Source organism: Manacus vitellinus, unplaced genomic scaffold (assembly GCF_001715985.3).
Source record: "Manacus vitellinus isolate BGI_N305 unplaced genomic scaffold, ASM171598v3 scaffold_0_pilon, whole genome shotgun sequence".
NCBI lineage: Eukaryota > Metazoa > Chordata > Aves > Passeriformes > Pipridae > Manacus > Manacus vitellinus.
This window is the reverse complement of record NW_021938789.1, coordinates 41,370,438-41,442,526: the sequence shown is the minus strand read 5'-3', so window position 1 is coordinate 41,442,526 and position 72,089 is coordinate 41,370,438. Positions and strand designations below refer to the sequence as shown.

At 37.1% G+C, this 72,089-nt stretch overlaps 1 long non-coding RNA gene across 1 annotated transcript; it reads left to right on the top strand.

The window, feature by feature from the left end:
- The first annotated feature begins 36,616 nt into the window (after window positions 1-36,616).
- On the top strand, window positions 36,617-52,224 carry LOC108642209. Its single transcript, XR_001922515.1, has 4 exons — window positions 36,617-36,717; window positions 43,240-43,352; window positions 46,959-47,032; window positions 52,126-52,224. It is a non-coding gene; the product is annotated as an uncharacterized LOC108642209 (long non-coding RNA).
- Window positions 52,225-72,089: the final 19,865 nt, after the last annotated feature.

Sequence of the window (72,089 nt, the reverse complement as noted above, 5' to 3'; positions counted from 1 at the left end):
AATTAGAAAGATATTTTAGTTTATATTTTCGTATTTTCAAGGTTTCTACCAACAAAGCTGGTCTTTCAGTATGTGGGTTTTTTTCTCCTGTCTGTAAAAGAACAGCTGCTTGGGGCAGATTGGTGCAATTCTCTGGTGGAATATTTTTCCATTGATGCATACTGTTTCATAAAGAGTTGTTTTTCAACAAAATTATGTGCTCATCATCTTAGAATATTTCAGGGAAAAGTCACCAAACACAAACCTGTAACCATGGTTATTAAAATGGAAAGCTCAGTTTTTTAATGTCAGCATTTTGATGTTATAACCTCAGATTTCAAAATGAAAATGTAGAAATAAATACTTTTAAATATTTTTTAACTTCTAAATCAATGGGATATTATTTTCAGTGTGTTTTCCTTTCTGTTTGGGGCAATTTCCAAGATTTTCAGGTTTCCATGAAGGATAAATCCTGAACCTAAATCATTAAAGGATTCTTGAACCCTCTAGTTTGTATTCAAAAAATGTTTGTATTACAAAAAATTATTAAGGAAACATTACAGGTCTGTGTGGCAGCTCTTACTTTTGTGAGCTTTTAAAAATATCTTTACTTCAGTTTGAGTTAGTGACAAGGGTTTTGAAGTTACCATTTGTCATTTAACAACACAGGGAAACCAGAGGGGAAAAGAGGTGTAGTTTCCCTTGAAGTGCAGAAGGACTTTTAGCACTGGGTGGGAAGCTGAATGTTACGTTTTTTAAAAGCCAGGTTTTCAATTCTTATCCCTATTACTTTTTTACATTTCTATTTGCTTTGGCATTGCTTAGATGAGGCCTTCAAGCAACTTCAATGGCAAATGCAAATACAGTAATGCATTGAAATAAGATTTTCCAAGAGATTTCTTGGTTCCCAGCTTCCTCAATTTTCTCTTGATTACATTGTATCCTTGGGCTCTTCCTCTTAAGGTTTCACCTGTTCTAAGTTTAGCTCACAGTAACCTCTTATAATAAGAGAAAACCTGAGCAGTAAGCAGTGGGGTCAGTGGGGTCCTAGGAAGTTGCAAAACTCAGGATCTCATGATATAATGCAGCCCAGTCTGTATGGTATAATGAGTTCAGGTGCAAAGTCTTTGTCAGCCAAATGAGATGGGGACTTAAACATTGCAGGTTTTGCGTATTTGTGTCAAAAATGTGTAAATGAACAAAATTTCTTTCCAAAAGAGTTATGTTCACCCAAAGCTCAATGATCTTTCTGTGTTTCTTACTGAATCAACATACCGTCATGGTATTTCCTTCCTAGATCTGCATTTGTAACCTGTGACATGATTTAAAACTGAAAGCCATGTCTATGTGACAAGTACTTTTGCTTGTGCCTGTGATACCATAGATCAAGACTTGTTTTTTTTGTGAAAGGGGGAAAAAGTGCTCACCACTAGAGATTCAATACAGCTTTATGCACAACAAGCCAATTTATTTTTCTTCTTGTCTTCTCAGTGGTGCTTGTCCTTCTGTGGACAGTCAAATTCTTTTCATTAAATAGTTTGGGCCTTACCTCCCTTTGGCTTGTTGCTTGTTTTTTCTTCTCCTTCTCAGCATGACTGTTCATTGAGCTGCAACTAAAATTGTGAAATGCAAGTCTAGATCCAAAATCTCTTTACATCTGGAGTGTATTCACCATTTTTTTTTTTAAATAACCTTATCTCCGGTCATCGACATGATGCCTATTTATGGATACAGGCTGGCTCCATTCTGAGTCAATATGAGTTTTGCTATTGTCTCCAGTGCAAGCTAGGGTTATGCACTTGGACATAAAAAGTTTGATGGAGTCTTTAATTAAGTTTGTGAAAATCATCAGAGGATGATAACCTTTCTTCCCTCCTGACCCCAGCTGGATTTTGAACTGGCTACTCAAAGGTTAAAAATTCTCTATTACTTTTACAATGCTTTGATCCAGGAAGCCCATTTTATTTTCAAATCCTCTAAATTTCCCGTTTTCTGGCTTCATTTTAAGTAGTGATGGGTGGTTCTTTTGCTTTAATTTCCTGCTCGTCATTCTTCCCCATGCATCCTCTCTAAACGAGGTTGCTTGTGGGATTCAGACTGGTTATTAGGCAGCCTTGCTGTAGCCCTCCCTTTGAGGCTTTGTCTTCTCTGGAGCAGACAAGAGAAGGTCTTTGTGTAGAAGAAGTCTTGGATAATGCAGTTTTGTGTGTTGAGAAACACTTGAGTAAATCCCATACCTTAGGCTTTAGCACTGTTTGGAATCTGGTAAATATATCCAGTGAGAAATTACAAAAATGGAGGTTAAACTGACTTTAGGAAAAGGCTAGGAAATGTGAGCTAAGCCTTTCTGCCATTTAAAAAATTTCTCCAAACTCTTGTGAAAGAGAGATTTTTCATTGTTAATACTTTGCCTGTTCTCAGCCCTGCCATACAATGCTTAACCTGACACCAAGGAGTTTGACTGTGTTTGGTCTGCATTTCTGCTACTCTGAAATATGGGGCAAATTTCTCACTGCTTTCCACAGAGTCAGGAAAAGAGGATTTCTGATCCACAGAGCTGAGCTGCCTGTTCTGGGATAAAAGCCTTCTTGTTAGATTGCAAGAGTTTAAAAAAAATGAACTCTGCTTTCAGTTCTAGTTGCAAATATTTTGGGATCAAACTTACTTTGTTTACTTTTAATTCCAGACCAAGGCTGAAAGCAGCAGTGAAATGTACTCAGGCTCTCCAGGATTCCTAGCTGCCTTTATTCTAGATTAAAGTTTGGGTAAATTGTTAATTTTCCTGCATTGGTTTGCTTACCCTGTTGTAGAGTGAGAGCAGTTTACATTGGATCTGCAGATTTTGACTGATTTCTAGCTTTACAGTACCCTGAACCCAACCCCTAGATATCTTAAAAGCTGAAATACAAATTTGGCTTCAAACTCAAGTGTTGTAACTTGTGTTAATTTAATATTTTAAATATATTAGCTAAGCCTATCCTTTCTTCTCCCACACTCTCTAATTTCATTAGGAAAATCACCCACTTACTCTTGTTGATGTATCAATTTAAATTAATTAAATGTTATGACTTTTTTGTCCACCTTCTCTGCTACAATGTGTTGATTTATTCAAAATAAAATGCTGTCTTTCTAATATTCTGTCCTCACAATAGTAAAATCCCATCTGATCTTTTGTAATCAAATTAATCACTCCTTAAATGGTTTTAAGCTTCGAGTTTGACTCTTGGCGCCCACGTAAATCCTAGAAACCAATGCTGAGACTCCTTAATGGAGTATGCAATCACCATTACACTGGGAAATACGTGGGGATAGGGTAACCATCAGTAAGCTATTGGTTCTAGTGCCTATTCTAGTCATGAAAGATACCTATACCTTTTAAACATCTTATTGCTGGTACAGTACTGATCTTTTTAACCTCTTCTCACTAATTACGTTTCTAAACTCTTGAGGACAGTAGTTCAGATAAATTCTTCTTTCATCAGATTCAAGGTAACCTTTCTTTTGGTGAATTCAGCAGCCTGCAAGAGTAGCAATTTGGTTGGTTTCTTGGCTACAGATTGAGCAGCTGAATGATAATGATTCTGCAGCTTGTAAAACTGAAAATTCTGGTAAACAATTTTCCTCTTAATTTTTTTATTAAAAATAAAAAAGAAGGATGAACAATGAAAAAAAGTTATAAACATAACAAAATGCTTGTTCTTTGTCCAGTGATTTTTGCAAACCATTAACCTAAATTAATCATTTGCATGTTAAACTAAAGCTGAAGAGAAGATATAAATATTCCAGACATTATTTACTCTTCAATAGGAAGCACTGAAGGGGTTTGGATTTTTTTTCCTTTTCCTTATTTTGCTTTTCTTTTAGTAATCAACCAAATCTAATGTGCTTTTTCATTGTCTGAAGTAACTGAACATTTGTTCGTGCAAGTAAATAGTCTTATTCAGTGCAATAAGAAACCCTTTGCAGAAGTGTAGCCTAGTTTTACTCCTTACTCAAACTTAAATAGGACACCAAAGGCAGTGATATCATCTCACATCCCAGAAAACACGGAATGGGATGGGTGGGATTTCTTTGAAGTATCACAGTATCTACTTCAGTTAGTCACATTCCCATTAAGAATTTTACTTGAGCAAAACCAAGACTAGGTGATTTATATAGTGGAATGCTGCTTAGCCTGTCTTGGGTTCGGTAAATTTTTCACTGCACAGTAAACTTACTGTGGCAGTATCTCATAGCACATTTTAAGTACAGATCTGCATACTGCTGCTATGTATGGTGCTTCTTACTGTTAATAAAGATAAGAGAACTGACATGGGAAAGTCCCCCTTAAATTATTTCCCAAAATATGCTCTTTGGTTTAGTTGGCTTTTGACAGTTGCTACTCAAACTAAAGTCTGTTTTAATGGTAGCGCCTCCAAAAGCATTTCATGTCACAAGGGATTTTAAGGGATTTAAAATTTTCTTTAATTTTTTTTCCTGTAGATCTTATTTATGAACAACAAATTGTCAAAAGAGGCAAAGAAGCCATTTTTGATCATACCATAGAAATTAACACAAGATCTTAAAAATTCTGGCTGCAAACATGACAGTTTAAAACTTGCTTAAGGAAGAAGAAGTGACTAGGAGAAATAAGAAACATTTACATTTTTCTGCTTAGCAGCTTAGTTCCTTTGCATTTGTTTACATCACATATAATTTCTGAAGGGCTTGCAGGCTGTCACTTGATTCTTTCATCAATCCTGTTCAGAGGTGCTAATGTTTTTGTAACTGAATTTCTAAAATCTTCTAGTCAGTTAACAGCTCTGCCTCAGACAAACCCTCTCAAGTTAGGATTTCTTGCTATTTAAAGGTGCAATACAAGTAACTTCAGAAGCCTAGAGATTTCTTTTGTTTGACAGACTCCACAATATTGGAGAAGGGTCCACAGAAAATCCTCTTTATATAATATCAGACATAATTCATGGAAGAATCAAGCCAATAAACCTGCCATAGGCAGAGAGGCAGCTTCTCAGCTGTGCTCCATCCCCTTCTGCAATGAACTGGGAGAACAGAAGTGATTAACTTTGTGAACATAAACTTGCACAGTTGATACCATTTTGGGACATAGGTCATTGCTGGTACATAAGCCCTTTGTTTTGAGGCAAATAAAAATGTGATATTGAAAAAATCCAAGTTAGAGGATTTACACAACTTCTACACCTTTGAATATAATGCTTTACAGGAAAGCATAAGGCTCAACTCACATTGTACTTCAGTTCCTCCTGTGTATATGTCAAGTATCTGCTAATGTCTGCTGAGAGCTGATCATTCCTGTTTTCACATGTACCTCACCTACCACAAAAATGCAGGACTTCTCAAGCAGGTTGCTAAGTGGGGACTTAACTGCAGCCTTTCCCCATGGACTTGAGATTTTATGGTCTTGAAATTTCAAGGGTGGAAAAGAAATTTTGCACATTTTCTAGTCAAATTACATAAAATATAACTATTTTTTAAACCAACAAAATGAAGGTAGGTATAACAAAATTGCCCCTTGTAAAATTACGGGATGAGTTGGGCTCTTGTCCAGCCAGAGTCTTAGAAGTTTCTTACTGTTTTGGCATATCAAACAAAATCCTACACATTGCACAAACCTGGAAGAATATCACAGGAAACAATGATGTTAACAAAATAAACCAATAATAACTGAAGTGCAAATTTAAACAGATGACATAGCTAGTATTTTCCCTCTATAAAGTATTTATATACGTAACATACTGCTTCTCTTCTGATTAATTTAGAGGGAGAAGAATTACAGCCATCTATGCCTTTAAAAAGCAGGTAAATGGGATCTCTCACTGTGATAAGCAAGTGACCAGAAAGGAGGAACATAATGGTAGTGCATGTGGAGTTCAAGTCCCACCAAATGGCACTTGGGTTAAACTCTGGGTATACTGCCCACTGTTTAAATATGAACCACTCAAAAGAAAGATACAGAAGTTTAAAATAACAGCATGCAGATTTCTTTATAGAATTTAAAGAATGAAAAACACTTGAAAAAATATCAGCAGGCAGGGGCAGGAGGAACAAACGGTAACCAAATTGGTTCCTGTGACAAACCATAACATTTACTTTAAAGCATCAGCGTGCTAGTCAGTAAAAGTCAAGCTACTACTCTTTTAATAGATCCCAGGCCTTCTTAAACTCACTGGTCTGCAAGTATTACCCAGGTCAAGAGCAGGTCAAAAAGTGAAAACCCATGTGAAAGTAAACTTTAAATATCTGCTTTTGAAGAGCTATAGCAGACTGTCTCTGCTATAGTAAATATACTTCCTCTGTTTGTATGGCATTATACAATATACTGTACTTACAACATCAATACTTTGTGCATCATTTTTTCAGTCAAGAATTAAGAATCTTCCTCATTACATTTTTGCATAAGCCAAATTTATTTTACTCTTAAGGTTTTGGGTGTTTTGTTTTATTTATCATGGGATTTGGCTAGATTTTTTTATGGAGCCTATCACCATTTTTTACTGTAATTTCCACTCCATTTACCAGACCGTGTCTCTCAGTTAAAGAGTGCTTTTTAACTATGTGTATACAAGTGCACTTATGCAAGTTGGATTTCTAGCCTTTCTGCCTGAAGATAATACCAGACCAAGATCCAGGGTACTGAAAATAAAATCCTGGACTTAATTTCAAAATTGTGGACCACACTGCCATGATACAAGGTATATTTAAAAAATCCCTCTTCCATTTTTGACATCACTGGGATACCATGGGTTTTGTTTTGGTCTGTTTGATTTTTTTTCTGAAAGGTTTGAAAATATCGGTGTTATACGTTGGCATTTTGAATCCCTGATCTAAGTCCTATTCAGAATTGGTGTCTTTTTCTAGGTAAAACTCTTGTTTCCTCTTAGAATGAGGAGAATCTGACTGACTCCCTGTTTTGAATTTATTTACCTAGTAGAATGGGTATTAATTTGGCCTGCGATACACTTGCTCCAGCTTTTGCTGGAGTGAAAGGTCATACTCTGAAGCTGTTTTTCATTTTGTTTTATATGTGTTAATGTAATACCTTATGAATTACCCTGGCGTTTTCTTCTGACAGCTAAAAAGCATAATCATTTTTTCCTTCCAGAAGGACTGAAAGAAAGGCAATCATTCCTAGTTGGGAGATGATTTAAATTCTTTTCCATCATCTTTTACTTCTTCATATAGAAGTAGTGAGTGAGATTCTGGCTCTGCTTAAGTTGGTGGCAAGGCTCCCATGGATTTCCATTGGGCTGAGATATTGCTAACTGTTATTTTAGTTCTCAGGGCTGTTACCCTTGCTCGTGAAATCTTCACCAGCTCAATAAAATATCACAGGTCCAAAATGAGCTGAGCTGTTGTTTTGCTGTTCCACAAGGGCCCATGCTGCTGTTGTTATGGAGGCAGAAGTCCCATTAAAGCCATTCTTTCAAGGATTATGAGGCTTAAGAGGAGGAAAAATAATGTAAACTCTATCTTCCGTGCTGTTGTCTTCAAGTTTGACACAAATTCATGCTAAGCGTATGCCTGAGAGGGGACAACAAATGTGAAATTAGAAGTGATGGGACAGATGCAATCTGCATTTGAGATTTCTGTCTTCTCTTTCTTCTATTCTCTTGGTGTTCAACTAATGATGTGTGTTTTGCTTCTTGGCTGGGAGGAGAGGATTGGATGGATACCTAGGGAAGTAGCTATTATGCTGGAAAATGTCTTTCTTGTCTCTATTTTTGAAAGTGGTGATGCTTTAGATGTTTAAATTAAGAATATGCACAGTTGCCAATTACATTTCCAGAACCTAGACAGGGACCTGAAGCATGGACAGAAATTTGGGTCAGTGTAAAAGAACCATTCTCTGTGCTCAGAAGAAGAGAACAAAAAGCCAGAACCAGTCACAAGTGGAGGAGTGCAGACTGCTGCCCAGGATGCTTCTAATAGACGTTACACTTGCCTGTCTTCAGTGCTTATTGGGGAAACCCCACCACCACTAATTGCATTGAGTGTAGAACTGAAGTTCCCATGCAAATGATGTGAACTTGATGAGGAAGAATTTCTTTCCTGAGGACAAGTATAATTTGTATAATGAGGTCAATTCGTTTTGCACCTTTTCACTATTCGCCCTAATCCCCTTTTAGATGGTTGTTGTGTCTTTATTTTTTCCAGTGAAGCTAAATCTTCTCTTTAATGTCTATATTATGTTAGGGTTTTACCATTCCATTATAGAGAATGAATTTGAAAAATATGTGTAAGAACCATATCAATATGTAGGTGCTGCATGTGGATTTTCCTGAAGGAAAGTACTAGTAAAGAACCAAATGGGACTCAGAAAAATTTTTTCATCTCTTTGCTCCATCACAGATATTTAAGTGCATTTAGACAGTGCTCAGGTCAGCATTGCAGAACCTAAGTGATGCAGGAACTGAAACATCTTGGGAGAAAAGGACAGCAATATCTAAAGTGAGACTTGGAATCTGACTGCTTAAGTCAAACCCCATGTCTGCAATCCCTGCAGAAAGTCTGCTGAACCCTGTATGCTTACAGACCCTCCTGGCCACTTGGTGGGCAACCTTAAACTGCCCAATGTTTGCACCTACCCAGGAACGCACTCTCACAATAAGGTCAGTGCTTGGGTGGGATTAGATAAACCTCACATCTTCAGATGAGAAGAGGTGCTCAGTGTGCACTAGCACATGCTGGCTCTATCCAAACTGCAAGGGCAATACCATCTTTCCCTCAAATTTCAGGCAGAAGGAGGCAGAACTGCTGGCAGCAGCGTGCAGAATAACTCCTTGCACTGTGGGTGGCTGGTCAGAGACCCTTCCTCCCTCTGTGGAAAGGTAGCAATGATTCTTCTCAAACTTAAAGAAAACCAGTGAAGATAAATAAAGCAAAGGTTATACAAAGGTCAGTTATTACAGCATTGAGGGTCATACAGGTCTTACAGCAGTGCCCAACATCTAGGTGTCTTCAGATATCTGAGTGGAGTAGCCTTTAGAAATTACCTGATTTCATAGAACACTTCAATCAGGCTTGGATAGCAACACGAAAGCGAGAACAGATGAAATCATCAACTGTCTCTTGATAATTTTCAAATCTCAGTATACATGTATGCATGCATGTGCTGAACCACATGTACTACCTGTGTTACTGAGGAGTTCCAAACAGGTGCCCAAGTACAGCACAAGTCCTCATAAAAGAGCTCATCCTCTGATAATGTAGTTGTCTTTTAAAGTTTTGGGAGGCAGGGGATGTTGTATTTTGTTCTCCCTCCTTTTTTTCTTTTCCTTTTTCCTAATTCTGGGCTTACTTACACTTCACAGGGGCAGCAACATGGGTTATATGCCACTAATTAAACAATAGGGCAATGTGGTGTGCGTGTGTGGCTTTTCTGGCAAAATGGTGCTCTCTATTTCTTTGTGTCCCAACCACCAACTAAACCAGATTGATCAGTCACATTGCACTTGGTCAGTAGAGCTGTCTACAATAAGCATTCCTGCTCGTGTGGGTCAGCTAGCCACAGGTTGGACTTCTGCAAAATGCTTTATGCCAGTCTCTCCCTCTATCTGTTTATACATATACATGGTTTATGTATCAGTCCTCAATTGGAGATGATGTGCTCACATGAATCCATGCAGGTACTTATTTTTCTTTTCTGCAAAAAACTAAGAGAACTTTACATGCTCTCTTTTCAAAATTTTGTCAGTGATTGCAGATTTAAAAATAGAAATGTTTAAATAAAGTAACACATTTTAAGGCTCTTTTTGTCCAGACTTCCCAGAGTGGTTGTTGGAGGTGAGTTAGTTTCTCTGAAATGTCCCTGTTGCCCATGAGGCTTAAAATTCAAATGCTGTCTTATTTTTCTTTCTCCCTTTTTACTTTCTCCTCTCTCTTCTTTTCCTAATTGTTTTTTATTCTTACAGGACTAACACCAGTGTAAAATCAGGCAATGAGGAGTGAATTGTATATCCTTTTACCTATCACCCCACTTCTGTGATCATCTAGTTCATAGATGTTTTCAATTACCCTGCTGTTTGTTTTGCCTTGTGATCTTGCCCAGTCAGTATTTAGACAGTGATGCAATGTATGTACAATCCCTTCAGGTATTTAACAATACCTTTTTGCACTTTGTCAAGCTTCTTCCCACAAATGTGCCTTGAATACCCTTGTAGCACAGAAGGCAGATTAATTTCAAGAAACTACAATAACAAATCTTAAAAGTCTGTACCTTCAGGTTCACAGTTAAAAAAAAAAAGGGACGAACTCCTCCCTCCAAGGCAAAGAGATCAAACATAAAAAAATCTGCCTTATAGTTTATAGGTGTGTTTTACCTAGGCTGGCTAACAGTTTCTGTGTAGAAAATTGGTGTGGACTGTTTGTTTACAGGGATCTAAACATGTGTATTTTTATAACTCTCTGCTGTCATAATGAATTACCAGCCATAAGCTGTCCTTTGTTGGTTTTGGTGAAATTCAAATGAAACCCAGCAGGAGCTCCCAGAGTGCATTGTCCAAGAGTGTAAAAATGCTGTGTTGATGACAGATCATACTGTTTTTATTAAAGCTAAGAACACTGACTTTACTTTGCTTTTTGACCCTAGTGCTTTACTGTCAAGGTGATTTTATTTCTACAAATTTTTCTTCTGCAGGCCTCATCAACAATTCACCATAAAACATTAGACAAATTCCCATCATCTGTATATGATTAGAGCAGGTTCTGTTGTGCTGCTTGCCACAACTTAAAGCAATGTTTTTCAGCTTTGTCTAAAAAGGAGTCCGTTTACCAGCCTTCATTCATAACACGTCTCTTTGTTTCCGTATCAGTTTTCTTTGGTTCTTTTTAAGCTGATAAGGACATAATCAAAGGAATTTTAATGCATTATTTGCTAAAGACTGCAATCAATTTTTCAATTCTACTATCTAAAAAATTTTGCCTTAAAAAAATGTTTTTGTACAAATGCCCTGACAGATGAGCAGCATGTATATGTGACAGTCTGCTCTGAGAAAAGTATAAGCTTATTGAAATCCTATTGAGAAAAATCTTTCCAAATTAAACACATGATGACAGTGCAAGTTTTGACATAGCCACTTTCAGGTTCTTTTCCACGCTAGAATTTTATAAGTGACTGATAATCAAATCATATACTAAAACCAACCCCAGAATCAGAACAATTGTTCTGCTGTAAATTTTTCACATCTCTATTTACAAAACAACTAATTTAATACAATATATGTGTATTAAAACAATATTTTTATTCTTTTCAAATAGAAATATTTTAAGGATGGAAAGAAGTTTTTCACAGGGCCTTTTACATTGAGTAGTTTTTCAGTAATAAGCTATTAGAAAAACATCCATGGAGTGTAGCTATGAGCTGGAAGAGCACAAAGTCTTGGTTTTATTTTTTTAAATCAATGCACACAATCTAGTCTTGTATGTTATGGAAATGAACTTGACACAGGTTTATATACAATTCCCACCGATGTCTGTCTGTGACAGAATTAACCATCCTTTTCTTGGAAGAGAGAGAAAGACTGGCACAGTGAATCTTTCATGGTGACCTGGACTTCAACCAAATATAGGCTTCTTGGATTAGAGATTTCTTTTCTGATCCACAAAGAACCCAAAAAATTCAGACTCACAATTGTGGACCAGGTATTTTTCTTGTCATTCTTGATGCCTTCTGGTTTAAGCACTTCATGGCCAAAGTGCTCTTATGCATCTCCTCACACCCACATAAGTAACTCAATTTGGCATCTAATATAAGCCTTAAATTAACTTAATTTTTCTGTTTCTTTAGGTTACTGAGTACAACTATGGTCATAAGATACTTCAGTATCTCCGTATTGACTTCTTTACAAAATCACTTATTCTCTTGAATGAATACTTCGTACAATACTGTACACTTCAGATTTTTAGTAGACGTTTTTCTCTCCATATTGCTATCTGTGCTACAAGAGAAGATACTAGTGATTCATTTTAGAAGACTTCAAGCAACCCTAGGGCACCTGTGATCTGTGGACAGCTTTACTCCAGTGTGACATTGCTGATGATGGCTTTCCTCTGTCAGCCTCTTCTGACATATTTTTCCTTGTTGCACCATCTCTTTTCACCATGATGAAGATGGCCAAATCTTAAAACGCAGGGATGAACCAGCTATAAGAAGAATCTTTTCTTAGAGCTATTTTATTTGTAAAATTTAGCAAATGTATGAGAAAGCAGACTTTAAACACAATAAAAGAATTTTATGGAGATGATTTGGCACTGAAATCCCCAAAAATGCTTCATGGCAAACTTTGCAGAGCAGCCGTATGCAGTAAATTAAAGTGTGGTATGATCTCATTTTTACAGCCCTAATTTGAGATCTGTTGGCTTCCCTTATCCTGGAAGACTCCCACTGGTAAACATAGTTAAATAGTCACTAATATGGTGAAGATCTTTAGAAAATTTGCATTTTGGCAACTAAAATGAAAATGCTGATGAACTGACGTAAATGTTTAATAAGAGATTGATTACACAATCTCTGGCTGAATCTCTGCTTTAATTAGGAAAAAAATATGTGTGTCAAAAATCAATGCAAGTTTCAGACACCAAATAACTTGTGGACTGAGGCCATTTTCCTCTGCCTTACTTAGTGTGTGAGTTATGTCAACAGGAAATCCATGCATTTTGCACATTTTAAATTGCTGGCAAAATCACAGGTTATTCAGCAGGAAATACATTGAGACAGACTATGTACTCAAAAAAAAATATGCAGAAGCACTTTTTAGACTGGAAAAGCTATTGTTTCAAGAAGTGCTAAATCTTTTATTTGGCTTGTTCTCAAGGTAGCCTGGTACCTCAGACCCCAGGGATTCAAACAGTAGCACTTATGCTGCAAAGGGCATTTAAAGGTATGATTTTTCTGAATGGGGTAAGGCTGAAAACATTTTCACTGCCCATTGGTGACGAATATTTTTTGGGTCATCCTAAGAAGGAGGTGTTTTGCCACCTATGGCCTCTGTTGCTCAACTTCATGATGTTCATCAGTGGTTTTGAGGATCTGCATATGCAAAAGAGATTGGCCAAAACTGAAATTGGAAATAAGCTAGGGGGAAAGGTGGGGTGAAGTAGGATTTTTTTTTAAGAACCTCTATTTAGATACCCTTTATGCTGTGGGGTCAGCTGGAGAAGTGCTGCAGACCTGAGGTCTGGAGGCAAGGATGAACATGGGAGAGAAAGGCTGGAATGCAGGTGGTCAGGCTGGGCAGCCTGTGACTGTCATCACAGTTTTCTTCTAGCACTGCGGGTTTTCATTTGGATATAGGATTTCTTTGTCTGAAGTCCCCATATAGAAGAGCATCCAATACCCACTTCCTCCTGCTCTCAGTCTGAGCTTTCTATGGCTTCCAGCTCTGGGTGAGCAGCTGAGCCAAAGGCTCAAAGCCTCCTTTCTATTCTAAAGACCTATTCACTGGAGAGCTATAGTAATTCTGTTATTAACCTTTTAATTTGGCCTTCTCCCTGGGAGGGAAGAACCAGCCTTGGAACAGATGTACTGCTCGTTTTTTCCTCTGTTTTCATTTAGTTTGCAATTTTTTAGTAACTAGAAAATCTGTGATATAATAATTCATTGTGCAAATGAGGGTGCTGCCATGCTGCATTTTTCTTTCCCTAGTTGGATGGTGAAGTCCATCCACCAAAACCCTGTGATGGCCAGGAGTCACTGCTTCCCAAGATTATTGACAGCATCTTGCCTCTTGAATCAGGGTGATCTTGTCTCAGGTGTGAGGTACAAGCTCCCAACTCCTGCTATGTCTGTGTCTTGGGGGGCCATTAGAATTTTTTTCCCACCAGTGATTCCCACAAGGTGCTCAAGGCGACTGAGCTGCTCAATTGCATCCAGGGTGTCTGTTTGGCCCCTGTGCTGCCTGGTGCTCTGATCTCTTGTAAGAGATGTATTTTAACAACATTGCCATGGAAATATGCGCTCTATATAACCCTTAGGCTGTTTAAAGCCAATCCTTAGAGTAGTTTTCTTTTTTCTTTTTTTTTTCTGAAAAACAAATTCTGAGTTGATGGAATTATTGATATTCTTGTTTTAGTAATATATAAAAAAGTCCTACATCTTTATTATGAAATTAAAGTTTATATTTATTATACTACAATATTTTATTTATGTAGTACTTCAGCAGAAAAGAGTGGACTTGCTGAAGAATGCTACACTGTAATTAAACCAATCACTTAAAAAAGCAGTGATATAACTGTGCTTAACTTGTCTGCTAGGAAGAGCTTGGTCACAAAAATTCATACTGTTCACTTCTATTTCACTGGAAAATTTTCAAGGCTCTTTGAAGACTGACTTCCTAATCTTATTATGGTGTGTTTATAAATACATAAATTAGGAAAGACAGAACCTGATGTGCAAATCTGCACATGCTGAACATTAAACATGAAACTCATGTAAATTTGAGGTGAACCTGTTAAATAGCAAATGTGTGTAGGGAGTGGTTACAGGGGCCCACTACATTGTGTTTAGGCAACCCACCAGCAGTACATGATGTTTGTGCTGCAGAATTCAGGAGAATGCCTTGGTATTTCTTGTTTCTTCTATGAAGGTCCCAGACAGATTGATAAAATTAGCAAGTGATGGAGGGGATTATAACTGTAATTGGGTATTTTCTAGAATATTTTTCACTGCTCACCACATCTGTGAGGCTGAACCGGGCACTGAAATCCACAGGCATGAAACGACTTGTATGAGGGGGTCCGTGGTAATGCGACTCACTCAAAATATGTATTCAGATAACACCAAAATCTTTGATTTAGTATCCCCATTCCTACAATTAGGGCTGCCAAATTGGTCTTGTGCAAAAGCACCTCATCTCAGCAATCTCATAATCCCATACGTTTTTGCGTTAACGCAGATGTGTTCCAGAAGAACTAGGCTGGATGTGCATATGTGTATCACAGTGGCAGTTACACCTTTGAGTGTGGCATAATACAGTGTTGGCCTTATCTGAGTTTCTTTTTGAAATGAGCAGCTTCTAAAATTAGCCTAAAAATAATCTTGGGGGGGAAGAGGGTCTGAGGATAACATATAACTAGCAGTTTGTGCATTTTTTTATAACTGATGTGGTTTTAGTTCCCAATTTTGTCTTTGTGGTTTTTTGATAATATGTATTTTGTAAATAAAGGAAATAATCACCAAATGGGATTATCTTATAGTTCTGAAGGATTCAACGATGAATAGAATAGAGGGCATTTCATTGTGTTCTTTGACATTAATACAATATGTACATTTTACAGGTTATGTCTCTTTTTCTACATTTAGGTATGTATGAATTACTCCTTTCATCTCACTTGAAGGAAGAAAACATAATTAGGACCAAAGTGGACCATCTTGACACTTTGTGATCTCAGGCTCAATGGTAGGTTGGCCTTGGCTGCCTGCTGTATGCCCACCCAGCTGCTCTCCCAGTCCCCTTTCTCAATGGGATGGTGTAGAGAAAAAAAGGCTCATGGGTTGAGGTAAGACAGGGAGGTCACTTAACAATTACCATCATGTGCAAAACAGGATTGATGTGGGAAAATTTAACTTAATTTATTGCCAGTTAAACAGAGCTATATAAAGAGTTGGACAGTGAGATGCAGACACCTCCCCTCTGTATTGGAACCAGCAGTGTCCAGCATAGCATAGCCCCTGGCTTCTTCTCACAGAGATCACCGGGACTACTAGGAAAGCCTTGTTTCCCCCAAGACTTCCTGATCCACCGTGGACTCTCTTCTGGTGAGGGCAGGGGTCAGCAAGTGACAGGGGAGTTGTGGGCAGACTCCAGCTTCTGCGATGAGCCAAACTCTCCCTGGCCTGACTTTGAAGAGCAGCAGGCAACATATCAGCTGAAGCTGAACACCAGCTTCCCAGCACTGCTTCCCCTGCACATGCATCAGCCTCAGCTAAAGAGGACTGCAGAAATACATATTTGACTAACCTTGGCAAATCTGCTGGTTTGTGTAGCCTCGCTGGATGGCACCTGTATGTGACTTTGTTGGAGCAGAAAAAGTAGAAGGTATCATCTCCTACTGCCTTGGTTCCGTCCACCCCAAAAGGCTCAGATCCTCTGGTATTACTTTCTTGCTCTGTGAAGTGCACATAGCATGGATAGGGTACCATAAGAAATCTATCTGAGAGATTTTACTACTAACACAATTGCAATGTCTCCTGGCCAGGTTCAGCAAAGTGCATAAGTACATGTTTAATTTTAAGCACATGTTTAAGTCCTATTAGTATTTATGAGAGTACAACACGGGCTTATATTTAGGTACTTGCTTAAAAATGATTTACTGAGGGGAGATAAAATTAAGCCTACACTTAAAAGCTTGCTCATTCAGAGAGTGGAATATTTACATTTGCTCCAAACACATGTTCAAGTCATTAGGACTTGTGATATATCCTTGTGATTTGCTACTTTTTTGTTGTCTTGCAGTTGGTGAAGGAGAGACCAAGGTGCACAAGTGTAATACTTTATTGATGGATTCTCTTCAAAAACAGTCCATTAAAAAAAAAAAAAAAGAAGTGGTTTGTTGTGCAACAACCTGGATAAAAGCAGGTGGGTTGTAGTTTCATTCCTCTGTCTCTTTAAATGTTGATATCGGGGCCAGGTCCACAGCTGGGTCGTAGAGAGCAGGGTGCTGGACTCTCTGCTTTGGGGAAGTCTCCACTGTGAGCGCTGCCTTGGAGCTTGCAGGTACTGTAACCGACTTTAAGGTTTCATAGCATTTGAATTTTTTTTTCACCCTTCTGTTGCAGCTGAATTTATGTGTGCAGAAATGTTAGTGATAAGTTATGGCTCTGAGTCTGAGTGCAGAAAAGCTGTGGCACACAGTTGCCTAATGGGAAACAGTTGGGTTTGCTCTGCCGCGCTGCAGAGCACTTACCAGAGGAGGTAAATACTTAGGAAATTATGGACAGTGTTTGTGTGCTTTCTTGTTGGGAGAAAAGGAGTTTCTTAGCATGTTTTGACTATCTGAAGGGAAGGTTTTATTGCAGGCTTCAGAAGAGTGTGCTGTGGATGGTTTCTAGGGTAACTTCTCTGCTGCTAGTTCACTGTCTTATCAAAAATTCGAGCTGTTTCACATGAGGTTTTTTTCAGGAAAAGCCCAGCTCTCGGAAGCAAGTGGCAAGGGTTGAGTCACAGCTTTCACTGTGTAAAAAAAGCTTATGCTAGAGCTTAGTATTTCAGAAAAAAAGCCAGTTAAAATGTGAGTTAATGAATTTTTTCAAAACTGGGCCTTCAAAGTTACAGTAAAAGAGACCAAGTTTTGGTCCTACCTTGTGATTTCTTTAAAGGTCTCTTTCATGATCTGAGGTTCCCACTCATGGTTTATCCTGAATGCTTGGGGTTTGGCAGTACCCTTGCTGCATAGGACCAGAGGCATTTGATATACTGTTTGCTTCTGTTGATTCTGCAGAGCTTAAAATATATATTTAGTTTTATGGTGCAAAGCAGCTATTGGCTTTCTGGAAGGCTTCCATAGCAAACTGAATTTCTGAATGTGCACATGTGCCCCTGAAGCCTCCTCACACAGCCCTAATCTATGAGAGCAATGTATGCAGGAACTCTGGGCTTCCAGAAAAGCAGATATTCGCAAGCATTACCATAAAGCATATTTGCATATCAGTCATTCATACATGAAAGTAGAGTTTAGTAACCCTTTCTTTTTGAGCTGGCATGTTCCACTGTGTGTTCTGCCACTATGATTTGCAGAAAAGCATGTTTACTTTTAGAACCACTAAACAATAGTTCTCTTTTAATCGAAATGGGTAACTCAGCCACAGTAAAACAAAACAAGTGAAAAACATTTGAAATGAAGACCCAATATTTTTAAATGAGGGGCTGTCTTTTATTACCAAGAAAAAAATGCTCTTCAGAGATGCAGGCTAGTTAATATTTAGATGGGTTCATTTCATCTCAGGTGTCTTTTCTTTCACTTAATCAGCAGGTGCTGAAAATCTGAGCTTGTTGCTTGGAGGCATGAGGACCATACAGAGCAGAGCTCATAATGTGTGAGCATCTGCCTTGTTTTGAGTAAGGAAGCACCTTTAACAAAGACAACATTGCTTCTTGAAAAACAACTTGTACACCAGATTTATTTTGCTCGTGGCCTCTGTTTATAGGAGCTTTACATGGCTTTGCAGGGCTGTTGATGTAACCTACCCCTGCTCAGCAAACCTGTAGCTACTGAAATTGAGGACACTGGAAGGAGGTAGTGTTGTTCACAGAGTAAAGGCTTACGATCCAGGGACATACCAGGTACTCCAAACTTTAGGCACGTGTCCTGACCTCTGGTTGCCTCACTCACCCAGCTGTAAAATGGGGTAAAGCAGAAGCTTTTTGAAAACTGCATGATGTACCTGAGCTGAGCTTTCCTGGTATAAAAATGAGTCCTTAAGCTGTTTTTCTTGACTCTTGTTGGTGTGCAAGTGTATTTTGGCAGTGTTTCCTGTTCACTTAAAGCTGAAGATAGTGCAGAAGAACTGGGTCACCATATAAAAATCACCCACCAGAGCCTCTTCATGCGTGCACAAGAGAAAAGTTAAAAAAGGCCTGAGTTGGTGTGGTGGGTCAGAATCTCCTCAGTGTAGATGATGGGTGTCTCTTTTTAGTAAAGAAAATTCTGTGAGAATCAAAGAGAAGAATCCAGCACAAGCCCATAGTGAGCTGGTCTGAATTTTTAGTGAACGTGCCTGGGTTATGTTTGCATCTCTCTACTTTTTTTTTTCTTTCTTTTTTAATACATAGTTTGTGGGCATGAACAGTCCCATAAACAGGAAGCCCTGTGTGTCTCTTGGAGACAGGCCTCAGAAAGGGAATTTTCAAGTTTCTTGCGAGAGGCCACATTGCATCAGCTTAGAGTTTCCTTTAAGACTTGGATATGAAATTGTTTGTGTGTGTGTTTCTAAAATAAAGAATGGGATTAAAGAAAAGTTTAATCAAGTTTCACAAATGTCATCACCATCACAGCTTGAATGCGGTTAGCTAGACATAGGCACAGATGTTACCATCTCTCAGCATTCTGTTGCCACTGGAAGCAATGAATAGTGTTGTAAGTTTACTACCCAGGAACTGAAAAAGTTGCTTAGCAAACAGCTCTGCATATAGCCCTCACTGCTGGGCACACCCCACCAAGAATGTTTGTTGCAGCTGTGAAATGCACAGAACAATTTGATTTAAATTTCCCAACTCCTTTGGTTTGGCATCAGCATCTTCTGTGCTGTTGGGATGAGTATGGGATGTCTTTCCTGATACAACACTATTCCTTTGGTTTCAATATATTTCAATGTAATGAAATAGATGCTTGGAATGTCCATTTCTGATTTTTCGTTAGTATAGAAATAAAGCCGAAAAGATACTTAATTAGTAATCGAGTTCAGCAATAAGCTTTGAAATTAGTACTGATGGTACTAATGTACTAAAGTAATACAACATTGTAAGGAAAAACATGAATTTCTGGACAAGAGTGAAAAGGCTCTGTCCAAAAAAAAAAAAAATAAATAAACCATAAAAAGTCTCCAAACACCCACAGTGGACCCTCCTCAACAAAATCTTAAGGTTCTTATAATCTGACTCATAGAGCAGAGCTTCTATTCTACACAGTGGAATGGTTTTAACTTTTACCAGTTTAATTTCACATATTACAAGTTAGTAAAATCTCTTGGCACCTGCTTTCTGCTTCAATGGTAATTAATACCCTGCAGCTGGACATACTGCCTCTATAACTGTAGGACCATCATGTCTGATGATGGCTTCCTCCACTGCAGCCTTTAAGCCCCGATAGTACACATTGCTTTCTTCTAAATGGTCTCAAAGATGTGGTAGCCCATGTGCTGGAGTCATGGGCTTTCTTCATGACTACCTTCCTGGCCCTCCCAGTCCTCATTTCCTGAGGCTGAGGAGGGCAGATCTGCAAGGGCACAGGGGTGGGATGGCTCAAGCCAGGATGCACCAGGAATTAGAGCTGGGTTACACACAGCAAGTTGCTACATGGCTCCTCTTTTGAAGACACAGAAATGTTGCTGGTTTTTGAGGGAGCTAGAAATCATAATTTAAAATGACTTTGAAGTAGAGAGGGCTCCTCCACTTACCCCCCCACCTATCTCTCTTAAGCTTTGTTGTTACATGTCATTTAAGATAGATCTTCCAGTTATATCTTTAAATATGTTACTATAGATACTCTCTATAGGTACAGAACAGACAAACGTATTTTTTAAATATATACGCCTGTACCTCTATATATATGAATATATCTGGACATTCCTGTGTGCTTCTACTATCTATTTTTGTTATAAGACATGAATATTTTCTGCCAGAAAATCCCTGTTATTTTTATTAATCTTTGATGATGAGCGAAAGGACATATTTTAAGCACCTTTTCTTTGTAAGGCAGGAAATTGTATTTGCTTTTGTTAGTTTATGGTACCAATCTATTCTGACGGATCTGTGACACAGATAAAAAGCAGAAGCATCTCGAGTACTGACTTCAACATTTATTTTCTCAAAGCAGAGGGCAAAGAAGCTAAACATTTAAAATGCATGGATTCCTTGGAAAGCTTTAAACCTATTAGGGCAGACACACGGCAACTTTGCACAGAGATTGCCCCCAAAGTAAGTCTTGATTTTAGGACTAAGCCAAGCTGGCATGCAAGAGCAGTTGCTGTTGATCTTTTATACTAATTTTGGATTAATTGTGATCTACAGCACTGCGTAAACATGCTAACCTAGTACTTCAGCTTCACCACAGCTAAACATTAATCCTTCTTAATGCTCTAAGTCAACTTTTAGTCCTTAGCAGAATTTACCTTAATCTCTGGCTAGGAAGCTAACTGATTTACAAAACATAATCCAAGAGCTCCAGAATCTTAAGGAAAATATGCAGAGAAGCAATTCATCTCTACAGAGTAATAAGTTTCTTTGGTATCTTTCCTAAGGCAGTAATGGGAGTAATTCTTCAAAGATATCAAGATCTACACTATAAAGGTGTCTTTCCTTTTTAAAAGATAAAATACATATATAAATTCAATGTACCACATTGTTTCTCTTACCTTTCTTGTCCTCCTTTATCTATGCTACTGATTGCTATAAAAATGGATAAATGTAGTGAAGTACTCTAATGCATTTTTATACAATATATGTTACTCAATATGGATAAACATAACCAAGTCTGTGGTGCTTAAATATTTGAATTTTGTTATCTTTACCTCAATTTTCTGTGGTATTTTAGTGATGCTGTAATCAGCTTGCCCCAGAGAGCTTTGGTGGTCATCTGGAGAGTGGTGGTTTTCTTGCGTTGTTTTGTTTTTCCAGAGGGGTGTTTGATAGCTGGGGAAAACAGCTCATGGCAGGGAATATCTGAGGAGACCACAGACTAAGTGAGAGGATGTTTTGCAACAGAACTGGGAGAATTCCTGGATGAGGATCAGTTAATGCCCCAGACTGCCATCACCCAAAATGTCAAAATTCAAAAAAGCAAAGGATGTAGAGTTGCATACAACGAATGTAGAAGAGCTCAACTTGGTCTTCATCAGACTCTTGTATAGTCTTATTATTATGCATTTCAAAAGCTGGGCTGTCCTGGAGCCTGTCTACTTAGTAAAAATCAGAGTTGTCTTCAGTCCTTGCTGAGAGCCTCTGCTTTATGGCACATCAGTGTCTGGAACTATTTACTGTCTTCTGCTGTGCTCTTATGCTTTAATTTCCTCCTTCATCTTCATCTTTATTTTCTTGTATACTTATTTTCCTCAGTCATCTGTTTTTTTCCCAGATTCCTTTCCTAACCTGACTATTTTATCTCCATCATAGATATATGAGTTTTTGCTAAAAAAAAAAAAAAAGTAGCAGGACCTGTGCCAAGGAGGTACAGGAGAGAAGATGTAGTGACAGCCAACACCTCATCCTCACCTAGTGAAGCATTCACAAAATAAGTGAGGTATGTTTGTGGTTTGGGAATCTCTCCTTGGAGCTGAAGGAGAAATCTTTGTGGTGCACTGTCTATTTTGTTCTTGATAGCTTTAATTCTTTTCCAGATTTCTGTCCCCTACCTAACAGTGAGAATCCAGTCGTCACTGAGAAGACTGCAAAATTTGCGTTTTCTATAGCAGATTTCAGAGCAATTTTTGAGGTGTGGAAATGTAAGTAGGGACTGCTGTGTTCAATGTGACACAGATCACGGGGGTTTGATTCTGTCTGGTTAAGGTTCAAGCAGCCTGAACACAGCTAAGTGAGACATGTCCCCGAGGGGACAAGGCACTGGGCAAGGCAACTTCTGCTCCAGCTCACTGCCTGCTATGTGGCTGCAGGGAAGGTGTTGAGAGAGCGTCACCAGCCGTCAGGAGAGTGCTGAACTGGGAGACCCAGCAACGGGGGCCTGTACAAGTAGCTGTTTCACACATGCCAGCGAGCAGCAGGAAGGGTGCCAGCCACAAGAGCTACCCCTTGGGGTTCAGGTTACTGAACTAAACTAGTAATGGCCTGGACCTATATTTAGGTCTGGAATCTGTACCAGTGTGGTAGAAAGCTCATGTACACATCATCCTCAGGTAACCCCTCTGGCCATCACCCTGAGAAAGCCTCCTGACTGCTTTTCAGGGTCCAGCAGTGAGCAGCTTTCCTCCCATGTGGTGAGAAGCAATATGAGTTATTTTCACCTCTTTACATGCTGTGTGCCCCCAGAGGAGGCTCTCAGAAAGCCCCTTGTAGTTTCTGCACAAAGGCTTCTGAAATGGGTGTAATGAGGAAGAAAACTGTTTGTGCATGGGCCCAGCACACCTTGTCTCTTATGGCTCTGAGTGAAGAGAGGCTCATGTGGACTCTGTGCCCCAGCATCTCTCCCAGCCCAGCCTCAGGCAGGACAGCCACCAGCCAACACCTTTGCACAGGTGCAAGGGAAGGAAACAGCAAAGAGCTGTAATTCTCTGCCTTTAAATCCAAAGAGGAAATCAGAGTGTCTCAGGGATTTTGATTTAACCAGATGCAAAACTTCAGAGCACTATCTTTGGGTCAGTTTGTGATAGATTTTAGTGCTTTGACATTTTATGGGTGTACTGCTCTCTAGTCTTCTCCTTATTGATTGAGTTTCCAGAAAGGCTAGGGAGTAGGGTTTTCTGTAATGGGCTGATTTAAAATATATGTATGTTTTCTTCACTGAAGCATCTTCCTTCCATCTTATTTTTACACTTTGTTTTACCCTATTCTCTGGCTGGCTAGCATACCTCACAGGAAAGGAAAAATATGTAATTTTAGGGAAATCTCTCTAAAGCTGAGCACAAATGGGCTTGAATTCTTTTAACTGTACCTGCTTGTCTTAAAATGGTGTAAAATCCATGCTGATCATTCACAAACCTGTGTTTACCAAAGCTCTAAGTTTTCAAAGAAAGGAAACCAGATTGCTAAAGTCCAAGGTTTGATAAGTCACTCTCCTTGTGTTTTGGGCTCTTACCCAAAATGTTATTACTTTGACATAAAATTGGCATGAGAGTAATCCATTTCCAAAGCAATGTCTTGAATTCATTCATTTTTCAAAATGGGTTTCTTCCCACATTTGTCTGTTCACACTCATAATAATTTTAAAATAGCAATAATCTGATTTTCTTTCTTTGGTATTTTTTTTTCACCCTTTATCAGCTGGACCAAGCACTCAACTGCTAAGCAGAGCAAATTTTTATCTACAGGGGAGACATGTACATTGGAGAGAATTCGTCTTAAAATGCATTGCTTTAAATGACAAAGCTGTAGATAGTAGTTATCAAAAGGATAAGATTTCCAGATTATTTATAGGAATACTTTTTCTTTATGTATTATTATATTTGGAACTTTTTGCACTCCTGATGAAATCACCTGGCATGATTTGTATGGCACAGACTACTTCATTTCAGTCATCCTGAAGTACTGCAATAGGTTTTGGTAGAGACCTCATTCAGTCTTTGGAAGGGATAAACAATTCTTAAAAAGGCGACACCCAGGGTCAGGTGTTCAGATAGGCAAATTCTTTTCTTCTTGAACAGAATTTAGAGTTGGGAGACATTGCATGAAGCCAGATAGGGAGAAGATTATTCTCTCCAGTCCTAGAAACAGGAGATCTTTGGTGGGGAGGTGCAAGGTAGGTCTGGGAAACAGGTGCATTGAATAAAGGAATCTGAGAGGAAATTTTACCCCTGTATGTTTACAGGTTTTCTTTTTTTGCCTGGAAAGTGATTTTGTTACATGTGTGGATCCAAGGAGAGCCTGGGAATTCAGGGTATCCCAAAGCAACAGGGCTTTTTTGTTTAACGACTGCCTGATTTATTCCTGGATACATTACTTGTGCTTATATCTGACTGCTGAAATTCATTAATTATATCACTTATTGCACTAATTTATGTTCTCCAAGGCCTGAGGAACCCACAGCATGTTAAATGCTCACATGGCTCCAATGACTGGGATAACTGAAGGGTTGTTTATTTTCCCCTCTTGGGTTTGTGTTGCAGTTGTCACACTGTTTGCCAACACTAACCAATTTCTGTGTGCTGCTGCTCACACAAATTCAGAGCCCTTTAAAAAAAGGAGGCATTTAAGAGGTTATGGTCTTCTCTGAGAATTGGAGACATTTTATGACTCCATGGACACTTTAATCTGAGGGAAAAGAAAGTCTCACTGCTAAAAGAGGCTCATTTAGATTTCCTAGCAGGGATGCTGCTTATTAATGAACTAGGTTTTGATCTAATACAGTTGGAGATTCTTAACCTGAGAAGTGCCCAGCGAGGCCCCACAAGCTTTCCTTCCTTCACATTAAGTGACCCTTGAGAAGAGGTGCAGAAATGGATCTGACTCCCGCCACCTCATAATCTTGGTAGCTGTAAATCCTTTAGTCATGTACTAGAAGCTTTATCAGAAACAGCATGGAGGCTCAGGTTCTTTTAATAGATACTTGTTATTGAGACAACATAATTATCCATAATGATTTTTTAAATTTTCTTTCCCTTTTTCTTTCTTTAACTTTTCTTAGGACCACTGATCACCCTATAATAAACCATGTCATCTTTGGGATTTTTTGGGAACTAAGCTAGGCCTTTTTGAGGTATTTGATTTTTTTTTTATATGAGTGAAGCAACTTGCATACAGTAAAATGCAAAAAATATCTATTTCTACAACTTTGTTAAAATTTTTATACCAAGTTTCTGCAGGTCACTTAAAGAGTTAAAAAAAAAAAGAGAGAGAATAAAAATGAATGCTGCATGCTGCGCCCCTAAATTCAGATTAAGCTCACGAATAGTTACTAATTACGTTATATTTTCTTTCTGAGTTTGTGCAGGCGACAAATCTTGTCCCTTAAACGAAATACAGTTAATAATCATAGCTTGAAGTATGACTGTAACATATAAATCTTGATCATAGTGACACTTCAGAACTGGAAGTTGCTAGAAAATAAACCTCTTGCTTGTATCTAAATGCTGTGGGATATGTAACCCACATGGAATGGTTGTTAAGGAGAAGAAAGAAAAGTATCTGTGCCTTTTTGACAGGCAAATGTATTTTATGATGTATAACCCAGCTTGGCGTAATCATGTTGATGTACAAATCATATGGTGGATGGAAAGGGTGACATGTGAGTTAAAGAAGCAGATGTAAGTGCCTGATCTGTTGTGTATCTGCAAGCCTTCATGTCATCTTCCCAAAGTCCTTCCATGTCAATAGGTATTGCTAAATGTCACTTCTTAAAGGGATCTTGTCATATTTGTATTTCTGACAGGTGTACACGATTTAAAATGGGGTTTTAAAATCTTATTTTTGCCATTTAAGAATACATTTACTTTAATGTGGATCACAAATATGAGAATATTACCTCTGCAAATAGTGATCTTTCCCTTCTTTAAGGGATGTTTTAAGATAACAGATGAAAAAAATCCAGAACTATTTTATTCCTTAAGGAAATGAAAACATTTATGAAAAGAATATGTAATGTCTCAACTTGCTTTGGTAATGTCTATGTTTTAGGGCTATATGGCATTAGCAATATCAGCTTAAAGTTTTTGTCTTTTTTTGTGGTAGCAGTAGTCCTGTGAGGGTGGAGAGCAAGACACTTCGAGATATAATGTAAAGCTTTCAATATTTTCTAACTTAAATGGTAAAAGTGAGGTCATTCAACCTTTGATTTATTTAATTTGAAGATGATTTTATTATGAAACTTTTCTTTCTGCAATTGTTTGTGAAAATATCTTGTCACCCTATTCCTGGAGTTTCCAGCAAGGCTTATTTGCAGGGATGGTGATACCGCAAGCTTCCAGGAAGGCCAAATAGAAAAGGGCTAAAAAACGACAAATATATGTGATAAATAGGCTGCAGTGTGTAGTGCTATACCACATCATCGCTTGAGAGGTTGTGAGGATAGTAATCACCTTTCTTTGTACAGGTTTGGGGTTTTTTATAGAATCCAAAGGTACATCCACTGTTGTGTAACTGGTATATTTCTATTTTAAGTTAGTTCAAGTGAAAATAAGTTGAATAAACTATGTAGTTCATAGCTTATAATATTTAGTCTTACATACATATGCAGATGGATACAAATATGTGTATACACAAGCGATTTGCTATGATTGGCTGACAAGCTGAGGCACGATATGACACTTAATAATGTCTAGTAAACCTCTAAATGATGTCAGTGTATCACAGAGCTCTTTTCATGATATTATCAGCAGTCATTAAAGTTATTTATTGCTGTCATCATGCATTTCTGTTACCCTTGGCAACCTGGCAGAAAATACATTGCTAGTACATCTGATGATAGATGCAGTTTCAAATTTGAGATATGACAATCTGAACATCATAATGGTATTTTTCTGCTTATTGGCAAACTGTGCTTCTCAAGGTACTCTGTATTTCAAATAAATCATTTATGTATCTTTCATACTGCATATTAGCAGTGTCTGCCTTTTAATAAAGAACAATTAATCTGCAGATTTTGGGGTGGCCTGTTGAGATGGGAAAGCATCGCTGTATCTGTTTTACAGATACAGGAGAGTGAGAGACAGAAGTATGTGCACATCCAGTTAGCTGACAGGAGACAGCATCCTCAGTGAGCAGTGTTCTGCCCTGCTGGGGTACAGCTGCTGGTGCTGCTGCTGCCATCCTACTTGTAAGCCCATTTTTTTGAGGGCAACACTTACATCCATTTTTCTTTAACTCTCCCATTTGCTAAAATTACAGTGTAAGGCAGCTAAGTTCTTACAAATCTATTCCAGCATTAAACTAATTATGTTGGTTTTTAGGAAACACATGGTATTTACTCAGAAAATCTGTTTCATGAAGGAAGAAAATGGAGATGAATAAATCAGTCATTTTCTACAGTTGTTTAATTCCGACTAGTTGGCTAAACAGGATGAATCCAGCTTTATGTGTGGTGTGCAGGATGTAGCTGTTCTTCCACAGCAGCACTTATTCTTGAGTATTTTTAAAAGATTTTGGTATTTAGCAATAAGTTCACAATTATAGAGGTTTAAAAGAAAAAAAACGAAGGAAACACACGCGCAATTTAATCTAGAGATTTCAAGAGGAGGAATTTCAACCCTGCACATGTGTTGTCAGAAGCCTTTTTTTTTTTTTAGTTCTCTCTGGTAAGGTTAGTGTAAGCTTTTATAGTTGGCTATTTTGGGGCATACTGCTGAGGGACACATTGTTGTCTAAATTTATTCCTCCCAATAAACTTCTTTTTCTTTCACCCTGAATAGGGGGCAGGGACAGGTTTCTCATTAACAGTGCAGCCGTCTTAGTGCACACAAAATGATATGGCAAACCCTGGTGATGATGTGTTTTCACAGTTTGGTTCCTGCATGAAACAGGAGCTATGAGAAGCCTGAGGAAAGCCTGAGTTCAAATGGAATTTGGTATTTTCACCTGTCATAATGTCCTTCAGGGCTTTCAACTTTGAATTTATTCCTCTGTCAGGCTGTGGGTCTGGCTGGTGCTGCAGGAGCAGGCATGGGCAGGGACAGGTCAGGGAGATGGGATACACTGAACATTGGAAACAGAGAGGGTCTCCACACAGTTAGTAAAGCAAAGGGCATGCCATATCTGAAATGAAGTTCCATAACCTGACCAAATAATTTGGCTTGATTCATGCTAAATGAAAGTGTAATTTATGCTCAAGCAACATGCTCATCTACTTAGAATAAATACAAATTATTCTGACTTCTGAGTTTTGACATAGTTTTTGAAGTTTCCTAAAAGTTATTGTGATCAGATGAACTTAATTACAGAGTACTTTACATATACTCATCTGGTAAATGTCATACAACAGACAGTCAAAGGGAAGGTATGCAGGATTTTCGGTCTCCCTCTTCTTGTTATGCTCCTTTATGTTGTCACTTGAGCTTTAAGCATGCCTGTCTGAACTGTTCCTCCTGTTAGAAAAAGAACAACCCCTCTGCCTCTCCCTGGTCCCCTCCCCCCTCCAAAAAAATAAAAAAACCAAAACCCCAAAGCAAGACTAAGACTGTTGCCTGTTCAGAAAGGGAATGTCTCCCAGTTCACAAAAATAACTGCCCAGAGAAATCACTGGAGCAGGCAGAGCATTGCCTTCCACTGCTACTTCATCAGTATCAGGAAACCTCTCTCTTGGATGGCAAGGATGCTGTGTGCATCTCTGCTCTGGCAGTGGCAGTTTTGCTGCCTCTCTCAGTACCAGGGGAAGAAAAAGGGACTGAGATGGGATGTGTCTGAGAAATCAAACCCTGTTCTATCAAGTTTGGCTTGACCCCCACCCTGAGCACAGGGCCAAGGTCTCCACCTGGGGCATGCTGGCCACGGAAGGTGAAGCAACCTCTCCAGAGACACGCTTGTCTTCTCCCAGGGATACCTCTTTTATGGTGTTGTTCCAACTTTTTCCTTAGTCTTTTCACTAGGTTCAGTAAACTTTGTGTTGGAGCTTCTAAGAACTTAGTACTTAAGTAGATTTTCTTTTTGTTTGCAGAGAAGGCAGTTCTGCGTGTGCATGTCTTGCTGCTTCAGACTGGTAGAAAAGTGGCCCAGTGGTTTATTTAAAACTGAGTCAGTGCAATTTCCAGTTGTACTGTATACATTAGCAGTGATAAGGGCATCCTTTAATCTACAAGGTCATCTCTTCCTACTGTAGTAAAAGAGTTTTAGAGTGTATAAAGTAAGTTGGAGTTGCTTCATACAAAGTGGGTCTGACAGTTGTGTAGGGGTGTGTAAATATATAAATATATTTAAAGACACAGGGTTAAGCTTCTTGAGCTACACACCTCCAAATACTAACACATTTATATTTCCTTTCCAAGTGATGCCACAGGAGGTATAGCAGTACAGTTTTTTCCTCTTACAAATAGCTGAGATGCATACTCTTCTTATTAGTCCAAAGTTTTAGTGTGCATTTATGCTCTACAGTATGCTACAAACTGTAACTGATACTGTATTTTTAGGTTAAAAAAATGTCATGTGGAATACACTGAAAAAATCTATTTCAAAGCAATATTCCAGAAAGCAACTGCTAAATTATCGCACTTTGTAGAAGTGTTAGCACTCATAGAAAGGGAATTATTTTCTTGGAAAAGATCTGCAACTGGGAAAACTGAATATTTTCTCTTTTTTTGCTGGCTTTCACAGCAAGCTGTTTTCAGGTAGCAAGTGTGCAATATTCTTTCCCTTGGCATGTTTTATTAGACTGTTCATGGAAAGTCTTGCTTTTTCTTTGTTTGTTTATTTTTTTTTAATTTGAAAAGCATCTTGACTAAATTGTACCATCTAGCTAATAAGTAACAAGTGACTCTAATAAGTCTGCTGTCGTGCTTTTTATTTACAGTGTACGCAGAAATTAAGAGAGAGGAGGGAAAACAAATCTGGAGTGAATTTTCATCACCCATAGTGGTTTTTGCTAAGAAAACAGTCTTTCAACGTAAACAACATCTGTATTTTTCATCTTGTCTTTCTAAATAATAGTTCTGTAAATAATTTGCCCCCACAGTAGGGCAATAGTTAGACTCTTTAACCTCTCAGCCATCCAAGGCTCTGTGGAGAATGCAGACTTCTAGCATATTTAAACACACATCTCTCAAACTTTTGGTATCTTTTCCTCACAGCAGGATTTCAAAAGGTAGATGACTGCAAAATGCACTTTCATTCTCTGTGTTAGTGCTTTAACATTAGCCTGACTTTAATAGGCTGGGATGATTTCAGCTTATAAATCTTCAGCTGGAGGATAAAGTTCAAGTAGATAAAATCAAACAGATGTTGGTGGGAGGATTTCTTCATGACCCATAAAAGTGCTATCATCAAAGCCTAGAATCATTTGTTTTGAATTATTACATTGTTATCAAAAGGACTGTAGCAGTCTGTTTGTTGAGAAATTGGATCTGTTTATCTGAAAACAGAACAAAGATGCCATGCTAAGACGTCCCTGGGAAAGTGTGGGTTAGCTGGTGGCTGACACGGTAGGATAGCTGTGAGACATTTTGATTGACAGCTGTCCAAATAATTGCCAGGCCTGGAAACTTCTGCATATGATTATATTATTGAAAATGGCATCTGATTCAATTTTTAAGTGTTGCATGCTTAAAAACAAATATATTTTCCCTTTGTTTCAAGTAAACAAAGGTTTTAAAAAGCTTTTACCCTTTTCTTTCTTTCTTTTTTTTTAACATAGTGGTAAAACCAAGTTTCAGTAGTAATTTTAAGTCATTACTGAAAAGCGTTGAAGACTTTGCTGAAGTGACATTCATGCTTTTACTTAAACTCAAGCACTGTCCTTCTGTTAAACAAGTGCACCTGCATAAATGAAAAAAACATGTTCTTTTTAGTACTCAATGAAAAGCCTTTACTCTTCAACTCATAATTTATTTAAAAAAAAAGGCATGTAAGGGACATATGTACCAGTGTTTAGAGTGAATCTAAGACAAGCACTCAAATTTAAGTGGACCTCATATAACAGAATGAGAAATTCACTTTTAAAATACTGCTACTACATATGCTACTACATATGCTCCCCTGTGTGTGTGTGTGTATGCACACAGAGCACAACTCAAGATTCACAGACAACATGGACTTTGAGAATCTTCCCTTTCCTTCAGAAAACTGCTGACTGTAAACTGAAATGGACCAGGGAAACATTTTGCCTCATATATGAATATGCTATAGGAGGACCTGAACCTTGCCCTGGAAACCTCAGTGGCGAATGGGGTGCAACATCTGCATGGGGCTGCAAAGATGTGCTTCTCTGTTGTGATTCTTTCCAGGGACACAGATTCAGTCTGCAAACACTGAGCTTTGTGATTTTTTTATTTGATGGGTGTTAGAGCTGAGTCTGAGAGCAAATGCTGTGAACTGGACCAAGAAACGGCCCCCACATGAAGCCACAAGCCAGGGGTTCAACCTCATCCTCCCCAGAGGCCACAGAACTGTGCAGGTGAGCAGTTGAATTGTTTTCCTGAAAATATTTGCAATATTTTCCTGTGGTCCAAACAAAAGTCACAATAATGCCTGAAAGGGAGGCATAGATGCCGGGCATTGCTAAACATTGCTGTTTTCAGATTTTCCTGAACATTTGCATCGGTTGGGTGCTTTCACCCAGGCCACTTGCCGGCACTTTCAGGGTCTTCTCCGTGTTGTGCACAGAGGTCGCAGTGCACCTGGCCAAATGTGACGTGAGGTGTGACCTAGGCAGGGGTTAGGCCATGAATAGGTATAGGAAAAACAAAAATCTGCAAAAATCAGCCTTTTCCTGGGGGACTGCCTTCTCTATTTCCATAGAGGGTCAAAGGCATGCAAAAAACTTTTTTGGAGCCTAATGGTTTTCTGAAGTCAGTTCCCAAATGGGAGAAGGCAACATTTTGGGAATTGCATGTTATGACACTGCTTGGTCTTATTGCAGTAAAATGCCTTGGCTTGGCTTACTTTTAAATGGCTTTTATCTTCCCGTGCATTTCAGTTGCAACAGTGACTGTGGCTCTGTTAACGCTGCATCTGACAAAAACCAGTGACAATGGGTTTGCTGAGATGCTTGTGACCATGTCAGGTGTAGTAGCAAAACACTTTCCTGAATTCAAAACCCATGTTTAAATCTCCAGATAATATTGAACTTTAATTAGCAAATATTGTTAAGATACTTACCTGAGGTTATTGGAGATTATTTTAGTGTTATTAAATTATAGCATTTATGTATTGGTGACTTTATTTTTTTTTCAAGCTTTATTTTGGAATATTTGTTCGACCTTGGTCCAGAAGGCTCAATTCTAGAGTTGCAGCACTGTTTTGAAGGAAACTTGCAGGCAGACCTTGTCCCAGTCCTGTAGTGGTTTTGCAGGGTGCTATGTCTGTATAAAGTTTACCAGGCTTCAGAAACAGTTTAGAGCAGTCCAATGGGACAGTCACGTAAGACACATTGTTGATTTTACTCTAAGTGCAGAGAGAAATAATTCTCCCTTTAGTTTAATATTTTAAAATTCCGATATTTTCTCTTCTTTGCAAAGATTAAAAGGCTTACTATGACCAGATGTGTTAAATACTGAGTCCTTGTATTTAGTCCTGATAATGAAATACCCATTTCATTATCACTATGAGTGCAAGCTCTTTCTTTCTAACAGGCAGTAGGCCCAAAGAAAGCACACTGTGTGCCTAGAGGTGGCCCCTTCAAAAATGAGTAGGTAATGAGATAAGGTTGAGAGCAGTTTCTGATGGGTGGGGTGGGAAGATGATGTAGGTGATGGGCGGAGAAGTTTGTTGAGGTCCAGGATGGGCACAGGATCCTGTAGCAGCCCTTCTTGGGACTTGGTTTGCTGGAGCCAAGAAGGAACTTGGGAGGAGCCTCTCTTGAGAGGAATTTGGTAAGCGTGTCAAGAATATGTCACGACGGTCTTCCTTGTGTTGAGGAACCATCAACCTGGCCAAGACCCAGACATAAGAACATTTTGGATAGTGAGTGAGGAAATTAAGGCATGCCTTTGAGAGACTTTGTCTTTAAGTTTCAAGAACTTTGTAAGTGCTACTCTGACAGTTAGGGAAGGTGGTGCTAAATCTGCTCTCCACAGGGTAACTAGAAAACCAAGAGGGATACAAGACTCCTTGCCCTGCCACGAGGGCAGAAATGAGTTGAACAATAATTGACTACTGAAGTTTATGTGGCAGCTTATGTGACCAAAAGCAAACTAGCCTTAAAATCTTTCACATTGTGAAAAGGCATTACAGCAGAATGTAAAATCAGTTATTCCAAACTGTATTTTAATGCATTGTTTTCTCTGAGGTACTGAACTTGCTGATGGTGCACATGCTTTTGCATTGAGTGAACAGCTTTTTAGCAAGGAGACGATCGGAAAATATTTATAATGCCTAAGCTCCTTGTGGTTCAAGATGCTTTCCTACTTGCATTGCCAGGTCTAGTAAATTACTACAGTTTAGAGAGCTCCTTCTTTATAGTTTATGAAAAAACGTAACTTTACAGCTTTTGTTGGAAAGGAATCTTGAAAAAATATTTTCAACCAAGGCAAAACCACCATACATTGTGCAAGTGGACCAGGACTGTCATTACATTTACTTTGCTCTGAGAGTGCAGAACTTAGTCTCTAAGACTTGGCTCAGTTGAAATTAAGATTCAGACACCATACCAATTTTGAGTGATCAAAGTCATGTAAGACAAATCAAACCAGAAAATAGGTAAAATCTCCTGAATTTTTGGTTGTTTGAGAATGTAGAGACTGAATTTTGCCTTTGTTTGCTTAGGAAATCGGTTCCTTTTGGAGACCCATAGTTAGGGAAAGTGCAGGTTGGTTTTTTCACTTGCAGTGTGTTAGTGGTGTAAGAGGGCTGGAAAGCAGTCATGCCACTTGACTTTTCTCTTTTCCTAAGTCGTGTGTTCCAAGGTGATGCCAAGGTAACATTAGAAAAGTTATTCTGTAGAGAATTCCCCCTGAGAAAGCAGATGTACTCATGATAGTTCCAGGGTTTTGGACAAGACACACAAAGGATCTGACTGTTTTAATGCCTAAGATGAAAAATTAGTTGTTCTGAGGACAAGGTGAAGGTGAGGAAAGGAATGTTGTGGCCTGAAGGAGAAAATGCTGGAGGAATAGATGGTTGTAAACTAATGAGTTTCCTTTAGCCAAACACCCACCCTTAGTCCTTAAGGATCTCCCTCTTTAAACCAAGAGGTGTCATGCCTCAAAGGCAATTAAAAAGGCTAGAAGAAACCAAGTGACACTGTCCTCCTGAACCCAGAAGTAACAGCATATTTTATAAATAACCCCCTTGTGTCGATATCAAGAGTGCTTAGTAAAGCTCTAGAACCATGAAGAGCTCTTTCTTTTATAGGGCACCTTTATAGGGCACACGTTTATGTTACACATGTACCATGTGATCTTCTTTCTGTACAGGTGTGTTTTGCCACTTTCACTATTTTCATCATTGTGAAGGATGAAGGGACACCTGTGGACACCACAAAATTATACACGGTGCCTATTTTGGCCATTCAGGTTTTCCACACATTGGGTTTGTTCAAAAAATCAGAGAGCAACATCAAGACAGCATATGCAAAAATGCAAAGCTTATAAAACTCCCTCCATCCCTTTCAGGCAACACACCCTTCTTGCTCTCTATTGAAAAGTGACAAACAGTAGGTGCTTTCTGCCTGACACGTATGCAGTATCAGTTGTGAGTAGGTCTTAGTTAAATAATAAAAATAGAATAGAGTATTTCAGTAGGAAGGGACATACAATGATCATCTAGTTCAACTGACTGAGAGACAAAAGACACCCACCTTCTGTGAACATCATAATTAAACAACTCTCCTATTATGAGAAGACCACATGCTTTTGTACATTAAGATACAGCTTTTTGGTTTTGATTGCTGCATTGGTACTGTACACTTTCAGAGGTCTTCAAAGCTATGCGAATTGTGAAGGCAATAAGTATATTAAAAGTAAAGACAGTAAAGGAAATAAAGTTTTAGGTGCTAGAGGTGGCCAGGGATCATCTGTCGATTGGAACGGGATGAAATTTGAACAAACTTGCAACTAATTTCAAAGTAACAAATGAAATCTGTAAATGACCTCACAAGGGACAGAGTATTCTCAGGAATTTTCAGTCCCTTTGTGAATCAGTCTCGCGTTTGCCCCAAGCTTCCAGTGCTGGTCTTGAGAGGAGACTGATGGCTCTTGGCCTGCAAATTTTCTGTAAGTCCCAGGGTTGTGGTGGGAAGAAGGGCTGTGAGCTGGTGCTGTGTGAATTCCCTTCATGAAGAGTGCTTGCTTAGGTGAGGAGGTATTGAAGGTCAGTTTTTACCCTGTTTGGGTGATTTCTTCTTCCCTTGAACATGAGGTCAAAAGGAGTCAACCTTTGAGGATATGTAAAGTCAGTGATTAAAGACTCTGGCCATGGAAAGACATACCTTATTCAAGTGTAATCAAGAAGCTGCAGAAACAGTTCAGAAGACTGTTCTGATGTGCAGCTTGGCAGACCTGTGAGATGATCCTTAAATGAGGAATTAATCTGTGGTACTTTAGGGGGGAAAAAGTACCAAATATGTAAGATCTCAAAGGAGAAGGGTAGAATAGTGTATGTTAAATTTACTAAGTGCTGTTAAGATGTGCAAAGTTAATGAATTTCTATGTGGGTTGAAACCTTCAGTGGAAAGATCCTATTGCCACCCATGAGGCTTACAAACAGGCATATGTAGCAGCACCAAGAGTGATGACGTTCTGATGTATAGGTGCCAAAACAGTAGGATGGAACCTGTACCACAGCATACTCACAGTCTCACCTGTCTGCTAGTAAAAGCCAGGAGAGTAAATCTAGAATTGAAAGAGAACAATGAAACTGTGAGTGACTGCAGCTTCATGAGTGACCTCCTAAGAACTAAAACCCGACCTCCAAAAGGTAAAAGCAATCCAGGAAAGCCTATTACTAAGGATATTAAAACAGTTTAGAGATAATTAGGGTTTACAAACTCTCATTGATTTTTTTCAGATTGGTCTCAGATGTGTGTGAATTCCTGTGGCAACCGCTAGGTAGAGACACATGCTGGAAGTGAGTCCCTTCATACGACATGCTGTACCCCATGTGTGAGGCTGATGACCCACATATGTCAGAGTTTCAGGTTTATCTTTCAGTTGATTCTCTTTGCAAGTAGGAGGATAACAGACATTTTCCTTTTTTTAATTAAGCCCATGTTATCCCAGTCAGATTATAAGAAATTCCACCAGCAGTGGTAATGATTGCTCTGCAATCTGCCTGCCCTTTGTGCTATGCAGAAAAGCCTTGCATTTGTTGTAGCAGTGGCATATTTCACCTGCCAAAAGCACAGCAGCAACAGCCCCTGTGAAGGAGCTCAGTAACCAGCAGGTAGCCAGAGGGTCAGGATAAGCGCAGAGGATAGGCATGTTACTCGCCCTAGTGTTTCCTTGCTGGCTCTACTGTTCCCTTACAAGCTGCTGAAGAGGTGACGTGTGCTGACAGGGCTAATGAAGTGACGGTGAGGTGAGGAGAGGATGGTCATTCTGAAAAAATAGTTGCACTTGTATTTTGAGTGAGGAAGTATGGCAAGTTCTGCAATTAATGGAAAAGTTTTCTATGACATCATGTCAGATGTTGGATTCTTTCCTGTCCTCATTCTCCCTGCTATTAGGGGAAGTAGAGCAGGGTGATGGGGTGGAGTGAGAAGCTAGAACTGGCCTGTCCTGCCATCACAAGCATTCACCTTCCAGTGAGGTGAATCACACCAGGGGTTAGCACAAGTAAAACTGCTTGTAGGGATTACAACATCACGACTGTTCCCTTTAGGGACAGGTCAGTGGTAGTGAAAAACTGAGGACATGGAACAAATTCCCAAAGCAGATCAAACCAGTTATTCAGTTACTTCAGTTTAAAAAAAAAAAAAAAAAAATTGCTGTAAGTGGTGGCATGTAGGCTGAAGGATTGGTTAAAAGGGCTCATTTGAATAGTTATCTAGTGGGATGCTGTGTCTCTTTAGTTGGTGCTGAGTACTGAAGTACTCTCCCTGCTTCCCTCCCTACTGCCATGTTGGAAAGTTTTTGCTTTTTCAGGGAGAGCAAGGGGTGTCTTAATTTTTGTCAGGGATCTGCAGCTTCCAAGCCCCTGTCCCCCAGTGCTGGCCCCATACCCCAGCCCGATGGCAACCTGTGGAGGGAGCCACAGGCTGAATATGCTCCTTGTTGGGGCTTGACACCTGGAGCCAAAGGAGTGATGTGGCATGGCAGCTGCCCAGACAGGCCACCAAGGCCTTCTCCTCCAGCAGCTCCTCCTCTCTACCACAACCCAGTTGCCACAGGTCCCCCTTCCATGCTTCAAACAGGTGGTAGGAAGTTGCTTCCATGGAATATAGAATTGCCAATGCAGAGTGACCCTCACGCAGAGGCTGTGGGGGAGCCAGCCACAAGAGTTACAGGTTTGAGTAATTTTTCCCAAGAGTAGTCTAATTAACACATTCTTGGGGTTGTACTGAAAAGCCAGACTTTGGATGGTGTTTTTATGAAGTGAGGGAAGGAGGCTTTTGGAGGAGTTACCAGCTCCTAAGTCTCCTGTCTCCCCTTGCTAACAGCCCAGCCTTTTTCTCTCTGCAAGTCCTGAGATCTGTTCTAACCGCTTCATTAAGCTTCCGTGTGTCACGGTGGTGACTCCACAAATTTAATTTGGCTGGTTTTGTCCACAGGGGTGTGAAACTGGAGGACCAGGAGAACCAGCTCTGCAGCTGTGTTTTCCACGTGCTGAGTGGGGGCTGATATAAACAAAATGCTTTTCCTTCGGGGTTTTGGCAGCTCTTACCCAATCTGTCAGAGAAATGGTTATGACTATTTCTCTGCTCTCAGATGAGGCTGTTGAAAACTTACAGCCTCTCTGGGAATTTCGGCTTCTTTCCATGGACCAGTAATAAAATCTGGTTTTATGTTGTGTTTAATTGCAGACAATTTCAAGTGTTAAAAAGTCTCTCCTGGCAGATGTAAAAAGGGGAAAACCCCCAAACAAACCAAACCCACCCCACCTGTCCATTTTTCTGTCAAACCTAAATACTTATTCTTTTTGACAATATTTACAATTTTTACATAACCTGACTGGCTGTTCTAAGAAGCTGTTCACAGCAGATATTTGCTACAACTTATATCCTAATTTTTTTTTCTCCATTGCTTTCTTTACTTAGTTTCAAAACAAATAATTTTTCTTAAATTATATTAATTTAGCCTAAATTATTCATTAAGGAAGTTTTATTTCTTGTATAAACTTTTATAATTGGCTTATAACCTTTTTTTGCAATGCTTTTTGGTTGAATTGCAATTGCAACAAAATTGACAGATACATGTTAAAAAAAACCTGTAGGTGGAGAGTAATAAAACACAAAGTCATATCAAGAGAGGAATTAATGCTGCAGCAGCATCATATTAGAAGCTATTAAATGAACCAAAATGAATAAAATCAGATTTTTTTTCTATTCCTCTACCCTGTTTTGTTTATTCTTTTAAAAGCACACCACTTTAAAAATGTTTTTGATCGAGATTTTTTTCAGAAGGTGTTTACAGAAAGCAAATATCATAAACCCCGCAGATGTTCAAGATGCTGTTCACGCATAGCAATGGTTGTCATGTGGTTCTTTTGTAAAATGTTTATTTTTCCCATGATAAGTTGAAACTTCTGGTTGTTGGTAGTTTCAAAGTTTTTTGTGGCTAGAAGCAACTTTCCCAACCATAGACCTGGTCATCAAGTAAATGGCAAATGTTTTTGAATATATGGCTAAAGCAACAGTGAAAATGGAGAATAAATATGTGATAATTACAGCTACTTCCAAATAACTTCTTGTGTGTTATCACACTGAGGAAAAGAACATTAAAGTGACATTCTTTATTGAATAAACTCCTCACTGGAAATATTTCTCCTACCTGTTCAACAAAAAAGGATTTAACAAGTGCTTTGGAAGGAAATTTGCTTTGTGTTACTGTCAAATGTATTAGCTTTCATTGAATCTGATTAGATTTTTGATGCCAAGGTACCTACCAGTGGAAATGGTAGCCTGTGCTTTGAATAGCAGAATTTTCCAGGAAAGATGGATCCATCTTGAGTAATATGGCTTTGAGACTTATACCCTCATGATGGATAATATTTACTATATTCTGATGAGACTATAATGTCAGGATGCCTATTCTGGGAAGTGCTCAAGATAAAGGAGGAGTTGGATAGTGTAATGGTAAATTTGAATGAGGAACTGTGCTTTACTTTTAGACTTTGCTGCTACTTTTTATTTGTGGATGTAACTCTCTGTCCTGGCTTTCATGCGGGTTTTGCTACCATGAGGTACAAAAAAGACTAGCAAGGTTAAAATCTTTTCAGCTAAGGAAGTGGTGGCATCAGACAGTGGTACAGTAGGAGGACCATTAAATACAGTTGTGGTTATGCTTAGGATGCTCTCCTTCCTGCTGCAAAATTTGCAAATACACAGTCTCACCTCCAGTGACTGGGGCTATGGTGCACAACAAGGATGCAAGTTCTGGGTGGCTGTTATTGAGTGATGTGGCCTGTATTTTAATGATCATGGACATCATTGCTCTTTATTTTGTATCGTGAAGCCTCACTGAGCCTTTGCATTTCTTTCAGTTAAGTAAGTACATGATAAAGTTTGAACAAAAGCTTGGAGATTGGAAGCAAAGTAGCTTAAATTTCAAACTTCCCAGTAAATATTTTAACAAAGTATGCTTGATATATGCAGATGAGGACTTTGAACAAAATATTTTTTATCTTTATTACTTCATTACTTTAATTTCAATTCAGAAAAGGATATCTGGTGCCATGGTACTTTGCTGTGGCTATCGCATTTCAGTGTCTGTGGTCATAGTGGCTCACATGTTTTTTCTTAAGTAGGCAATTGATGTTCTTGCTAATGAAAAATTTTTTAAGTAATGTTACTTTTTTTTTAATGAGGATATTTAAACAACTGTTTATACAGGTTATTGACCTAATGAGATACTTCCCTTTATTTCTGAAATTCATTTAAATCCTGATTCTACATTTCAAGACAGATAGTAACCACTACCCTTAACACTATAACAGCATGTGAATTCTTAGCATTTTCTTGAAGACTGTCTTCCTTCTCCCCAGGTATGCAGGACATACTTGCTTGGAGTTTCACCTGATTTCTAGGAGTTACAGCTTCTCCTAGAGATACTGCATGTTCTCTGGTTATGACATAACTTTTGGGACCTGGAGGAGGCTGGAAACTTGGCTTCTGTTCTGTCCAGTGTTGCCTCCCCTTCTCATTCCTTTCCTCCCCTATAACAGAGGGAGAGTGCTTGTTCTCTTTGCACTATCACAATTTAGGCAGTGATTTTGAAATTGTCTAATGTAAAGTAGGCTTTCCATAAGCTGCCTGGTGTAAATTGGGTAATCTGTTTTGACAGGGAACGTAGAGCAAAGTCAGTTGCTCAGAGCTTGCAAAGACCTCAGTAGCTGCTGTCAGGTTTTGAGGCTAGGAAATGAAGTATGCGTCTCTTCCCGGCTCTATCCTGATCCAGTACTGTAAAGAGTCAAAAAATTTTATTTGTAAGTAGATTTTATCACTGCTTCATAGTACTTAGGGATGTAGTGTTGGAAAGGGAGACTATCTTTTGTGCATCTTGGAAACCTGGCTGCCACCCTGTACTGGATTTTTAAGGCTTAGAGGATCTGGACTGTAGGACTGCAGATGTTAGGTACGATGCACCTGGGCAGGAGTTTTAAGGAGAGAGGCTGTGCGGAAACAGGTCTTTGAATTGCTGTCGGGAGTCTAGTATTGAAAGTTATTTTTAATAAGAACAGCAGACTCTATTGTGGCAAGTCCTACCACAAGAAGAACTCAGGAGATAACATGACCCAAGTCCTGCAGGGCTGGGCACCCTGCCCTCACTGGGCAAAAATAGATGGCAGAATGCACACAGTAAGCAATTCACTTCTTCTTGCCAAAGTGCACGTTTACATTCCTTGTACAGTTTAGAAAGCGTAGCATGGGCTGATGCATCATCACAAATGTTTCTTAGGGAGGTGTTTCCTTCTGTCTTGTTTCCTTTATAAAGTTTTTCGGTGTTTCATAGGAATAGCATCATTGATTAGTTGTGTGTAATCGTCTTTCATTTATATTGATAGGAGAGGAAGACATTCAACAACTTTCAGGAATGCATTGCTGTAATTTACTCCTGTTTGCCCTTGTGCAGCATAAAAATACACTAGCAATAATAACTGTTGTTATTATTACTTATACTTGTAAAGATGATAGGAAAACTAGCGGTTTCTGTGAAAAACTCTGGAATAGTTTATATGACATCCTTTAGTAAAAAAGTATTATTTACTTTAGGATCTAATCATGCTTACCTCTAAGGAAGATCTCTCTAATCTCATAAATTCTCAGTAGGAACTGACACATTTGGAAAGATGGTAATTAATCTATGTAGTATTTATATGATGGGAAAGCAGATATAGAAATCTGTTTTACTCCCCTTTGTAATATGTGGTAATTATAACAAGAAAAAAACCCTCCTCTTTTTATTAATGTAAATGCATGCAAGCTCTTTATTTGTTTAGTAGTTCGAACTCTGGAAAGTTCAATTGAGGTATTTTGGAAAGATCTTTAAAATGTACTGTATCTTTTTTTTTTTTTCCTGAGCTGTAGCAACTAGTACTGAAGACAGCCTGAGCAGGGACTTCATTATAGTAATGAACAAAACAGTCCTGATTCTCATGTAACAGAATATCTTCCAACAGATATTCTGAGGGCTCAATTCAGAGGAGTATCCAGCCTTACAATGCATGGTTGCTTATTAGTGAGGGTGATCCATGGCAATGGGGATCACTCAAATGAGGTAGTGTGATATACTGGGATGCTTTAGTCCTTCTTTGTTCTTCTGAGGGCACCTGCATGTTCATGGGGGCATGGGTATTTGGGCTGGCATTTTGTATCTTCTTTCTCCTGCACTCCTTAGGTCCTCCAGCAGTCGTGTCATTCAGGTTGCCAAACTGGATCCAGTGGTGTCCCTGTACATTTGTTTGAGCAGTGATAGCCTTGCCAACCTTCAGGGTGTTAAGCCTCACCTTCTGAAAGACTTTGTGTTTGGGCATTATTGAAGAGGAACCTTCATTGCTCCAAACCTTGTCAACATCACAAATGATGTTTGACCTCATTTTTCAGCGTAAACAAGTATAACAATTTTGTGAGGTATTTGGCAAATAAAGTCTCCAGTCACAGCCTGCTGTGACTACCCTTTCCTCTGTACCTTCTTTTGTCATGATATCAGGCAACCCAAGACGCAGCTTCATATCATGAGGTGAACATGTTGATGTGTTTGCTTGTCTTTGAAAGATCCTGGTTCCCTGGCCACTTCTTCTCATCTCTTCCTGTGGTAACATTCTCTTGGTATTGTCAGGGTTTTTTGGATTTTTTTGTTGTTTGTTGGTTGATTTTTTGGTGGGGTTTGTTTGTTTTGTTATTGTTGTTTTCTGCCTCAAACTTGGTACTGACTCAAGGCACTTGAAGTCACCAACCTGTTAGAAAAATATTCTGGCCAAAACTAATTATACATTTCTTTCCTTGGTTGTGGAGTTGAATTGATTCCTGGAGTCAGTGCCACACTCATTGCAAAGGAGTGAAATGAAAGGGTTGGGAGCAAAGACAGAAAGACAGGGAAAACAAAGGACAAGTCTTTATGTCAGCTCAGCTCTTTGCAAAGCTGCCACACTACATCTCTTTCCCACTCCTTCCATTACCTCTTAAGACCTAGTCCCGCTAATAATATATGCCTGTAATGTGTGCATATTTTGGTGGGTTTTTTCACTGTCTTAAGGAGAAAGTTTAAAGTTAGATGCCTTCTTACTTGAAGGCTGATATTTCTCTGTATTGTGATAATAAAGTATATTTTTCATACCTTTGCACATTCCCTCACGGTAAACAACTGTACTACCAAATTTGATGGAGAAATAAGATAGGTTTGAATTAAATCATGCAACGCAGCTTTATACTTTCATTTATACAAAAAGCAATGGGGTTTACATAAGAAATATTATCTTCTATAATTTATTAGAATTACTATATTTAAAATTATAACTTATAAAAAATGCTTTTAACCAGGGCACAAATGGTTAGTTGCCTTATTAAAAAAAAAAAAAAAAGAAAGAAAAAAAGCTACAACTAATCTCCAAATAGTGACTTTTATAATTCTAAATTTCCTGTGACTTAACAAAAATGTAAAAATGACCAATCCTATCTCATATTATGCAGAACCACATGCTGGATCCATGGTGTGAAGTCTGTGAAAAACTGAGCGCCCAGTGTTTTGAGTCCATTCAATGGGAACACCAGCAGCTCTGGATTTAATGAATCTGCTCTTAAATGTGAGTATATATGATTTTAATTACCCACATGGATTATTGGCTGCACATTGGTGGAATCTTTCAAATATTACATTTTAAATTAGTTAATGTATGTTGGAATATAGCACCAAGTAGTTAAGGTGACTGTCCATCATATTGCTATCCAGTATAGATCCAAAAAGAAGTCAAAGTGCTTATGTAACTCTAACACGTATGGGCTTTTTGTTATATATGTCACTGTGCCATGACTCAGTAGCAGATTTGCTATAAATAGCAAATAAAGCAACAAAAGCTTTGGAAGCTTTAGGAATGTTGTCAAACCGAATACAAAATACTCCTTGAAATGAGTGTCTATTTTAACTGTTTACTTCAAAATTATGATTGATGATTTTTGACCCACAGTGAATGAAGCCAAGTCTTTGTGTATTCTGTCCTTAAAGTGAGAAGTGTAGCTCACAAGTTGATCAGACAAAACAGGAAAGTAAAAGAGAAAACTTTTCTGAAAATCTGAGTGTGTTCTAAAGGGGTCCAGATGTTGGGGGGGAATAACATAGGTTTGGTTGGGTGGTATTTTGGTTTGTTGGGTTTTTTGGTTGGTTTGTTGTGGTTGGTTTATTTTATTTTCACTGGTTCCACTAATCTCAAAGTAGCATAAGCTTTCCCCAAAATTATGCACCTTGTTGAATATTGCCTGGTCCAGTAATATATAGGAAAGAAAATTTTGGGGCACCATCTGCAAGTGAATATAGTCAAAAATACAGAAGAGGGAATAGTTTTACATGCCCAGAAGAAGTTGAATAAAAAACAATACTGAAGAAACTTGGCAGGTGAGGAATAATGTAAAATATTAATAGTCAGACTGAAGGTGAAGAAGACACAAAAGTTGTGAAGCTTAGAGAGTTACAAGCTTTGTAGCAGTTAGAGTTTCAGGATCGGACTCTCTTGCGTATAACTTCAGAGTTATGAAAACCATTGAGGCCCAGCAATGGAAGCTTGCTTTTCTTTCCTCCTCACTTTTGATGATATTTGCATTAAATAAAGCAAATAAAATAGAAACCTTTCAAATCCTCAGCAAGAATTGTGAATAGAAATTTGAAGCACTTCCAAAATGTTTATTCACTATAAATGAAGGGCTGAAAAATAATTTGGAGTCCTAAATTAGTTATGAAAATGATTTACAGTTTTATTTCTTATAAAATGTTTGTAAAACTTTTTTTCTATAACAGCATAAAAATTAGTCACTTAGTAATTAAAATATTGTATATGTTTGGGTTCCAGTAGTCAAAATAATGATAAAGCTTCTAAGGGACTAGCTATAAGGAATATGAAATATTGTGGTTTGTTTAAGAAATCTAGTGAATTTTATGGAAGAAATGCAACAGCACACAACCAGAGAGCTTGTAAATATATGGTTCTTTTAACAGAATGGTCAACTATAATTACATGAAAAATATACTTTTTTTTTTTGAGTTTCAAAACCCAGTTTTGTTATGAAAGCTAGTTTTCAATCTATGCTTTTGCGCTGTGCAGAATAACATAATTCATATCAATAAAATTCTTGTGTTCTCAAAGTCAACAGTTAATTTTCATGTACTGATGCAGAGATACAGAGAGTATACATCAAAGTTTATATGTAAATACTCTTTATAAGCACATAATAAATGTTTATTAAAGATATGCTTTGAGATATGCTCCTTATTTAAGACATATGGTATTTACTTTGTTCAATTCTTAAGATATTTTTGGGTCTATCTCCTAGAAATTCTTACTAAGTAAGAAACTTAGTGAGTTTGATTGTGAATGCAAGCTATTGTCTTCTGTCTTTGCTCCTCCAAGACTGTGAAAATACTTTGACTTTCAAAATAGTCTTCATAACGTCTGCAACTACTAGTTTCTTGGCACCTCTGTGGTACTTTTTAATATTGTTTGGCTTATTTTAAAATTAGAAGCGCCCCTTTCTTGCTGTGTTTTATTTGTTGGACTATTTCTTTTGTTACTTGTGCTTCTTGGATGTTTATTGTCAGTAGACAGGTAAGTGAGACTAATTTTGGTGATAGCGGAAGTTACAATTAACACATTTTTGTTAATTTAGAAATGATATGTGCTTGTATATATCCACCATTCTTTGATTCATTGAGGATGTGACTTCTAAAAGTGGTATTATTACAGGCAGTTGTTATTGTAATTTTTTTGTGTGGGACATGGATTGATTAATTTATGTCAGAAAAAAAGAAGCTTACAAGAGCTTCTCAAATTAATTGTGGGGGGAGGGTGTATGTGTATGATTACATATGATTTGGTCAAAAACTTTCTTTCTTATCCAGACAAAATTTGATTGAACTATTCATAAAAAGAAGTTTTAGTTTTTCATTTAAAATCGAATTCGCTTTTGCTGATTGTGTCAACGAAAGATTCTCCTAAGGAAAATATGACAATCATGGAAGTGTTTTTATTAATGTCAGACGTTTGTGAAATGATCTACTTTTACAGCAAATGTGCTGGGAGGGAGGGGGGAAGTAGAGAACAAAGGCAAAAAAAGCAGCACTTTTAAAGGATGATTAGTCTATTGTTTCAGAACCTGAGTGCTGATTCTGTCAATGCAGACAATTTCATTTCTTTCTTAGAAGCTAGAAAAATATTCTTTTGTACATTCACTTATGCAAGGAAGAGTTCATAAATATCTTGTAAATGAAATAGTACATACATGGTATGTAACAGCAGTGCTGAGAATATTTGACTAGAGACAGCCTTTTCCTAGCCTTTGGAAGGGTGAATATGAGGAAGATAGACAGAGAACAAAGGAAAAATGAGACACGTGAGGAGAGATTAAGGAAGAAAAAGAAAAGAGTATATTTTATCAGTTTCTTTTCATAAAGAATAATCTGAAAATGAATGAAATTATAGCTCAAAAAAGAAGTATTTTTACCTCACTCTGGCTCAGAGAATACCCAACATTATTAGAAATTAATTCTGATATTATCTATTGAAGGTCAAATGAAATTGTTTCCTTGGATATAGACTACAATCCAGACATGTTACTGTGCAATTAGAAGCAAAATGCTCCACTAAAGAGAATGAAAACTATTCAAATTAACTTGGTGGGAAGAATCTATGTCTTCATTTTATTACAACAGTTTGTATTTCCAAGTGTAATGACATTAATCTCTAGTTTTATACTTCATTTAGTTCTGTAAAGATACATTGTATGACTTAAAGAAACAGATCAGAATATGGGAACATGATTTTCAACCTTTTTTTCTAAGTAGAGGCAACATTTCATAATTTTTTCTTTTCACATATTTATAAAATGCAATGCAATAAACTCAGTGAACATTCAGTACAGGAATAAGCAATTGGTAAATGAAATAATTTATCTCTAAAAAAAATATAGATTCCAAACAGCGTACTATAATCTATATTGCACTTAATTTCTCTAAATGATTACAGTGGCACTTGGGGTGGTTTTTTTTCTTTCCTGTGTCACTTTCTCTGAGCTGCTCCTCCCCACTGCCACCTCTCATATTTCCAGGTGTATCATATGGAAATTACATATTTTCATAATTTCAAATCTTAGGGTCTTAAATTCACCTCTCAGACGTAATTAATATCATACTGTTTTTTTCAAAGGTGCTGAACTCCTGCGTCTCACAGAGAAAGGGCTCGGTAATGCTCAGCACTTCTGCAAATAACTTACTGGAAATGTAGGCACTTATATTTTAGATAGTTAAATATTGATTCAGAAGGTTCACATTAAGCCTTTTCATTTGGAAACATACCTTTTGACAGTCCCCTTAATTTTTACATTGTACACTTTTATAGTTTAAGCGGACCACTGGTGGGACTAAACTGGTGAGAAGTGGTCAAGTGGGTGTGATTAAGGAACTGCTGCCTAATATGCTAAGATGCTGATACTTATGATGTGTGACTGTTAAAAATCTAACTTGTGCTCCCACAACATCAGCCTTTCCTTTAGTATATGCCATCTTTGCAGCATTTCAACTATTTTAATTTCAAAATATTAATGTAACAGCATTTGATATTACAAAGAAAAACGCTTAAATTATTTCATCAATATAAATAAAATGTTCCTTTGTGGAAAGGATATTTGACAAGAAATTAAATACACAATTTATTTGCAGAGAGGAGTTTCTCAAGGTTAAAAAATAACTTTTGATCAGAATCTGTATGAATAAAGGACATTTAAATTAGTTAGGTTCTTGTTGGCAGAACTTGGCCTCATACAGTGCCATTGTACTAATTCAGAGTACAGAATGGTATAGAATAATATAACTAGTGGATCCAGGTACACACATCCCATTGTCTTGCCTTTCCTCCTTCACCCTCAGCAGGGAGGCTGTGCCCAGGCTCCTGTCTGTGTTTGTGGTGAGCCTCGCTGCATGGCAGCTCTGCCTGTGCCCTTCAGCTCCAGCGGCCATAATGCAGCATTTAAATGACATAGATAATCTTGTGCTGACCTAGCAGATCTGCAGGATATTTGTGGGAATTGTAAATGTCTAGAAAAGGGGCTGTGCATTTTGTAGAATCCATGGCAGATTGTAATGTGATTTACATTGGTGCACAGAGTTCGAACGGAGGGTGATTTTTAATGTTAGTGCAAGAAATCTGGCTCCCTTATATGGAAAGAAATATTTCTATAACTCTTGGATCTTTCTTAGCTCAGTCTGTGAGACTTCTGAAATGAGAATTTCAATGTTACTGCACTATTTGATATATGATAGTCTGTAGTTGAGAATAATTTCCTCTTCTCATTCATTCATGATGTGAAAAAACCAAAACAAACAAAGAAAAACCCCAAACAAAACAAAACTCCACCAAAATTAATCTGAATTTTATAATATATGAAAGGGATAAATGGAATAGTGGAACCAAGATATACAATTATTTTTTATAATATTCTAAAAACTCTGGTATTAAAATTGCACCAGAAGAAATTGTTGCAGTAGTTGACTGTATCCTAAATATTTTTATTCTTATTGATATATTTAATATAAATTAAGCCATAACATGTATTAATTTACACCACAATTTAGACAGTAATTTATATTACAATTTTTTTTATTGCTGATGTATTGAAATTATTTTTATTACTTGTTTCCCTGAAAAAATCCAAAGATCTTGTGGAACAAAATAAGAATAAGGGGGTGTTGATTTTTAACTTTGTTGTTCATAGTTTTGGGGCTTTTAATTTATCTGATATTATGTACCCATGTACAACTAATCAGATTTTATGTTATTGCATGTTCGTATTTTTATCTTCTCTTTTTCTTTAATGGGATTGTAAATCCTTCTATGACTTAATTGTCAATCTTGATTTCAAAGACCAACTTTAGACTAAAGCCAGAACTTAGCATTTGAAAATTATTTTGGAAACTTCATAGCAAACTGCGTAAAAAGGACTGCTAGAAATCCTCTTTGCAAAGGAGTTGTGTTTGCCATAACTGTGGCAATAAATCGCCCTTCCAGCTGGCCAAAATGTAGAATAATCTAGTTAAAACCAAAACAAACCAAACAAACAAAACCAAAAAAACCCCATACAACTGACAACCAACGTAAGGCCTAACTGGCAGTTATTTTGGGACAGGTCAAAGTGTGCCACTGATTTCAAGCATTTGGATGTGTGTGTCTCTTTTCATTCAGGGCTCAGTGCTAGCAAAGGGTTAAGAGTTTAGACATGAACCTGAAATGCTGAGCAGGGTTGATGATCCCAGAGGAGGGAAATTTGTCCTGGCACGGAAAGTATCTTCACGATTCATTTTGTCTTGCAGAAATTTCTCCCTGTGTCATTCCTAATAGTGGGGAGGTTTAAGAGAGTGTGGGGAGAAGAGGGAAGGGGGAACATATATGGGAAAGGGCCCTCTCTCTACAAACTCCTGATTAGCAGATGGTATGTTCTGGAAATACTTAGATCATACCAATAAATAAAGACTAGCACATGGTCCTAAGAAACAATGTTTTTGCATATAAACACACACACAAAAAATAATCTGGTCTCAGAGTCACAGCTGCAATGGCACAGTGACTCATAGTCTCTGAAGTCTCCTTTATAAAATGGAGTGGAATGAACTGCTGTTCAGATGCAAGATCTCTAAGACTCACAACTGAGCTTTAAACAGAAATGTTTCAAATTGTCAGCAAAAAGTAGTTTACTTCAGAAGTAGAAAGAAGGGGAGCAGGGTAAAAAGCATACAAGTGAGATATAAGGTGAATATAAAGTGAGTTCATCCCCCCACAAATCTTTAGGCAGGTAATTGAGATTCCTGCTTTGGTGATTTGATTCCATTTCTATTCACCTAGTCACTGGATATGAAAAATAAAAATAATTTTGAAAAATCACTATTATGGGTATCTTAATGAAATTCTTCCTTGGGGTGTTGTTCATGTTCAATCTCTTGCAAGCATGCACACTATGGAAAAAATGCAATTTTCTGTTCTTGATTAAAGACGTTTTAAGTAGACAGTAAAATTATTAGACTTTAACCTGTGTCTTATAGGTAGATGTTTTGGTTTAAGACTACACCACCTGAGAAAAAAGTAGTTTTAATTAGAGTTGCTACTGTTTACTGGCAGTAGCACTGTTATGTGATGGTCTTGGGCTATAAACAAAGTTTTAGAGAAGGAACATGCAGTTTTTGGACTGATGTAATTGTAAAAAAGGGTCTACCGCTGAACATGCAAATCCTTCTTTAAGTCACGTTTTACTAGTGCCTTAAATCCTTGTTATTTTATGCCTGCTTATTCTTTAAAGTATAGCAGTTAGTTAATATTATCAATATATCATACTCAGTTGCTTGCCAAGCTGCTGCATATGAAGTCCAAACAACTTAACAGGACATCTGCTCCCAGGAGCGCCAGGGGGAAACCCACACACAGCCCAATCTGGGGCAGTTTCACAGAACCAGGCTTCTCTTCCAAGATGCAGACTGGATGGAGGTAAATGGAGTTGTACATCTCTCTCCTTATTCTCTTTCGATTTGGAAAAAAAAAAAAGGCATTTCCACTGTCAGTCTATGGGAGGGCCTGTGAGGGCTGGAGTCATGGGGCTTGTTGTGATGGACCCTTTGGTGGGCTGTACACTGTGACGTTGGCTGTTCCATGCCAAAAACTGCAAATATTATCCTTAAATATTGCTATATTAACATAGTAATCTGCCTTTAGTATGGCAGACTGGAAATCTGTGTCACTCTGGGCACCCTCTCTCTCCTGCTTTCCAATCACTATGTGAAGTGCAGTAGTCGGTATTTCTGATGTAGTGTTAGTTTTAGGCCCATGCACTTGGAAATACAAACGGGGAGAAACCTTACATTCCTGATTCCATTTGCGTTCATAGGGAAATATAAAAGCTCAGGTCTCAACTGAACCTTATTTCCATTGTATTTAAGTGCCAAACAAATAAAATCAAAACTAAATCAAACCCATCTCTATCTATAAAAGGAACTGTGCTCATGTATGATATGATCAAATGACTTCTTTAACATTGATACCTGTAGGTGACCATCGCTATGCCCCTCTACTTGGGTTTTGTAGAAAGCTTCAGAACTCCCATACAGAAGTTATCCCTGCTATGATCTGAAATGCTTAATATTAGTGTAGTAACTTTCAGAGGAAAATGAATGGTGATACTTGATGCTTAGAAACAAAAATCCTGATACCAAAATAATCCGTGCCTGTGTATAAAAAAGCTCAAATGGGTAGCAAAATTCTCAGTGTTACATGTATGAGACTACAAAAAAGTTACGTTTTAAAATTTTATCTTTGAAGAAATAATAGACCACATTAATTAAACCCCTTAGTATTAGCTGAAATATGCCAGGGAGAGTCTTTTAGTATTTGGTGGTATCTCCTATCCATTTGGAAAAAAGACAATTTTCTAAGAATTCATTCTTCAGAGATGTCCCACAGTTGTGGACAGATTTCTGTTTGTCTTGGTACTAAATGATGGAAAGGAAAAATTTTAAAAAAATACAAAGTAACATCCAGAGAACCAATACCAGCTAATGATAGGTTTTACAGGTAAATTATATCTATATGCAAACAAAATATAGCCAATAATGGCACAGTCATGAAATTGCATAGTCATACAAAGCTTTCCTTGCACAGTGCGTTTCTGTGCTTTTGCTGAAGCTTTTGGTAGGTCCTGTTTTAGTGGGGTAATTTTCATTCAGATGCTAGTAAAATTTAAAGTATCTCTAAACTATTTTAAAGAGAGAACTAATGCTGTGCTATTCAGCAATCCAATTGAGCTCAGAGGGAAAAAAACCAAAACAACTCTACAGAGAACAGGAAATACATCTACATGAGTCACAAAGATGTCGTAAGGATTGTTCTGTTCAGATTTATACTGACACACTTCTGGTGAACTTGAAACTCTGCTGCTTCTTATAAAGAAAAATGTTCCTAGATGTTGAGCAGTATCAATTTTCTTACCGATGATACATTAATAACATTATCATTTTATCTTGCTTTCAAGAGAGAATACTGTTTTTTCAATTCCAAAAAATTCAAGATGTGTTAGAAGTGTGGGAATACATATGCGTGTATATATAAAAAATATATTTAAAAAATCTATTGATTTTATATATTTTGAAATTCGGTTCTCAAAACTGAAAGACAGCATAAATCTCAGTTTAAGGACTTTGACCAAATAGTAATGTTGTTTCTGCCCTAAATTTTTCACTTGTATCATGGGTAAAAATGCGGTGTCTCTCTGTCTAGTCTTGTGCAACATGAAGCCTGTTACTGACCAGCACATAATTTTAGAATTTTAATATTACAGGAGCCTTTACTTGGAGCCCTGGTGCAGCTGCTATGGACACATTTCAGCTTTTTATAAGCTCATACACATAATAAAACAAGAAGTCACAAAACTAGATGCTATAAAACAACACAGGAAGAAGCACTCATGTTTTCAGGTTCTTAATACTATCTTGATAAAATATTTAGTAAGGTGAACTGTGTCACAGGAAAGCACTGTGCGGGCATCTTGTTTTAATTCTAGTCTGTACTCACTAGCTCTGCAGGCTTGCATTTGATCTCTGAGCCAAGATAAAGCTCACAATGAGAACCAAACACAGCAAATAAACAGAAATGTCTCCTTCGGTAAAGGGTGTGAAACAGAAGTATTCCACTAGGTCCAGCAGTATGTGCCACGAGACACTACTATTTGCATGGCCATGATTCTGAGACAACACCCTCAGACAGGGGTGGAAAATCATAGTAGCAGAGGAGATGTAACTGCTGAACTCCAGGGGAAGTTGAGACAGGCGGCTGCTGGTGCTAGGGAGGGGCATGGCCGCAGTGACTACTGTGCTGCAAACACAGTTTTTCTTGTAGTCTGTTTTATGTTACCGTGGTAGGTAAGGAAGGGCATAAAATTAGTGGATTTTCATTACCCTTTTCCAAGTGCAATTGTATCGTGCCTGACACATCTGAGTCTTGGGGTTTTATGCGACACTTGCGTAAACATGTTTTTCTTAATTAATCATCCCTAAGGAACTGGTCATTTTGAGTAGTTTATGAGCGGTTTGAAACTTAGTGTCCTGGCTAGGACGAGGTCTGTTAGAGGATTATTTCCTCAAAAATATGAGGGGTTAGGGATGTTGCTGTTTTAGTAGTTTGCAACTCTTTTCATTTGGTAGAGGTAAATTTGGACAAATGCTAGATCAGTTTTTCAGGACAATTTGTGGCTTCAGACCGGTTTCCATCATCTGAGGAAACACGACAGACTACGTTCTTCAAACTGTAACCTTCCTCTGGTTACATTCTGTCTGAATGGATGAGGGAACACATTTTGGAGTACAGTCATTTAAATATTTAGTAGTGACTTTACTGCTTACTGCATTTCATTTCAAAGGGGTTAGCCCCAGAAATAAGCACAGCTGCTGCATGCTCAGGAGTAAGTGCTTTCAGGATGGCGCCTTAACACAGCATTTGTACAGGACTTGTATGGTATTAACAATTTTAGGTCCTCAACCTGCAAACACTTATGCGTTTCAGTAACTTTATTCTTGAGAACAGTCTAGTAGCACTCACATGAGTGTGATTATGGACACGAGTAAGTGCTCACAGGATCGCGGCATTAGTTTTCAAAGGGACTGTAAAGTCTGTGGACCATTGCGGAAATATATATACTGCACTGACCTGTGAAATTGCCACATATACATGTAGCTGCATGAAGTAAACTACACGTTCCCTGTACCTAGTTCTGTGAGTGTTTCAATGAACGAGCAGCTTTATTCATGCAAGCAAACATAAGAAATGATATGGGATTGCTTACGCGAGTAAAGCTGGACATGTTTGCAGGTCTGTCCTGCAGACTTTGCTGTTAAAACACGTGTTTTTGTTCCATGTGTTGAATCAAATGCAGTGCTATGGATTCAAATACTATGAGAAAAATAAGGTAGTGAGTTTGCAGGGTAACGTAGAATCTACCAAAAATCTCTGCTGAAAAGGTATCTGGTGGCTGCAGTGACCGTGAATAAAAAATTACTAGAAAAAACAGTAATTTTAATTTTGTCTTTAGATTGAAAAAAAATAAAATTAAAAAACTGTAAATGTTAAACATGTCACTGGATCAAAAATGGTACAATGACATTATTAGTTCCCGTCTCTTTTTGTTCCCTTTCTTCTGTTACATTTAGGTGAAATCCCCCAAAATATTGCTTATAAATGGCAATATGTTATCTAGAGTTATCTTTTCATTAGGAAATAATCAGCATTTTATGCTTCGGAGCTCTTAAATATAAGAAAAATCAAGAAAAGGCAATATTTTTCTATACATGTTCTTTAATATGCAGAGCAGATAATACAGAAGGCAATAAAAGCAAGTGGTTTTTTTCTTATTAGGAATGGAAGAAAAAATAATTTCTTAAAACAGAACTGTGAGGTAGACCTTGGTCATAGATAGCCTGAAGTCATGGAAAGCCATGTTTATAACTGTGCACAGATAACGACCAAGACGATTAGAAAAAAGACAGAAAATTCCATAGAAGCAGTTTAAATATTTTCATTGCCTTTTAAAAAGCATACTTGTTAGCTTGTCCCATTTTTTTGAGTCTACAAAATGGATGATATGGTGTCTGTGTTCAGATGCAAACTAGGCTTTAGCTTCGCAGAGCTACCTAAACTTAAAATATCAGTGTCTGAAAAGTGAGTAATTCATTCTACTGTTTAAGAAAGTTCTGTTAACATATTAAGCATGGAAATATCATAGATGCTTTTTTGAACTATTATTGGAGAGTTACTTGGGGACTGGTATTATGCTTTGTAGTTGCTACGGAAACTTTTTAATACACGCAGTTTGGGAACAAGAAATTGAAAGTAATTTTTGCATTCCTAAATCTGGTTTCCTAGTAATAAAAGGAACAATTGTGGATTATCAGATTGTTACCAAAGCTTTCCACAAGATCTTAAGATTATTAATCTCCAAAATGCGAGAGGAAAAATTATACTAATAAACTTCTACGAAGAAATAGGAAGAAATGATAACTATTTTTTCATCATGTGGAAACCAATCAATTCAAAACCCAGGATTTTAATACATTCTTGGGAAAATTAATAGCTGATCAAAAAGTGGGTTTTGAAGAAACTTAAAATGATTTCTAAATTATTTTTTTAAAAAGATTAGAAAATTATGATTAAAAAATCAGTCTCTAAATATTATATGAAACATATTTTTAAAGTAATTATCTTCTTTATTCACTTGAAGTAATCTTGATATAAGAGTCAGGAAACACTTTTTAATATGATAGAGATTTTATACTCATTTAGAAACCTGATCACAGGGGTTTTTTCTTCATTTGTGGATTTCAATGCAGTAACATACCTAAAAAGATTGAAAAATACACTAAAACAGTTCTGAAAACAAAACCACTTGAACTCACTAATATTTTTTAAGATTAAAAGGTAAACCAAATCCACTGAAGAGCAATTGATTTTAATTTGTCTACAAAATTATTTATAAACTGATGTTTTCTTGTATTTTCCAGGGAAAAAAAGGGGTTTAGGTTTTTAGAGTATTTAATAAATTCCTATATACCAGTGTGTTTATTGTTAATTTCTAGTAATGAAAAATTAGTAAACAAGATTGAATGAACGTATTCTTTTTATTTTAATTTGAAAAATTGTCTCTCGAAATAATTTTTGTATTAAAAAATATTGTTGTTTTGGTGATCATACAATTGATAAAATTAATCTTATTTTTTTTCCTGCTAAAGTAATTTAACTCGGGCATAAAAATTCTAAGTACTTTGAAAAATTTTATAGCGTTGCTGCTCCTCTCTTTGAATAGAATGGTTTTCTTAAAATCATAATTAGAATTTATAAAAAGTGACATCAGAAATAAAGTGTTGACAAATGTAATCTTTATAGGTTCTGAACATTTTTTGAGATTGTTTCACTTTAATAAAATATTTTTGTTTCCAACTAGTTTCAATTTCACTTGGAGGCTTTGTATTTGAGGAGGCACCTAGTATTTTATAAAATTAATGTTCAAAGATATTGTAACATAAAAATTTGAATTTAAATATTGATTAGATCTCTTCATTTTGCTTTCCTGCTTGTGGACTTGTCAATTGATTTCCACAGGGATATGAAAAATAGGTTTTAGACAGAGATAATCCAGTATAATCCCAAAACAGAAATCAGAGGACAAAATGGTCACAGCAATAAATTATTCTTTTATACATTCTTGTTACCTTGATTCCTCCAAAATTTTCCAAATCCCCTGCTTAAGGTTACAGGAAATATGAACCTCACCAAAACCTTCAAATAAAGAGGTTGATAATACATAAAACAAAAATTATAGATTATTTAAAATAACATTATTTAATTATGGTAATTATAGTTTATTCTTTGAATTTGCTAATCTTATTTATGGTAGCGGAGTTTTTGACTATATCTCCGTGGCTCGGACATTCTCTGTTTCATTGATTAGATAAAGCTTTAAAATATTCCAGAAAGTTCAAAGTTGGCTCCAGTCATTTCACATCAATCTATACAAAAACATGTGCTCTCATAGACAGATGGGCGCAGACTAACTTCTGTGAACGTAGTCCTGTAGCTAGAATTCTAAGGTGAGGGAGACTGAATTTCACGATCATGCTTTTGTGATTTTTCTCCTACCTCCTCACTTCAGTTAGTCTAGAGTTAGACATAAAAAAATCATCTCTTTATGCAAGAGACACATTCGGTCTTGATATTTGTTTGTAAAAGAAACTATTTTGCACAAATTACCATCTCTTTAAGGAAGTCAATATTGTATGTACATTATGCTTTAATATTATATTTTAAGACGATTACAGAGATGTAAATGAAGTTTTGGGGAAGAAGATTTAGGAATAGAAAGTTGGTAAAGTAAATATAGGTATTTTTACAGTTGCCTTAAATATGCACAATACTGATGGTGGTGGGACTCATGTTTAAAAGATTTGCAGTATAATTTGTTGCTAGCACTTAATATATTTGGTAGAGGGAATGTGTCATTTTTAATATTGTATAGATGCTTTATGGACTAATAGCTTGATTCACAGAGCATATAAACGATCATCCAGAAAAATTCCCATCTGAATTAGAAGCATAAATGACAAGTTGAAATTTATGTTCAATTGTATTACTTCAAGAAACAAAGATATACTGCAGTTAGAACTTTTCACTATGCACTAATTTAAGGCACATAGTGATCATACAGGTCACAAAGTTTGGAATTTATATTCTGCAAGTATTTTTACTTCAGCTTTGTCTCACTGTAATTATTCAAATATTATTAAAGCATGAAACAAACTGACTATGACAGAGAATATTGTGTTAAGGAGGTGTGTGAGTTGCAAGGATTCTGGCTGAGAGGAGTATTCAAAATCAATACATTCTCGTCAGCAAGGTAAATTTGAGCCAAGCTGACCTTTCTTTGCAGCTAATGTACAAGCTAGGAATTATTAGTGTTCAATCAGAGAAAAGTTTTAATGCAAACTGAAAATACTTATTTTAGAGCAAACATGAAAAATTGAAGGACTTGCTTACCTATTTGATTAAATGCAAAAACGAGACTGCACATAGGATTTTGTTGTGCTGTGATAGAACTTATTTTACCAGTCACTTTCATAACCTTTAAACAGCCTTAAATAGTACATATGAAAAACACATTCATAACAGATTCCCCACAGGGAATTTTCTTTGGTTTTAGAAAATTTTATTAAAGATTGGCATTGCAAATAACATTTTTCATAACTATATGTAGACCTGTTAAAATTTTTATTAAAACTGGAGTTTGGCCTGTTCTTTTTCATCATTCTATCAGATATTAAACTCCAGCAGCAGCTGTAGGAAATGGAGAAAGGGATTTTCAAAGGGATTTGAGTCTCCCTGTCTCTGTGCCTTTAGTGATCATATTATCATAACTATCACACATAACAAAGCTCTAAATCTGTAATTCAGATAAAGTAGTCAGGACTTTGAAATACAAAAATCCAAACATATGCTGTAACATTTTTTTTGCAGGGTTGGTTCCTTTAACATGGATTTTGTAAACTTGGGGTGGTATCCAACAGATTTTGTATACTAACACGCACTAAACGACATTATTGCTTAAATGTTTGATGGAGATTTAATTAAAGGTATGTTCTATTATACCTACAGTAGTTCCACTAAGAGTATACCAGATGCTGTTCTGCCAGATGTTGAACAAACCACTAAAGGTTAATAAGAAATGATGTTAGAAGCTTTTTTTTGGACTGAATTATGTAAGCTAAACTGCTGAGGAGGCAATGCCCATCTTTTCAACAGTGTGTGAGTCCTGTTTCATGAGGGGACAGCTCAGCATAATGCTGTGTTGAAATGGTAAGTGTGAACACAATTCTCTGATGAACTTATAAAGCTAAATATGCAATGTAGTAAAAGTTAAGGAGGCTAACTTTTAAAGTAAAAGCAATGTAGTACAAAAGAAATGGTTTCCAAAGTATTTTTAGTATGTCTCTAAACTTATTTACATTGAGAAGATGGTTTCGGTATTAAGTGCCTAGGGAAAACAGTAGATGTATTGTGAAAAGTTAGTAAAACTCTAAATCTCAATATCAAACCGGCTTGTAAATGAGCAGTCACATATATATTTATTGTAACACTGCCTTCTGCTGGTCACACCTCATTTATGATGTAAGTGAAAGTGCTGGATAATAATGAGATGTGTTTATCTGAAATTATTCTCAATATGAAATATTTGGTGCTTAGGAAATATTTATATGAAGATAGTGTACATCTATCAAATATGTATGTATCAATGATAAACCCATCGCATCTATGCTATATGCTTACAATTTTTAATTTGATATTTTCTTGGCCTCAGTTGAGAGAAAATTTTTTGTGTATAACATAGCAGAAAGTTATCAAATCCTTACATTTTGTGGTTAAAATGATTCCCATTTTTGATATTTCCTTAGAGTTAGAGTTTCTACTTGTTTCTGGTTTTTTCAGCTGAGGGGGCTTTGGGTGTCAGAGAGTATATACCAAGCAAGACATCTGCAGAAAAATTTGTTTCATAACAGAATGTCTAAATGTAATGGAAGCTAGGACACTGTAAGATCTGTGTGTTTATGTGTACATTTTAGCAAGTGTTTGCACAAGCTGCACTTTTTGTTACTAAGTACTTTATTATTCCTCAGTTGGTCATTCAAAATACACACATATATTATGATAATTACTCCTTGGAGGAAAAATACAGGATTTTTAACATGCTTTCTGTTTTACTTTCTAGCATGTCAAACAACTTTTTTCCTAAAAAAATCCAACAAACTGCTGTAAGAAGCATTTTCTGTTTCCTTAAGTACACATAAATGGTGAAAAGTGTAATGTGAATTTATACATATTTCATTGCATGTCTGTCAAAAATAAGGAAAATATTTCTGTATACTAGCTTCATCATAATAGGTTTAAGAGGCATGAAATGATACTCTATTTCAATCTGACATAAAATCCCAAAATTAAAAATCAAATATTTGGTAGGAGTTAACTTCAGTAGTACGGAATATAATGGTTAAACCACACATTTACTTAGTGAAAACATTGGCATGCATGTCTGGCTGCCTCCAGTAAAATTAATGACTAGATTGTGCAGTGTGGGAAAATTTTTATTTCACTTTGGTTTTCCTCAAGAAGTGAAATCCTGCTTCAGTTGCCTGAGGCTACATTTTTAAGCACCTTTATTACAGCACAGATAAAAACCCAGCTATCAGACAAAATGCATTCTGTTTTATTACAGAGGATTATTTTGAGAAGCACAATTCTGTACATTCTGGGGATAATTTAAACACCAAGAATCCCTATTGTATGGCAAATAAAAAGTAATTATCCATAATGCATACTAAAATTGCATTTTAATGGACAAGACCTATCAGAAGATATGTAGATTGAGAAATTTCCATTTTTAAGTTCCTTCCCAGATTTGTGGGCCTTGCCCGACTGCCCAAGGAGGATTGTGCCCTTACTCCATGGGATCTCTATCTGAGCAACGACTGCAGATTCCAGCCCTGCAGTCCTCAGAGGATCCCTGTGGTCCCATCTGACCCTTGTAGTCTATGAACCTGAAGGTTTTAATAATCAAAGACCAGCCTAACCCCATGTGTGCATGTTTTAAAATTCCAAATATCGTCTTAGATGTAACAGTAATTAAAAAGTCACTTGCAAAATGATAATAGAGTCAGACTTGTAAGAGCAGATATAACAACATGCATAATAAAGTACTCCATGGCTGTGCTAGGAAAGACTAGATGATGTTAAAGGTGTAAAAGGAGACAGAAAAAAAAATCTGTAAGGTTTTAATCTGCAGAAAAAATAGGTTTAATTTTCACACAGCTGACCAGGAACCATTCTGTATTAAAGAAGTTGCTGTTACCTTTTCATGGATAGCACTTAAATCTGGAAAGTAAGTCCAGTTTACAAATTTTCAAGGAAATTCCTCATTCCTTTATAATTTTTGAGTCTCTTTTATTTGCAAGCATATGTCTATGTGATTTGTTTGCTGACATGCATGTGAGCTCATTTGTGTGTGTACACAAAACACACATGAGAGGAAAAATACCAGGGTGAGTTTGTGTTTAGGTGGTCACAGAAGCATATAAACATGTTTAAACCTGAGTGTTAAAGTGTGTGTATCCAGAGATATAATATGTGATAGTGGGCAGCATAATTCACTCTCATTTCCCTGTGTTAGAGATGACTGCATAATTCATGAATGGCAGAACAAAGTCAAGCCAGGCGTGAGTTGCACGTGGACATCCCTAATGAATGTGCATACTGCCTACTGTCCATCAGATAATACTTAAATCATAGATATTTTATGTGGGCATTCCCTTCTCCTCTTCCATTTTTAGTTGTCAAAGTGTTTTTCCAATAATACGTTTATAAAAGTTTTTTGCACTCCCCATGAGAAAGTGTGTGGGCATTCCCCGTTCTCACTCAGATCTCTGTATGTTAAGACAGCAGAGTGTATTTGGCATTTACTTTTACATCTTCAGCAGTATCTTTATGTACATCTGTATTTTGACTTCACATTTGTGTCTCTTGGCTCAAAGTGCCACATTTCACCTATATTTATTGCTATGCCTAGCCACTTTATTCCAGTCTTTTGTTTTGGTGCTGGGTTTTTTTTGTTTTGTTTTGGGTTTTTTTGTATCATATATATTATAGTGTAAACTGTAATGAGCTTTTTTGAAGTTCACTTACTATATATAGAGAAGTAGAAAACCAGCAATTGATGATTCCTTGCACAGTAGCAGTCTTAAAAAGTAGGGTCCAAACACGTAGATATTTGAGTGTTATCAACAATGTAGTGAAACATATTTCAAATATTTAGAAATAGCAGTAGGGTTTTGTTAAATATATATACAGTACTTCAAACAAAGACAATAAAAATTTAAGCAAATAAGAAATGTAATTTTCTATTCCTCAACATATAAATATAAAAGCAATTTTCTCTCCAATTTATTTGTTCATTGTCTCTGAAATTATGAAATAATAAAGTAATTATAAAATGTTAAGTAATTTTTTCTCCTTAATTTTATGCCATTAAATTATTTACTAAACTAAATATTCTGTTGTGTATAGCATAGAAGTGTTATAATGTAGATAAAATTCTTCCATTTGTAATATGAGTTGCAGATTATATATCAAAACATACGGATTACAATGATTAAATTTGTATAAAATCAGCATAATCCATTCATATGTTTGTAAGGGCCCAGAGTCCTCCAGAGAGGGTCACAAATCCACTTGATGTTCTTGAGTGCTGGATTTTTTTTCCTCCCCAATTTTATCTAAAATATGTGTAAAAATTCAAAAGTTAAACGGAGCCTCTTGGTTATAGCTAAGTAGTCTCAAACACGTGTGTTTATCCTACCTAGACTTGGTGGAGTCCTGCGCTTCCATATTTGGGGTGGCTTTGGGTTTTTTTTTGGTTTGGGATTGTTGGGGGGGAGGTTTTTACTCTGAGAATTGTCCATTTCCATTTCAACCAGCAGCACCTCTTTTTAAGGTTTGAAGTAAAAAGTTAATTTCTAAGTAAAATCTGTCTCTCTTAGGGAGGCCCTTCCTCATGTGTCTGTGCACAAAGTGAAGAGGTTCCGCATGTTTTGGGAGATGTCTGTGTACCGTTTCATCAAATTCTAAACAAAACAGCTTCTTTCAGGTCTTCCAAAAACCTGTTTTGTCCAGATTTTCAGAAAGTTGTAATATGGCCCTATGGGGAAAGCAATGAAACCAATCACATGAAATACTAATCTGATTTATTCACATGCTTGTATTAGTCTGTTTTTCTACTACAATTTCAAATTAATAATCCAAAAATATGAGTTATGCATTCTCACGGAAAAAGCGGTACCTGTCTAGGAATATATGTGCTTATGTGTAATAATGTATGTAATGTAGGGAGAACCCTCCCCTACTATGGCCATGTGTGACTCCTGCCCTTTTTGCACCCGTTTTACACCTATACAATGCCTTTGATTATCACATACATTCTGCTCATCTCTCCTAACTTCTGCAGGAGCTGAGTGAGCCACAGAATAAACATCCTGCTGAGTGATTACTGTATTCCATAAGAATTTTTTTTAAAATCTCATTAAAAGCATAAAATGTTTCCAACATTATTTCATCTGCATTGGTAAGAATCAAACAAGTTGATTCTTTTCTTAACTATAGAGCATAATAATTGTAATTTTTCAAAATAGCCGTTATTGTAAATTCTGTAAGAAATATTATTGTGATTATTTTGGGGACATCAGACAGGTATTTTAACAGTTTGGTTCAGGTTGCCTAGGACAACAAAAATGCCGCTATGCTGCATCTCAAAGTTTCTAGGATGAAATGAGTTGTGACATACCAGTGAAGATTAAATTTGTAACAGATAGAACACCTTTGAAGTACTAGCTTATGATTTCACAGTGGCATTAGGAGCCTTACTGCAGTATTTAAGCAGTTAGAAAGAATGCTAGTTATAAGTGTTTGAATTTTGTAAAATGGGATTTTATTGTCTTTTAAATAGCCATGACAGCAGTTTGTATTATCCAAGCACAACATTTTTATTGCCGTGTATTACTGTTGGAGAAGAGTTTTTCACATCCCATTTATAAAACCAAGGCACTTAAACAGGTGAATACCTTTTGTCTGATGTTCACTTTCAGCATTAAATAATACAGCCTTTTTCTTGTTTTTGTTGTTTTCTGTCTCCCCTCTTTTCCTGGTCAGCAGCTTAGAGAGGGGAAAGAACAGAAACATTCAGTGTTTGTCTCAGATAACACTGGAAGATCAGATACCCCAAAATATTCTAGACCTGAACATTTTTACATATGCTAAATTACTTTTAAAAAATAATAGCATAATTTCAGACGTCAAATATGCCTTTATCATATGGCTTTATGACATGACATTACCAGGACGTAAAGTTACTATGCTTTATGTCTGAATTACATCGCACCAAAATTTCCTGCTATATCATACAACAGAAATAGAAACTTGTTCCTAAAAATAATCTGTAGAAATCTTCAAGTATTCATTAAACCATTTGAGGGGAAGCAGGCATGAGCCTCTTTCCCTGCATTAATCTCCTAAGGATCACTAGGCTCCATATTACAACTTCCAGTGTTACTAATTTGTGAAAGTTACTTTAAAATATAAATCTCTGCATTGGCAGGATCTTTTAATGAGTCTCTAGACTTCAATGGGTTAATTTTCAATGAGAGTCGGGTTTTATATGTTTATATTTTCTTAGCCTTGGTCAGGAGAAGTGGCTTTGCTTGCCCTTGTGCTGTGCCAAAGTGATAGGGTTTCATTCGTTTGAAAACCTAGCACATCCCAAGAGGTTACCTTGGTGTAGATTTCTTTCTTTCTGTATTAAATCGCTCATTGTCGCAAAGTGACTAGTGCTGCTGGGCTTTGAAAAGAACTTCTAAGAGGTTAAAAAAAAGCTTCTGTATAGGGGGATTTTTCAGTTCTGCAGACAGAATACAGTTTGCAGCTGTTTGACTTGCGACAGTGATATGGATCTGATTGTATACAGTATACTAGGAGCCGTGGATGCAGCTGGAATAGAGGTTATAAATTTTAAAAGCAATGCAGATTTTGGCCATTAATTGGCTGCTAATAAAAGCAAATTCAATGGGTTCTAACTGTGGGAGCCTGCAGCTCTGTATCTGATATCAGGAATTCATACACATTACACAGTTTTAGTGATTCAGACCACGACTAATTGAAATATGAGGCATACTGATCAAATTTAGCATTACCAGCATGCACTCTGGTTTGGGACTGTATGGCGACAAGGTAGCATTTATTACTTATTCTCCATAACACTGCCTGATTGAAATATCTAGCTATGTTGTCAGCAGAGGCCCAGCTGGGCTTTAGTACAGCTAATTAAGTCATTAAAAGAGAGGTCAAGCAATCTAACTCTTGCATACTAAACTACATAAAAGTCTTTATTATTTTTTTAATAAGTCAAGATTTGAATTTTTAAAGAAGTTTGTTTTAATAATAAATGCATTTGCAGGCTGCTTTGTCTGGAGCTTGATTAAAATGTGCATTTGTTAGCAACAAAGTGAAAACTTCTTGTGGCTTAGTTTAATAAAAAACCCAACAGAACTAAACCTTGTGCAAGGATTTGTTTTGTGGTTTTTGTGGGGGTTTTTAAGTGTCTGAAAACTAAGCCTAACTGAGGATGATAACAGAAACATGACTGTCCTTGTGCAGACAGACAGAACTTGGTTATCAACTGCAGCAGGTACCAAGGCACAATCATTATAGAAACCACTCATGGTTCACAATAATGTTAGATAACTACTGCTGCCTATTTTATGAATTCAGATGGAAGAGAGCGTAAGATGAAGTGAAGCAGCAATGATTTATTCTTGGACTTTGTAAGGCTGTGGGTTGCCTGAATTTGGAAGAGTAAAGCAGGGAAAGGATAACAGTACTTGAGTTTGGTCTTGTAGTGGTTGGTGTCAGAGATGCTGTGAGATCCTACTCTGTGGAACACATCCTTCACAGCTTGCATCAAGAACCTTGTGTGTTTGCATCAGTATAACACTAATGCATGGTGACCTCAAACATAAAGACGACAAACATATTTCTCAGCTGCAGAATGGCAGCCTTGATGATTCTGTCATTCAGTGCAAGGTCTGTGAGACACTGAGCTATTTCCTTTGTAAATTTGGGGTATTTTTGTTTAGAAATAGAAATTCTGGTCTGCCATGTCCTTTATTCTGTATATTATGTAACAGTAACTGGGAAGAGACCTAGGTACGTTAGGTATAGATTCAAGACAAATACCTGAGATAGAACAGTAGGAAATAAGGAATCATTGGTTTTGTTTTATTTTTTTTTTCTTTCCAGTTTATACATCATCTTTATACAGCTAAATGAAGAAAGTCTTAAAACCCCAAATCCCTGATGTTAATCAAGTAGTTCCTTTGAGGTCAGGCGTTACTGCTGTGAAGTGGGAAAGTGCAACTCAGCAAGGCATATATTTCTGATGGTAGCATATATTAATACTGACAGGCTGCATGTTTCCAGTGTTGTAGCAAATGGATCTTACTCCTCTTCCATTGCTTTCTTTGTTTCCAACTTTGAAATTTGTTACTCTCAATCTCTGAATAAACCATAGAAATTGTAGTCTAGTTTAGTGACATGGTGCTTTTTAAGATGACAAAAAATGCGGTTAGGGATTTGGAACACAGGTATAAGGAAGCAAAGGTATTGAAGGGAAATTAATAAATAATCCCAAAGGTGAATTGTATATTATTTTTCCCTTACTAAAGTGACGTAGTATTTTTAGAGAAAAGTATGTTTATGGAGTAACAAGAGAGTTATGACAGAGTAAAAATTCTGTTACATATACCTTAAAAATCTGACACAAATCAACTTGGTCTGCTCTCCCTTATGCTACAATAGTTGATTTACTGTGAAATTTTTCTGGTCAGGTTAGTTTTATTACTTGTAACAAACACAGTATATCTGCACCTCATGTAACTTACCAGGAGGTGCAATGGTATGAGCAATAGAAGATGCCTTGAGATCAGTTTTCTGAACATCAGAAGATGCAGTGTAAGTAATGCTATACTGAAGTAAGGGAGGTCTACATGGTGTTGCCTTGTGGATTCAGATTTTCTTATATGAACATTGGAAGTTACTTCCTACCAGGACTGTTAGAATACTTTATGTTTTCCATTAATCCTCTGGAAGGATTTTAAAAACTATCAACTATTAAATCATTATGGTCATTGCAGTTCAATGGAACTTCAAATATACTGGATGTTAAAAATATTTGCTTCATTACAGTGGTGAGACAGAAATTTTCAGAATAACAATGGCCATCTACTTAAAAAAACTTTCTTGAATTTGTTAGCTTTTGCAAATAGATGCATGTTCACCTCATAGTATTTCCAGAACTTTGCTCTTTTTTGTTGCTCTGTTTCCTCAAACTAAAGCTAAGATCCAGGTGCAAAAATTCCATATATGTATATATGTAAAAAGCTGTGCATATTAAGTATTAACTAAAAAAAAAAATCTTTTTTTTTTTTTTTTTAGATTTGTTATCTTTCCCCCTCTTAAAAGTATTAAATTATTGGCATAAGAAGTAATTTTTTTCATTTGAGATCTTGAGTGGGTTGGAAGCAGACAGTTAAATTTTGCATACTGTTATAAAAGAATATTGATCAGATCACTGAAGCGACAGTTGGTAATAAAAAACCTCAATTAAGCAAATGTAATGATCATAGTGATCATGTGTGTCAGACCGGTCCAGCAAAATGGACCAGCAGCAGTGGGTAATAAGAATAACTATACTCTCTCAAGAACAAGAATATCTCTGTCTGTCTCTAATGATGGACCTATGTGTGTGCCAAGGAAAGAACAAGAACAGAACTAGCGTCTATAATAACACTTTGCTTTAATGTCCTCTTGGCCTCTGATCACTTCAGAAGATATCCAGAGCTTGTTACAAATTGTCTATCTTATGTTTCCTAATGGATTTCTCTTCTACATACTTATTCCATCTTCCCTGGTCTCTCTCTCCATGACAGATATTTACTCTGAGCCAGTGGGAAACATAAAATCAAAGTAAAGAAACATGAGCATTCAGAAGTAAATCAAACTGAGAATGAAGCCTAGGAGTAACTAGTACTCTGAGCTAGAATGCTGTATATTCTTTATTGTCAGTGAGAACAGCAAGGTGTGATTACAATGAGCTGGGCTATAATTTTTTTTGTTCTGGTATTCCTGATTAAATTGATATCAGGGAGTCTTATAATCTGTTTTAATGGAAGAAACTAGTAGTGCTTTTACAATGAAAACTCAGAAGTGTTCTCATAATCATTTGCTGCCTTGGCATTTTTTTCTCAGAACCCATCCTCCAAACCTGTTGAGATGTGTCCATGAGTAATATGCATATGGGTGTGCATCGCGGTACTCTGTGTTGACTGCAATTAATAATTCATACTACGTGATCATATTTCACTGTTCTAAGTGCAGAACAAAGCTGTACACAGGATGAATTCCACATACTGCTGAAATCAATGACAAAACCCCTGTAAGCTTCAACAGGGTCAGGATTTTATCTGGTATGTTAATACAGTTGTTTGCTTTGTAAAGATAAATTTCAACAGCATATTTTTCCCTTCTCTGAAATCTGTGTGATACCTGGAGACAGTATTTTCTCAATGGGAGTTATTTATTTTTTTCTTATAGTTTTCAAAGTAATTTTTAAGTTATTTTTTGCCACTAGAAAAGAAAATTATTTGACTGATTTATAAGTAGCACTAGGCTAGTACATTTAGACTAGCTGGGAATGTGCTGAGGTCTTTGTACTAGGGTTGTGTGTCTGTATCCATCTGCCTGTGAGACATTGAAAAGCTCAGAGGTGGTTTTGTGGTTCCAGCAGTTCATGTAACACAGTTGTGAATAGAGCAGGATGACATGCAGTGTTATACCTCTGTATGACAAACGGTAGAATACAGAGGAGTTATATTTACCTATTCCTTTTTTCCCCTCGAAAAATACTATGGAAACTCTACAACAAAAGTATAATACGGTGACAAAGTGAAACACTTCGGTACTGTGACAATTACTATGCTCAGAAACTTTAACTTGCTCCTTCATGTGGATAATAGAGTTTTTAAACAAGTTATGACATTCTTATTTTCCAAAATGATGCACATCTCAAGTTTCCATTTCCTCACTGAGACTATGTAATTGTTCAGTTTTTCAAACCTTAATGTCTCTTCTTCAGAATAGCACATACAGGTTTAGGTTTAGTCTTGGCCTAAAAATATATTATTTACAATAGTTTACTATCTATTCACAACAATATAATAATATAAAATAAATATATTATTTACAATGCACAAAAATATATTTACAATCTGTCTTTTCTTGTTTCCTTTTGTCTTATATTTCCCTTCCCATGTATCATTATCAGTGGAGATAAAAGAAAAGATAATAAAAAATAACTTCACAGGTAAACCGTAGTAGTTCACACACCTGGAGCTCATCATCTGTGTTTTTGGCTACCAAGAAGCAGCTCACTGGTAGAGAAGTAACAGCTCTAGATACAGATTTCATGGTCTCTCTCAGGAGTGTTGGTTTAACAGTGATGAAAAAATACAGCATTTTAAACTGTGCTGTACTTCTTGAGACACTAGTCTGGCTGAAGAATGAAATAGTAAAGGCCATTGATGTGCTGCTGAAACACTCTCATTCTTTTAAATGCCCTGCTAAGGGTGAGTAGATATGTTTCTGGACTGACTGTGCAAAATAAAAAAAAACATGCTGTGAGAATTGTTTTTTTCCCCTTTAATTATTTTGATTCATTCAGGACTGATGGATATTTTCACCCCTTTTTTTCTTTGAGAACGTCTTTCACAAATACAAGAGACAGTCTCCTTGTACAAAAAGATAGGACTTCAGATAACACTAAGAGGCAAAACCAGAAAAGTCTTAGACAGACTTATGTGCTTTCTAAGAAAACAGATGAGGAAACCTGGCTCCATACTTTATTCAAACAGAATTTTCACTTTTCTCAGCAGGACAAAGGTTTCTTCCAGTCTCAGCAGGCATTTCAACTTGGTAGTTTCTATACTGACAAACCACTTCATCATTAGCTTAAACTCCAAGGTGTGTGAAAGCTGGGGCCAAAGGAATCTGGATGGGACGGGAGGGGGAGAAGAAAGATGGTGATACCTTCATCCCAATTTTTTGTCTATTTCTCTCTTGTCACTTATGTTTTCTTGGTAATTTTGATCGTGAGTAACAGCTCAAATCAAACCAGACCATCTCTACTGTAAGGAAGACTTTACTAAGCCATATCCACTTCTATCACTGAAAACTAAATGAAATGGGTTGCTCCAAGCTGTTGCATGCCTTGTGAAGTGACCACCATTTATGTTGCTGATGGATTTCCCTTATCGTCTTTACTTCACCCATCCATGCTGACTGTTGCCATAGTTGCCTTTCAGCATCAGTTATTCCTCTTCATTTTATTGACTTTGCTCTCATTGACACACAGGGGCTCTTCCCACCAACTTCCCTCCAACTTCCCATCAACTTCTCTCTGAATAGTACCAAGTTCTTGCTGGTGTAGGTTCTTCCTCCTCAGGGAGGAAGACTTCAATGTCATTATTTCATCATTGTTTTGTAACAGCACTGAAGAATCTCCTGCCTACTTATTATTTCCAGAATCTTTTAAGCTCTCCTTACTATTCAGGGCACATTAACTCTGTGAAATATGACAATTCCTCAGTATTGTTTAACACTATCTATTTTTAAACAATAGGCTATATTAAACTCTTCCTGTATTTTGCACATCTGCCACTGCTAGTAGCAGTAAGTTTTTGACCTAATGTTGTCTATCTTGTCAATAGATCTTCCATTCCTCTCTTGACCTCATACCCCCAATTTGAAAAGAGTTAGGTAAGATCTGGTTTTGATTTTGTTTAAATAAAATGAAAAAAAAATTAAAAAAACCTTTTATTTCCATTCCAGTGCTGCTAGGCAGTCAATTTTCAGTACAATGACCAGAGCAAGTAGAGTGATGCTAAGGAAAGCTTGAAACAACAAATCTGTAACTTTAAAAGCCTGAGCCAGGTTTCTGGGTGGCAGCTGATCTGTGGCAGGATGCTGTCCTATATACAGCCCATGCCAAATGCTCTGATGCCCTTTGCCCAGTCTTTGGAGAAGTGTATTATAGCTAGAGTAAAATTATTCCTCCTCCTGCCCCTGCCCTTAAAGCGTTTTGTGTTTCTGTTTGTTAAGGCCAGTGGAAACGACCATAGGAGTTTGGAAAGAAGTTGCATTTTTGATGAAAGAATATTCTGTTTCATGTTTCCTTTCGGCCATAACTTTCCTGGGCAGACCTGCCAGCCAAATTTATTCCCTTTACCTTAAATCTGAAACCCATTAGGAATTGTATGGCTTAGCACTGAAGATCTACACAAGCAATTTCCTAGCAGGGCTTAAGTACCTGGGTAAGTATTGCAAGTTTTCCCTGTCTCCCTCCCACCACCACTTCTGAAACAAAAGTACAGGCTCTTTTCTCCCATCTCCTTGCATAGCCTTCCATCCTGGTTTGTCCTAGCCTGAGCAGTTGCTCACAGTCCCAAGACTTACCCCATTGAAGTTGTCATTAGGCACAGGCTGACGGCCCTCCTTTGGGAGCTTCCCGTACTCAGTGAATCTCAAAGACCTCACCCTGACAAGTACATCTTCTCCCTTGTGGACTTGTCTGCTCTACTGTTGTCGAAAGAATACAGAGAAGAAGCGAGAGCTTTCCTTTCAAGGCTTCAACCTCCTAGAGGGAAAGTCCAGACCAGAGTTTCAAATTATTGAAGAGGAAACATTGTAGAGGCACTTGTGAGTAATGATGATAATTATAATAGCAGAATTCAGAGAAGCTCTGAAGAGGTTTTAATCTAGGCATTATAAGTGAAGTACTCAGAAAACCTGTCTTTATGTAGTATTCAATATGTTTTAAACCCTGCCATTTTGAAGTTACTTATTTGCTTGTTAGAAACAGAGGTAACACTGGAAAAATATTATTTCTGCTTTTTTCCTCTGAGCGGTATGTGACTCCAGAGAGTTTCACAAGCATGTTGAGATTAGGTTGATGATAAGATGCAGTATAATTAAAAATCCTGTGACTCCATCATAACAACACTCCAAAGGAACTGTATTTACACTTCTAAAAAACATTTCTTTTACAACGCATTTTTTGTTCTGTCAGACATTTGGTAATTTTACATTACATTTTGGAAGTCAAACACCATGGTATAGAGTCTAAATTCTTTGTCTGAAAGTCTTTTTGTTCTCAACTGTCAGAGAATATAAAAAAATCAGCTGTGTTATTTTCAGTCATCTCATATTTCAAATACCTTTTATTCAGTTCTTTTACGACCAGTTGCTTGACAACATATAGATATAGTTACTTCATGTGAACAATGCCCCTGTGCAATTGGTGCTGGTATGTATTTTTCAGGGCATATGTTGAGATACAGTAGTTCCCAGACAAGGGAGGTTTTTTTAAGGGCTTTGCTGCAGCACATTTTTACATGGTGAAGTGATGTTTTCATTGAAACCTTTCCATGACATCCTCTCTAGGTTGCATCTATTTTAAGACAAAAGTTTTATTTATCTGAAGTATTCCAAGACCTAGTAGTGCAGCATTTTAATGTTTAAAGCATCTTTTATGTGATGTTATCATGGTATTGCAATAAAAATGAAAGCAAACAAAAAAAAAAAAGGAAACTATTCAAGAAACTGTAAAAACCTCTTTTGCTCAAAAGAACTATATTGGTGAAAGGGGAAATGATAGCATAAAGAAAGAAAAATAAAAAACCTGTGTCAACAGAAATATTAAAAATCTTTCTAGGTTCACTTCATTTGGTAAAATAAATTGTATTCTTCTCAGAAGACATTTCTTTTAAAAGTTCATATATTCTATGGGAGTTTGAAATCATCTTGTAGGAAAAAATTATATCCTCGATGCATGCCATATGATAGTTGTGAGGAGCCTATAGAAAGTATATGATTACATGGAAAATGCTACCTTTTTTTTGTACTAATTTCTACAAAATCCCACTTAATTTCTGTAGAACTCCAGCAATTTTATGCTTACTGTATTCCTTTTTCATGAGGAATTTGAGATTATTGTTTTAACCTTTTTCCCCCTCTGAGTGGACAATAAGTGAGAGCGACTGCAGTATTTTTTTAAAT